The 72089-nt window shown below is 42.5% G+C and overlaps 1 protein-coding gene across 1 annotated transcript; it reads left to right on the top strand.

Moving 5' to 3' along the window:
- Positions 1-22603: 22603 nt before the first annotated feature.
- On the top strand, positions 22604-53834 carry SLC22A15 (solute carrier family 22 member 15; the record flags this gene model as incomplete). Its single annotated transcript, XM_080612649.1, has 12 exons — positions 22604-22690; positions 34590-34802; positions 38111-38243; positions 39227-39391; positions 40381-40510; positions 42247-42462; positions 43684-43824; positions 44587-44672; positions 46016-46136; positions 47049-47121; positions 50452-50640; positions 53748-53834. 12 exons carry the CDS (start codon positions 22604-22606, stop codon positions 53832-53834), a joined length of 1641 nt encoding a protein of 546 aa, XP_080468775.1.
- Positions 53835-72089: the final 18255 nt, after the last annotated feature.

Here is a 72089-nt window from a genome sequence, read left to right as displayed (position 1 = left end):
CTGTTCTTTCCTCAGACAGTTTCTACATGATTTCTTCCTTCCATGACCTAACTGTAGCATTGTGTTGTTATTTGCATTGCAAACATGGAGAAAAAACATCTCCCTGTTAAAAATCTCTGCAATCAATGGGGTCTTTTTGCCTTCATGAGAATATTACTATTAGTCTTAAGCTTAGAAAGGGCTTGTTTCACAGATCCCAATCTCTGAGGCTACTTCAACTTGCTCATACAAGCAAAATGGTAGTTTTCTGCTTTTTAGACAACTTGGCTGTATTTATTGCACCTTCCCTCCTCTTGTGCTTGCTGCCTTTCTGCCTGCTGATGTGGGTGTTGTGCTAGCGACAACTACACTAAAGCCAGCTAAACATTTTTGGTCCCATTTGTCAATTTTCAGTCACTCATAACTTTCTAAAATGTTCATTCTGAGGACTGCAACCTGTAAGTTCCTCATGACCACTCAAAGGTGGGTTTATCAGGGAAAGATAAGCCTTAGCCTTTCAGTAGTTCTGTAGTCAGGAGCTTGCCAGCCTTCTATCTCCTGGCTTGGTCCATCCCCACGCTGCAGCTCAGGCCTTGATGGTGCCAGGAGAGAGGAGATGGGATGCACCACAAGCACCTGAAAGAACAAAGCTTGGATCTTCATGAATGTGGGAGATGTATGGGAGCATGGGGATGGAGTGCAGGATGGGGGTTGTGACAGGAAGGTGGGGAAGGCATGAACTAAGGGGGAAGGGCTGTGTAAGGTGGGACAGGGTAGGCTGAGAGTGAAGAGGAGCACAATCACTCCAGCATGTTCCTGTCATCAGGAAGAGGACCTTCTTCAAGTGATGTTGGGACAGGAGCAAACAAGGGAAGCCTTACCCAGAAACGTTTTGAAAGAAGAAAGAGAGAAAGCAAAGCCCTTTGTACTGCATGGAGTATGGAGGGACAGACTCTCACCCACCTAATACCCCAGCCCTGCTGAAACACACAGGGGAGCATCTTTGGTTTGAGGGCACAACTCAGCTCTTTCCATAAAAGCCAGATTCAGATTCATTAGGATGATGAGGAGTATCAGAGCTCATGCACTCACAATGGCAGGGCAGTTGGTATTAAACTCTATTTCCAAGGTGGATTCAAAGCCTGTAGACCATCCCATGCTAACGTGACATCTCTCCATCCTCATTTCCTCACGTTTGCTTCCCTTTTTCATCCTCAGGCACATCGAGATCTTTCAGACATGCACCCATAGCCCTTCCTTTCTCTTTCATCCCTGTCCTGTCCCCATCAAGGTCCAACAAGCACCTCGAGTGGGATCCCCACCCCTGGCACTCCCCTGGCTTCACTGCACCACCCTAAGAGCTCCTGAGGCCAGGAGCTAAAAGCATCATGAAAGGAATGATGAAAAGAGACAGTGCTAGGAGAAAGAATGTGCAATGTTCCTGCATTAAATGCAAAAACTAAAATTAAAGCCATTTTCCATGTTACAGGCAGCTACAGGAAAACTGGTTACCAGTAGGATTTTTCAGGGTGTGTTGGACAGAACCAAACTATTCTTCTCATCTCAGTATCCCCAGCTCAGGAAGGAAACATGTCCTGGCTGTGACTTATGTACAGGTGAATGAAGAGCAAGGGCAGCATCAGCCCAGGTCTTGCTTCTGACTAAATGAAATGTGTATCTTTCAGGCGGTCAGCCGGAAGGGAGAAGCCTATCTCAGGAGTGATGGCAGGTGCTGCTGAGCTATTTCCATTTTCCAGCTCTGCAACCTCAGGAACCTCTTTAATCCCAGCCACCCGCCAAGCTACATTCACTGGCAGTGAGGATCAGCCAGTGTTTTTGGATTCATTTTTAAGGCTGTCTTGCTGGCAGATTTCTGATCCCACCTGTGACTCAAGAAGAGATTTGCAAACCTCAGTCTCACTTTTTCAAGTCATTTAAAGGGACAAATCACGCCAAGAATTTAGGCTCTGGTTTGAACAGAGGGGGACATGGGGTAAAGGGAAATGAAAAGAAAACCAGGAGGCACAGAAATACACTGGCAAATTTGTTAGAAATGAAAATGTTCTTTATCTGATTTCTGCATTCCCTGGGGCAGGGAGGGGAACCTGTATGCAATTGCATTGAAGTAATGTATGAGGATCAGAGAGTGGATTTGACAAGAAGCTCCACCAAACTCACCTAGAAGCCCAGCCAAGTGCAAAATGTAAACCTAGCAGAGTAAAGAGTGGCTTAGCTCAGGGGCAGCATTTCAGTTCCTGTGTTCTAAGGCATTAGTAATAGAGATAGCATAGTAACAGAGATAGGAAAATCACAGAAGATACACCCCAGAGTGATTTTACTCATGGGTTACATTCCACAGTGTTGACAGCTACTGAGAGATGTCAAAGGTAGATAGTCATTTTTTAGTCACTCAAGCTTTTAGTCAATTCTGTAATTATTCAGCCAGTTGTCCTGCCCCACAAGCAGGTATGCACAGATGTGCATGCATGGCTACTGGTCCAAGTGCTTTTTGGTGTGTAGCTTGATGAAATGCTTTCAGCTAGGGTTTGGAAGAGGTTGAGTCAGTCAGCCTGTGCGATACTTGCCAAAGATGAAATTAGTTTTACTCACTGCTGTTTGCCTTCAAAACCCCACAAAGCCCCACTCTCCTTTTCCCTTGCATTAAGTGGAGAGTATTTCTCAGAGAGGTGTTGAGCTGATTTTTAATGTCATGGAAACTTCATCTGCAAATTCCTTGGAAACTCTTTAGTGAAGCAGCCTAGTAAAACAGATGATTAATATTGGTAAGCTCCTCATTTGCATATTAATTAGTCTCTGTACTCAACTAATTAAAATGGGGCTGCGTGTTTGTAGACTTTCTGAATTCCAGATTGTTGCTATTGCTCCCATGTAAGTGCATTTAGCACAGCTAAGGCAGGCCGCTGTTAGTACAAACCAGCCACCCTGAGCAGGAGGAGCAACATTTTAAGGCATTTGAGGCTCTAAGGGGGGCACTTTCAGTGTTTTCTTCAAGAAAACCCACTTGAAATGGCTTGAAATGGCAGGATGTAGTGACTGTGCAGCACTCCTGCTTCCCTGCTATGCTCTCAAGACAGCGGCAGAAAACAGCCAAATCCAAGGCCAGAGGGAGAAGAGCATTGCAGGGCACAAACAAGCCCAGGCTGAGCTGCCCTCAACCTTTGCAGTACTTGCTTTTGTCCAGAGATTCAGCCTAAAATCAAAGCTCAAGCTGATGACTCAAGACATGACAATTCAAGGGTAATTCTGAACCCGTGCTGCTGTGGCAGAGCTCTACACAGCCTTCCCAGTGTGGGAGTGGAACTCGAACTTGGAGTCCTCTGCACATCAGCTAGACCCGCACTTGCAAGCCCACCTCATGGCCTCATGTGTTCTGCAGAGATGTCGCAGAAACCAGGCACTGGCTAAACTGTCACAGGCAAAGAGCTGCACTTCCCTCATCCCACATTCCGCTGCTGGCACTGGCTGGGTTGATGGTTTGCAAACCAACTCCTCTGTTGATCCCTTGCCTTCAAGCTTTAGCACTCAAAACACTGCTCCCCTATCAGCTACAAAGTCATCCTCCACCACAGAGCCAGCCAGGGCTGCCCTCTCCAACAGGATCCTGCCTCCTCCTGCCTTTGTGTGGCTGAGGATACACCATTGCCCCGCTTGCATCCCTGCCACCAGGCAGCTCCCTCATGTGCTTCTCAGCCAACACACCTGCTGGTGGCCATAACTGCTGTCCTACCACCCCTTCTATCTCTTCTTGCTTCTAGACCTGCTTCTTGGCTCCTTTCCTTCTCTTTCCTCTCCCTGTACACCTGATTTTTGTTCCTCCCAGCTGTTAGTGTTCCCCACTTTGCTATCCTCACAGGAGTGAAGGATTCCTGTGGAAATTCTGGAACTGAGGATAAACCCCCTACGCTGAGAGGCACTTTCTGAATGTATATTTACTGCCAGAAAATATTTTGCATGGCAGTGACAAGTCGGTGTTCTCAAACTGTCTGTGCACAGAGAGTTTTTTCCTCACCCTAGCTGCCAATAGCGGGTTGACAGGTTTTATTATACTCCATTATTCACAACAAGCCAGGTCGCTGTGCCATATGCTGTCCAGTGCTGCTAAAGCTAACCATGTGCCCATGTTGGCTGCAAACCAAGGCTGCTTAAAACCTGCTCCTTTTTTTTACTTGCTATTTGTTTTGAAAGAATTGGAGACGGGGGCTTCGGGTCAGGCATTCCAGGGTGTCTTACTGCACGGCTCTGCCCACCCTCAGCAGCACAAAAGCCAATTCAGTGGGAAAACCACAGGTCCTGGTACGGTTTGGACCTCGGGTTCTTCTAGAAACCTGCCCTGTCCTGGGGCTGATGCAGTTTGAGGCAAGAGGAGAGCCTTAAATCTCTCTGGGGCCAATGGCAGTGTACTGAACCTGGGGCTCTTGTTTCTTTGGCTGTGCTGTCTGCTACTTCTCTTCCATTGCCTTTGGTGTTGTCTACCCCTCTCTCCCAAGGCTGCAGCTACCTCAGCTCTTATATCTTACTGTTGCCTGACACACAAATCCTTTATGGGACTACTTGATCTCAGAAGCAGACCTACTCCTGAGCACAGCCTCAGGCTCTTTTGCTGTAATGGTGGCCTGCCTATCCTGATAGCACTTTCGACAGTCATTCCCACATGTCATTCCTGCCACGGGTTGCAGGAGACTACTTCTCAGGTAAAGAAGCGTTGCTTTTCTGGCCAGGTCTTTACACTAGGTGATTCTGTTATGCAGAGAGGTTGTCCTGTGACGCTTGGCACACATCTCTTTCTACTCCCTTTGCTTTTGCCATCTGTTCCTTGGCGGCCTCCACTATCTTCCCCAAGATTGCAGTGTTCAAAAGGGAACAGCATCTGGAGCAGGGGTTCCCAATTAGTGCTAATTAGTCATGTCTTGCAGTGCCCTCTGATCCATTGTGTGAGTAAGGTGGGTTGTGTATGCCAGCCCCTGCAAAACTCACTGTCAACTCCTGAATACAGTCCGTGCTTGAGTAACTCCTCATGATCCTGTCACATCTGGCCCTTTTTTGTGAGATGAGCTGGGGTTTTGAAGCCTCTTCCTGTTACTAGATGCTACAGTCTTCACTCAGTTCAGGTATCTCACAAACATGGCCATCCTGGCCATGTACCTCAAGCCCAGTGTCCTGCCTCCAGCAGACAGGCAGCTGGCTACGGAAGAATGTAAAACCCAAGATAAGCAGAGAGGGACCTTTTCCAGTGTCACCAAGGATGTCTCAAGTAAAAGTCCCAGAAATCCTAGCATTTCAAGTTTGACTCCTTCCATGTAATTTCCTTTCAAAAGTCTTTTTGTAACTCCCTGGCTGTTCTCACACTGCTTCACTGGTTATGTCTACACACTTTGGCAAATATAGTGCTTTCCCCTCAGTATGCTCTATTCGTATACCAGCCTGTAATTCATCTCATCATTCTATAAGGATGTTCCAACAATTCCCAGAGACCTTTGTGGTGTGTGGTCTCTGGTATCACTGTGATGGTACATATGAATCATGGTGGCAGCCTCAGCCTGGAAACAGTGTGTCTCCCATTGCCCATACTGAATGCAAATGCTGCTTAAGTGTGCGCTGATGACACGAGGTAAGTTTGATTTTACATGTATATGTAGATTTGCACTTGAAATACAGTAGATGTACCCACAATATATGACCTGATTCAACGGCTTTTACACTTCTCAGTGGTGTACGCACTAATCTAATTGTCTCTTCTCATAAGTTCCTGGATTCCCATCACAACCTTAATGTATCTCAGTTTCTAACAGTCCAGTCCTTTGCAGAAGTTATCATTTTAATGCTGTGTATGATCATGGACTGTAGATATGCCTGTGGCAGATTGCATACTTCATTTTCATTATATAACCAGGGCTTGGCTTACTGGTTTTTCCTCTTCATGGTGTCATAAAAAGTCTATAGATGGCTATAGATGTGGATCTGTCCTTTGTTGCTTGCTGGCTTGAGAGTTAAGGCCAGCAGAACTCTGTACTTCAGTAGTCTCACAGGTGGCATAAAAGGGTCAATATCAAACTTTATCTTAGCCTCACAGGGCTTTCACCTTCTTGACATGTTTTGCTACAGTGCTGAAAAAGATTTACAATAACCTCTTCATTCTTACACGTGGTGAGGATGTTCTGGCATTCCACCATGATCATATATGTTAAACTAAGCAATAGCATGTCTTGTTTCCTGAGGTTTTCACACTGAAATTTTGAAATACTGCTTGGAAAGGCTGTTTCTGGGTGCTACTAGGACCTAAGGACATCAATTAACTTTAATTGCCCTGCCCAGCCTTTATTAGGCCTTTATTAAATGCACTAGCACATGCTCTGCTTAACGACTCAGGTGCCCAGATGTAGCCTGAGCTGTGTCCTAAGTGTACCTCTGCCTCATCCTGGCTGGTTTTCAAGGCTGGATGCCAGGCCTACATTGTAAGTAGCTTTGTTCCAAGTCCTGGCTCTGACCCCATCTCCTACTGCTTCTGATCAGGCGCCCTGACCTGACATATCACTTCAGCTTGTCTGGGACTGCCAGTGGGCTGTCACAACCTTGCCTTGCTCAGGTACTGTGAGACTGTGATGGTGAAGGTGCTGCCCTGCCTGTGTTGAGGTCACCCTCAGCTCCCTGCTGCCCTCCCTTGCAGAGTAGCCCTTATCATGCTGCTCCTGGACAGCCATCATGTTGGTACTGTCAACTGTGTCCTGTCTGGTCAACTCCACAGCCTTAAAAAGCAGTTTGTTTCCTGGTTGTTGTCAGGAGAAATGGTGCAGTGTTGCTGTGGTAGATCCAGAGAGACAAGGAAGTCATCACACTTCTAACCTTCAGGGAGATGTTGACACCCAGGTAAGCTTGCTTTAGTACACTGCACACATCAGTACTTAAATTCTTCCCACTGCTATAGTTTTGCTCCTAACTTTTCTGAGGCATAGTTGTGGCTTCCTTTGAATCCTTCCTGAGAGTAGGATGTGTTAAACTATTTCAAGCACATAATAGGTTGCTATTTCTTGTACAGAATAAAGCATTTCTACTATGAATTGCACTTGCCCTGCACTGGCCAATGCATGTCATTGTCACACGGATGTATTCCTCCCTGCTCATTTTCCTGCTCATCATTTTGGTTAGTATTACACGGCAGCTAGGTCTGCAGTCCAGCAGAAATCAAATTGATCATTGATCTTAGAGCAGAGTTACTACAATGACAGCTGAATAGCAGTCTTCAGAGATGTGTCTTGCATGTGTGAATCCCTGTTATCACGCTATAGAAATCCTCCTCACTGGCAGTCCGTGTCATGTACCTTACCTTCCATTGCACAGCTGGGCTTTCCTTCTGCGGAAGATATCCCACTGGGAGGTGAAATGGTGCTGTTCCTCCACCACCTTCCCCACCTGCTCATGACCTTTATGTTATCCTCCTTGTCTCTTGAATTGTTTCTATGGAGAGTGCACTGGGTTATGATTTATGAGTAGGCTTTCCTGCTTCATGTAAATTGTTTACTCTGGCAAATACTGCTGTAGTTGTTTTGATGCTGGTTTTGGTTCTGTTCAGCAGCCCCTGCTACTCTGTCCCTAAACCTGGGTCTATGTCTATGGACAAACTGAAGTTCTCTCAGTTCAGAGATGGGATAACTTGCAGGGATCTTTAGTGAGTCTCAAAGCCAGTTTTGTTGTTGCTGCTTTAAGCATATTTCTTCTGTGTATGTTTCTTCTGCATTATATGTCTGTATAAGCATCAATACATCGTAATTCCCTGGAAGCAGTTTCCTGAACTCTAATTTCCCTAGGGTCACTGTACTTAACAAATTCATTGCAAGCTTCCCTATATCATGCAGGTGCTGGTGGTTTACCCGCAACAGTGTAGCTCACTCAGTACTCAACCTTTCCTCCAGTGAGATGTGAAAGGAGTAGCTTTAAACTTTCTGTCTGTGCACCCCTTGACCAACAGTGTTAACAGCAAAGCAAGAACACTGACTTGCAGGCCTGGGCACATCATTTTGAGACTGGAATAGATTATCCCTGCACCATTTCTGCAAGTTACTTTCTTTCCATGTAGTCTCATTCTTGCTGTGGATCTTGCGGCACTGGAGGCCGTTATCCTCTTCCATATCACTACACAGTCAGTGAGTAAGGACCAGAAATGGTTCTCTCTACAAAACAGAACTTCTTATAGTGATATGGCAGACAGTGTTAAAACACATAAGCATACACTGACTTACCACTTCCCCCAGTACTTCCTTCCCACTTTGACACAGACTGCTGCATCAGAAAAGATGCCTTTTGTTGGATCAACATTGCAAATGATGCCCAAGGAACTGTGAGTCCCGAGCCCCAAACAATAGATGGGTAGGGTTCAAAGGCTGGAGTCTCCACTTCAATTAGCAGTTACTTTGTTAGGGTCAAGCAGATATATGTGCAAACCCATTCAGCTGGAAGCAATGTGTTTGATCTCTGATATCTAAACTATCCACTGGTGGAAGGAGTCAAGAGCTCAGGTCTAATAATGAATTACTGTTACCCATTTCTTCCTTGTTCCCTGGGTCCTCTCTGAGCTGAACCGATGGCTTTGCTGTACTGCTTGACAGACAGAAATAAGATGTTGACAGCTTCCTGAAGACATCCTAGGCTACTGAAACTGAAATCTTCAACCTCTGCCCCTCAAAGACAACCCCTGAGGGTGAATGCTGCAGCACATCTTTGTAATAGGATCTGAAGATGAACTTGGTTAGTAACAGGTCATAGAAACATGCCCTGAAACCTACTGATTCCTGACTTTTATTTGACCATAAATGCTGCCGCTCTTGCCCAGCACTGGGCAGCAGCTTGTGAGAAGCAGCACGACTGACTTTCCCTGCTTGCCCATCTGACGCAGTGCACTTGCATGAACGGCACCACAGAAAGCTTCCAGGGCATCTCTGCATGTGGCACTTCTTTCAAACCAGAAAGAAAGATCTGTCATGGCTGGTGTGACTCCAGAGTGTCAATTCAGACCCAGGGACTGCTATCCATCCTGCTTTGACAAACAATATTACTGGGTGTATGATTTAAAGAGCTAGCTGTGTCTCACATACAGGTCAGTGCCTTTGTTAGACATTCAACACACTTCTTCCAACCGCCTGGCAAAAGGAATGTGTTTGAAGGTGTAAATGATTTTGACAATTCAAGTGCTGTGTGTTAATACACTGATCAAAATGCTGAGAATTTTCAGGTCAAGGCGCATCTGTTCATCTCACCAATCCTGTTAAGAGGTAAACCCTTATAGGTTGGGAGACACTGAGGAAACGCTGCAGGATTTCTCTGTCTGGCAGGATTCTTTTCCAATAGTACTTAGTGCTGGATCTTCACCACAGAAAGATTCCTGACAGGGTCTTAAGCACTAAACACTGAGAGAGTTAGAGACCTCAGCAGATCAGTGTTAAAACAAAGAGGACCTAAACAGTCAGGAGTGCCTCCACACTGTTTCTCAGCATCAGTACTGGTGAATGGCCAAAGCCAACAACCATTCATCAACACGACTAAATGAATGCAAGCAGTTTAGACAACACTAAAGAAAGAGTGGAGCTCCTACTCTTGCTCCTGTGAGGTTTGGGCCAGTTCCCTGCCTGTGCTACCAATTCGTCAGACAAATCTGGGTACTTCTGAGGCTGATGGGAGGTTTCCTGTTGTCTGACAGGAGCTTGGCTTTAAACTGTCATTATCTCTTCTTCCCTACTTAGGAAATAGGGATAGTTCTGCTCACTAGAGAAACTCTCTTTGGGCTTGCACTGCCTAGGCTGTAACAAAAAGCTAGATCTCCCTGCCTGGGTGCAATGCATCTTGCCTACCAAGAAATGTCCCTGGGAATAAACACTTCTGGTGAGTTGCTACACTTCATTCCTAACAAAGCAGAACAATTTGCATTACAAGTCAGTCGTTCTAGAAGACAATGGGTGAAATCTGGAGCTTGACACTTGGCTTTCACTCAGTCTGTCTTCAGTGGGAATATTGCCAGCCAAAGAACTGACTAAAGACAGTGCAAGATGCACTGGTACTAACAGTGCATTTCTACAGTGCTATTTGTCCAAAGACTTCAGAGTATATTTATTAACAAAGGTAAAGCCCAGGGAAATCAGTTGAAATCTTTGCATTGACCTTAAGTAGCTTTTGAATCAGTGCCAAAATCAGGAAATATGCAGGTTCTGGAAAACACTGGCATGTAGGCAAGAAGAATAATCTATTTCCTTTGGGAGGGGATGGGAGGGAATGGAGGCACAGAGGTGAAACGGCTCATCTGGTGCTGCTTGGATAATCTGAGATTGACACTAGATAAATGCCCATGTTTTAGGAAGTACTGACCATGGGGTGAGGATATTCAGCTGATGTGAAGTGGGTGAAACTTCAAAGTGCAAATTCAAATCGCTTCAAGAAATTTTTCAATCTAAAAAAGTCCCAGAGCCTCATATGCATTTGGTATAGCATGAATCAAGGACAAACTTCTTTGAATTGAATCCAAAAAGCTCTCTTGACTATTCTCTCTTCCATTTCTGCCTTCTCTCTCCTTTGGTGCCTGTGTAGCTGTTATGTTTTATTTACAGGTAATTGGAAATGGAATATAAACTCATTTAATGGGCCCAAGTGGAATGCCAAAGAAATCAGCAGTTAATGAGTGTATACTTAAAACCAGTCTCTCGCTTAGAGGCAATAATGATGGAGGAAGGGAGGGATTGATGGATGGGATGGAAGCAGGTACATTCTGGCACATGGGGTACCTTAGAAAGTACCTTAGACTATCCAAATCTGGCCCCTAACTTTTCCTGGATTAGGGAAATGCTTGATCCTGCAACCTAAAACCTAGAAACTGACTTCCTCAGGTGCTGTGGTTTCTGAATAGGACTGACCTGGCTCTGCTCACAGCTCTTAGTTGACTAATTGACATGTTTCCATTGACTTTCAAATAGCTTAGAAACTAGATCCCATACGATTTATGGAATGTGGTTCCTCTTTTCTGTACTAGGAATGTAACTCAACTAGTAGTCAAAGTGGGCCAGAACATACCAGTGGGGAACATAGCACTCTGTTCAGACTACTAAAATTAAAGAATTTTGAAGAAGGGGCTGTTCAGTTCTATCTCAGGTGTTGCATTCTCTTTCCCAGGAGCTATATCATCCATGCTGGCTGATCTAGTTCTTCTCTGCTCCCCATGGTGAAATCTGGGGCTCCCATCTCTTGAGTGTTTGCTTGTAAGTCTTGCACCACTGACAAAAAAAGACTCTCCATTTCCATTTTTACTTCTTTCCTTTCAGTCTTCATAAACATACATGCATTTTGTTACTTCACTTATTTCTGCTTCTTTCTTTATTAGTGAATATTAAACTATAGAGAAGTTTGTGTTGTAGTCCATATGGCACATATGATAAAGCTGTTCTAAGTGGCACTGTGGACTCATCCCTTCCCAACTATTCTCCATGTACAATAAGAAAAGGCAGCTCTGCCTATATTCTTAGAAAATCTTTTCTTGCTTTTGTTGGCAACACTTCTGTTTTGGCAGAAACCTGTCAAGCTTAGAACTGGCAAACACAGGTTTTTTCGCATTCTCAGATGAATCGTAGGCTACATGTTTTCTAAGCAAACACCCTTCTTACTCTTCATTAGTGCTTCCAACATTATTGTTGTTGGTACAGAAGGCAAACATTGGTAGCTTTCCGTCTCCCATCACTGTAACTTGAACTGAACAGGGCTGAACTGATAGGGAGCTTTTGACTAGTAAAAAATACCCAGTGAAGAAATTACAAGCAAAGTCCCTCAAAGCAAGCCCAGAATGGCTGAGTCTGTTAGACAAGTGGATGTCAAGCTTAAGAGTTGTAAGTCAATTTTGAATTAACTGGTAAGTCCACACTGCATCATGCAGAAATACTTGTTTCAGGGTATTGGAAATACTGTGATGTGTTAGCATCACTGCACGATGCTCCACTCACATCCCATGTATCTCTTTCAGCTCCACAAACTGATCCCTAGAAACACATTACACAGGAAGCAAAGCAAGTCAAGTCCAAGAAGTCAGGTTTTATCTCCACTGAGTATAATTAGCATGGCATACATCTGAGACATGGATCGGGATTCTCTTTGCTTAAGCCACGAGCTTGTCCCTAAAGCCCCTGTTTAAAATCCTTCTGGCTTCCTGTGCATCTCACGTATTATTTAAAATCCGAATCCTTATAGAGACCTTATTTCGTGTTCCTTATTTCATGCTCTGCCCTACTGCATCTACCCTTATTGAAAGCTTTTACCTTTGTCCCCCTCCCTGCAGGAAGGTTGCAGCCCAGTGCATGCTATGCTGTGGTCCTTCCTCATCAAATATCCTGTTTTTCTGTTCCCTGTCTCACTCTGCAACAAGACTGGGCATAGTGGCAGTCCTTCACAGCTACATGCGGGAAAAGACCTCTTAAAATCCTCCAGCACTGTTGTTAACTCCCTGTGCATCTCATAAAGCTTATGAGATCAGTCTAGCTCACGGCCTCCATTGCCCTAAGCCTCCTACTCCAATTTCTGAATTCTTGCTCCACTTAACCCTTTTGGAGATCTAATAAAAGGTGGGATTCAGTTCCCAATACCCACACACAAGGATATTGAACTGTGACGCAGTGAGGAAGTCAATCTCTGTTGAGAAGCTTGGAGCCTTTTCTCTTGCCTAGTCTGGGGTTAGGATGGATATCTCAGCCCCAGTGAAGAGTAACACAGCCATTCACACTTGTGCTTCCTTAATCCCTCCTAATGGAGCCTCTGCCCCCTTGACACAACTCACTTCAGTGGCTGCAATCATTAAAGGCGTTGGAAATAGAGTCTGAGACTTACGCAAACTCCTGCCTCAGGTGTCATGACCAATGAACGGATCAAAACTGCCAGCTCTTCTTAGGATGCAATTCCTGAATTCGTACCCAGTGGCAGATCTGTCACATAGTAGCCAAGCATGTTAATACAGCTGGAGCCTTTAGGTGCACTTGTACCCTCAAAACTCAGTGGAGTTGCTGTCATCCTCCAACTGTTCAGTGGCCTAGATGAAATTAGCCAGAAGTCTACATGCAGCTGCTAATAAAGATGCTGTCTTTCCCCCTCAGAAGAGGCACCAGCTCTCTTTGTTACCAGATGTCCTCTTTGGCAGTTAAGCCAATGAGGAACTAAGAGATGAAGAATGATCCCGGTCTCCAAGAGGAGGCCTCAGGCCCCACGTGGCAGTAGTGGAAATAGCAGAAGGGAAGTTCTTTATTGCTGCTGCCTACTGGGGCTTGGAGTTAATGTCAGTTCCTACTAATGTTGCTTGTCACCAGAATCTAATAGAACCAGTTGTGTGAACTGTCTTCTGCTCAGGAAACCTCTTCCCCTGGCTCCACACAGCTCTCCTGGAGAGGGGTCTGGGGTTGAATGGGCAGAACTTCCAAAGTGGATTGGGCAATGGAAGAAAACCCGTCCAGACCTACTAAGCACCAGCCAGATGTTGCAAGAAGATTGGGAAAGGGAGCTGGGAAGCCTTGGGGCATGCTTTCCCTTTTCCTTATACTCTTGCTTTGATATCTACAACTGGTCAGTGGTGGACAGTACTGATCTTTGGTTAGACCCAGTACAGCTACTTTTATATGAAATGCATACTAATGGTACTGGTAAGGGTTAATGGGATTAGGTAGGTTCTAGAATGAGCTCATTTCAAAGCCAGTATGCCTTTCCCACACCCATTAAGCATTTGTGGGAACAGAAGTGCAGGCATTCATGGCTTTGATTCTGGAATGAGGGGGACATCCAAACCCACTCCCATAGAGAGATTTCAGAACTTTCACTGAAATCCACCCAGAGCAGCAACACAGTCCACATTTTCAACAGCCCTATACAGGACAGAATCTGGCCTGCAACATGTGCAGCAGAGTTGTAAAGCTTGTTCAGGGAATCACCCACAATTTTCCAGGATTAAAATATTAGTGGAATTAAGATCTCCCTTTCTCTTAGCATACAAACCCAGAGAGACTGGAAATTTGTTTCCCGCTTGCTGGCTGCATTTTAAGTTCCTGTAGAATGTATTGTATCAGAAGAACATGTATTTTTAATGCAGAGACATCCTTCTCCTTTTGGAGGACAAGGATGACTCTCTCACATTTTAGCATGGTCCAGATTCTCTAAGAAGTCTCTGAATTTGCTGCACGAGCCTTGCATTCTCCCACTGCAGTTTTCTGGAAGATTTTCTCCCATTCAGCCTAAGCTGATTTCAGACAAATTTGCTTCTATGCTCCAGTCCAGAGGCTTAAATAGATATAAAACCACCACCTGCTTTTACCTCCAGGAATTCAACTGTGTGCTTTAGACTTGGAATGGCCACATGTGCTCTCTCCTTCTCTTCCAGGTTTTGCCATCATAAACATATTCTGTACCTGTTATGGCAATTTAACAGTCCCCAGCAGTCTGGGAAATGTGACCATCATGGCCAAGTGGCCAATATGTTGGTAAGCATTGCCATGTTGAGCAAGTCAGTCCTCTATAGAGCAGCTGCTTCTCTCACTGCTAGTAGAAAGATCTTCTTTCATTGCATATTATAGCTGTATAGGGTGGTAGAGTAATGGGCACAGTGACTGATCATAACAGCAATTAAGAACTAGATCTTTACAAATCTGAATGGCAAATTCGCATATCTTTTGCCAGAAACATCTGACGAGGCTGCCTTCATATTCTGACAAAGCTTAATCCAGGCTACACCATTCAAACCCAGATTTCAGGCATGCCAGCGTGCTGTCCTTGTCCGTAGCACGGTGGTTGGAACTAGATTATCTTTAAAGTCCCTTCCAACCCAAACCATTCTGTGATTCTATGATATTTAAACAGCGCATTTAAGCAGGAAGATATGCCATTTGCTGTAATGCCCCACGCGACTCGAGCTTCAGGAGACATGCCAAAACGGATGCTGTTTGAACGCCAGCCCCGCGGCAGCGCTCGGCCGCTCCCTGCCGGCCCTGGCCGGCGGCGCAGGCACCCTTTGTTCCCGGTGCGGAGCCAGCACGGGTGGTTATTTATCTATCTGTTTAGTTGCTTATTTATCCCGGTTCACCTGCGCTCAGGCTCGGAGAAGCCTCACCCCACCTCAGCCAGGCACGTTTTGCTTTCTTCCCGCCCCGAATTGCTGGGGATGCTGAGTAGGAACGTGAGAAACTGAGCCTTGTACAAAAGAAAACAGCAGTAAGGACGCTCAGCTGAGTTGCAAAGCGCTGTTCTTGGGTCTGTCTACTCCAGTAATTGTGCTCAGCTTTGGTGTCTGGGTGCGTTAAGCTTCTGTTAAAACTGGTTGTAACAGCATAGTAAAAAAGAGGGGAGACTGAAGATGGTTTGGATGCATATGTTCCTTCCCAGACTCACCAAACAGCTACTAATGTTCAGACGATGAGTGGTGGGACAGCCAGCCTTTGTACTGATCTGTCCTTCTCCAAAATCCACATGTAGCTATGATGTTTCTTTGTACATCCAGCTGTGTTTTCACCCCAGCCAGGCATCCATCCTGTTGCAGTGCTTTGTCTGCAAGTTATCCTGAAACAAATGTATAGGAGGGTCCCAGTTGAGGCCTCCAAGCTTCTTGATGTCCTTAGCATATAAAGTCAAGCCTCTTTCCTGGTGTCAGGGCACTGTGGTATCAGTTGTTACACTGTCCACACTTTCAGATCCAGGATATGTAATATCCTCTGCCATTGCCTCTGCTGGAGAAACCCCATACAGTCCAAATCCACTCCATTTGAAAGCGTTCCTCAGGACCTTTTTTTACCTGAGTGCCTTTGGAAATCTGCCAGCACATATTAGCTGTAATGGGCAGTTCAGAGCCAGTGTATGTATTTCATGTGTACCACTGACCTCAGTGGCAAACCCCATTGTCTCTGTGTTTTCTGCGTCCAGGTAACTTACGTGTTCATTTGGATTCACACTGCTGCCTCCCTGTTTCACTGTCCCTCATTGCTCTCATTGACTCAAGTCTTGAACCAGACTGTAAATTTCCGAGGCAACAATCAACTTGGGAGAATAAGAACTAGCATTGTGGCTGACTGAGAGATCTGCTGACTGTAGGTATCCAGGAGCTGCAGGGCAAAGCCAGCTCTTTCTCTGGGATGCTGTGCTGGCTGAGGGGTTTGGCATCCTTCTTTTCCCAACATATCAATTAGAATGCCTGAACACAAGGATGACTTGAAACCTCCTGTTTTCTTCTCCTTTCCCACTGCCTAGCTGGCTGCATTAGTGTTCTAAGGACAAAGTGTTCTTTGCTGTGAAACCCTGGTTGTGTGTACTGTCCCTTCCTGGTGTTATGAGTGAGGGTCTTTCTTTTGTTTAATCTTTTCAGGATCCCAAGATCACCTTCAGAACTACAGTTCTTTGGAGAAACAAAGTCCACAAGACCCTTTGTGTCTTGGGAACCCCCTCCAAGGTGCAAACCTGTATTCTGGAGAAAAGCCCTACTGCTATAGAAAACCTACCTATACAAAACCTCTCTGTGGAATCCTGATTTATTGACATAATGAGTATCCCCCACTTCCCACGTCTGGAGCTAAAAATGCAGAATCCCATCACCCATTGATGCTTTCACTTTTTCGTGCTGAAGTCTAAGGTATGTCTACCCAGTTCAGTGTAGAACATACACTGTGCCTGGCCATCATATAGTGTGTGCCAACCCACAAGGTCAGACAAGTAGGTCCTCATGAGACTTTCTATGTTGTTGCCACAGTGCTCTTAGTTCTCCAAACTTCTGCTCATTTTGACCGTGAGCTTCTACCTGATGCTCAGCAGTACCTGTCTGATGTCTGGCTGTCTTTACACCTTAATTTCTGAGGGTTTTCCTAAGTTATCACACTTCTTTTGCAAGGGCAGGGCAGGACCAAAAGCCTTATTTTGCAGTGTGGAGTTGCTGTTGAAGGACAAGTGATAACTTGCAGCAGCAGAGGTTGACATTTAATGGGTGCCAAACATACTGAGCAGAGTGCCAGTACTGCACTGAATGGCACACCTGGGGTAGGAATAGCTCCTGAAGTCCATGAGGTTGTCCTTGTTAAGGGCATTTTGAGGGCACTATGAGGAAGCTGCCATCTGCTAAGTGCCCTCTCTGCCTCAAAATCCAGAGTGCTGTTGCTTCTACCAGACAAACCACCTGTAAGGGCTTCTGTGTACTTCTGTGGGATCTTCAGCAGTCTCCAGAGCAAGAGACACAGTCCAAACAAGTCTTCCATAAGCTGGTGATAAGGCAGAGAATGAAGGGTATAAATGTCAAGATTATGAGCACGACTCCAGACAAATGATGACTGCTTGGAAAGAAAAGTGCCTATGAAGAACACATGGGTTCTCTCTGAGGTAGTGTAGCACAACTGTTCCAAGAGAGACATTTTGACATACAAATTGTATTCATTTATGTTCAGCATTGCTATCTCCGTCTTAGTCACTGCTAGGAGACCACAGCAGCCACTCCTGCCTCTCAGGACTACATTGATTTTCTTTTCTCTTTCCTTTTTGCCTCAGTTTTCAGTATGTTTGAGCACAAAAGTGTGGTTTATAAGCTCCTTGCTCAGCCTGAAACCCTCAAAGGTGTTTGCAGTGAAACCAGAGCTCCCACCCCAGGGCAGACACTGCAGGTAATGTCTAGTCGACGGGAAACTGAGCAGGATCAGGACAGTAGTTACAGACACTGCTGGCCAAGAAAGGTGTTGGATGCAGATGTGAATCTTGGGACATGACCAGGGGAGACGTATTGACAGCAACTATCCATCCACTGTCACAGATACATAAACCTAATGTCAGAGATATGGAACCTAAAGTGGTTTGCAGCAGAAAACTGTCCATCTACCAAGGGACAGGGAATCGGCTTTAACATCATTCACAGTTACAACATACAGTCAGAAATTCAGCATCCCCAAGCCTCATCTAAAATTGACGAGTGCCTCCAAAGGAATTGTTTGTTGCTTTGTTTGCAAAAAGTGCAAACAGCACATCAGAGAAGCAAAAATGCCTTGGTGGCTTGTTTGGCTGCACACTTAGGGTATATTGTAATGAGCCATATGCTAGCTTTGTGTCGTATTCACAGGGTAAGCCAGCTGCAACATGCAGCCGATTAGTGTGGTTGGAAAAACCTTCATTTTCCATAAGAGGGGGCCAGCAAAAGCAAACATTCCAGCAGGTACCATCAGCCCCTGACGCTGCTCCTGTAGATCAGGTGAAGCTAAGAGAGTAAGAGAACCTCTGCTTTATTTCTGTCCTAAAGGAGGGACCCTCCTTTAGCCCAAGGCTATTTAATACTAACTGGGTTTATGAACTATAACCCTTGTACATTCTTATGGAAGAGATTTCTACCACCTCTTCCCATAGGTGCCAGTCTCATTGCTTCAGCCAGAGCTCAGTCATTCAGCATTCAGCTCAGCCGATGTGGTGGAAACCTCCTGTGCGTTAAGGGGATGGAGGTCAGGAGGGGATGGGAACCCGATGAAGTGCAACATCATGGAAGTGACTGTGCAGCAGGAGAGCAAACGCCCTTTTTGCCTCAAATCCCATTTCCTGCTGTGGCCAGAAAGACAGGAGTACAAGAAGAGAGGGATAGCAGCTTTGAACAATTTATTTCTCAGGGACTTTTCACTGCCAGAGATGTTTCCTCTTTGTGTTAGATAAACCTCAGTGGACTTTCCTTCTGTGTACTTGTTGAGCCTTTCACTTGAACTCACTTGATCTTCTGGCATCTGCAGCAGCCCAGGGTAAGGAGTTTCACAGCTTACTCACAAACATCCACTGATGGATGAGCTGAAACTTCCTCCACGAGGAGAAGATCTCCATAAGATCTCCACTGTGCTAAGTGCTGAATCAGTGGTTTGTGTGGCCACCCTTTGAACCAGTGAGAAATTCTCACCTAGAAGATAGGAACATCCATAGTTCTCTTAAGGGTTTTTTTTCAAACTATTATTGGTTGCATTTCCAAGCCAAATTAGCAGCCACATCAGAATCTACTACAAATTAATGTGACAGAGTCAGAAACACAATGAACCAGGTTAATTTTTTAGCTCTAAGATATCTGATTAAACTTTTTCTTTCTTTTTTTTTAAGGAGGAACTTCGCTTAGGGATATCCCTTTGCATGTACGTATATCTAGTGCTTTGACTGCTCTGGGCCAATCATTACAGACAGACAGAAAGGGGCTGAACATACATTATTTCAGAAGTGCTGGAAAAGAAGCCATGGAGCTGTCTCAGTTTTGGGATGCCCACATGAACTTGACACTCTAAAGAGCAACAAAACCATGAAGCAGTAGTAATGGAAGGGGGTTGGGAGCAATGCGGGAAAAGCTGGGGGACACCATATTTATGTCTAAGGAAGAAGCCTGAATTGCTCTCATTAAAAGAAAAATTCCCCATAGACAGGATTGTTAAGATTATTCTTATTTGACATGGTTATTAATGAGGAGGAGAGAGCAAATTGCACCTTAATGAACTTCACAGATGATAATACTCTGCGCAGATCTGAGAGCTCCTGTGAGGAAAGACCATTGGGCAAATGGAGTGCAGCGTTATCATTAGGTTGACAAAATGCTGAAACCTCTGAACATTGCATCTAATCCTTTCCAAAATCATCAGCCTCATGGGGCAGACATCAACCCCCATGAGGGTGATGGATGCAATGATTTCATTGGCAATAAAACCAGGAAGATTAAAAAGCCTGTTTTCCTCTAAATTCACTGTATGGTCATTGTAGAATGGGACATGAAGTAACCTGCATATGTGGGGTTTAGGGCAATGGTTAACAGGTATTTTACTTTACCAGCCAGTTCTTTCTTTTCTCTCCCTACCCCACACCTGGGTTCTCTGCTTCGTACCTCTGGTCAGTGTCCCATAGATAGACACCAGTCAAGCCCCATCCTCCAGGCTAAGTCCAAAACAATGCGCCTTCTGCCAACACTCATGCTGGAGCAGTTCTCCTATGAAGACAGGCTAAGAAAGTTGGGGCTGTTCAGCCTGGAGAAGAGAAGCTGTGTGGAAACGTCAGAGCAGCTTTCAGTGTCTGAACAGGGCCTACAAGGATGCTGGAGAGGGACTCTTCATCAGAGACTGTAGTGATAGGACAAGGGGTGATGGGTTCAAACTGAAACAGGGGAAGTTCAGGTTAGATACAAAGAAGTTTTTTATTGTGAGGTTGCTGAAGTGCTGGCACAGGGTGCCCAGAGAAGCTGTGGCTGCCCCATCCCTGGCAGTGTTCAAGGCCAGGTTGGAAGGAGCTTGGAGCAACCTGGTCTAGTGGAAGGTGTCTCTGCCTGTGGCAGGGGGTTGGAACTGGTTGAGCTTTAAGGTCCCTTCCAATCAAAACTGACTGGAAGGCAGCATCACACAGAGGTTATGTGGCAAAGCATGGCCAGTCCAAATTGCTGCCCAGCAGGCAATATGGCAAGCCTGTAGCTCTGTTGGCTGTAAGGAAGCAGTGAACACAGGATGGAAAACTGCTGGGAAGGGGTGCTGGAGGTCCCAAGAGAGAGAAATGCCTGGGGACAGAATAAGGGAGTAGATGGGTTTGGGAGGTAGTGCCCTCCTGGCAGGAAGCAAGTACCATCACCTTTTCTTAACTCTGCTCACCTCAGCTCCAAAAGGGGCTGAGAGTTGATGGCAACAGCCCTCCCCAGTGCTAGGCAAGCTGGAATAAAGCTGCAGTTACCACAGAGTGCAGCTGAACTGACTGGGAGGGCAGGAAGGGTGTGGGGAAGAGGACACTGAGTGTCCTGGGCACCCTGAGGAAACCCCCTCTGCATCTTTGCCAAGTAATAAAACGAGACAAGTGCGGTCGGGTGCACACCAGAAAGGTCCTGACATTTCAGAAATCCTTTGCTGTTTTACCTTTAATCAATCTGTACTAAGCCTCAAATATGAAAAGAAGTGCTTAGGGCAAAGGTGAATTTCATATTAACAGTAAATTGCTTTGATGCTTGTCAATTTGCCAAGATCTTACAGCAAGGAAATGGTACTATTTCCCAGGCTCCTGGCATGGTCTTAAAGGCCACATCGCAAGATGACTCTCTTCCTTTCTCTCCAGCTGTTATTCATACCATAAAAGCCACAAGCATAAAGATGTTGCTGTTGCTGCTTTTTGGTACCACAAGGTAAAAAAAGGCTGAACAATCCAAGTTGTTTCATGTTCCTGGAGCTTTACTGTAAAGGTGGAATGAAAACAGACTGTGACAAGCTCATTGGCACTTTGCATGAAGATTATTTCACACATGTATTTATCTCCCTTCCCACTCTGTGGAGTTCATGTTCATTCACAATCCAGCCCCATTACTTCTAAATCAGAACTTTTACCGCATGTTCAGAGTGAAGGTTCTCCAAATAAATGGCAAATACTTTTCACACCACACATTACAATTATTTGTGAAGACTGCTGTAAGAGTGAGAGTCATGTCCTCACTAAGCATTAAATCAGGAGCATCACGATCTGCGTAGGTCCAGGACTCTAGCTACATCAGTTTCACATAAAATGCACTTTTTTCAACTACCAGCACGTATGCTATGAAGTATAATCACAGAATCACAGTTGAGGTATGTCAGCAGTGTGCTGAGGTATGTAAGCAATGTGCACTGTGTGGGTACAGCTTCCCACATACAGGGATAGTTCAGTGAAGATGCAATCCTACCAAGTGCAGACTGTAACTTAGCTGCACTCTTATGATGAAACTAGATCAGAGCTAAGCTGCTGTATGGAAAATACCGCAACACCTAGAACCACAATGGACCGGGACCAGCCTTCCTGCCAAGCACACAGGGCCAGCATGCTGCCTTGATTCAACCAAGGGTCCAGCATTAATGCCTTTGTCCTCTTCCCCTTCCAAACAACTATGACCAAAGCTGCTGCACCTCATGAAGAATACCACTCACCTCCACTTAGCACCCATTTCCCCAGTTTGGCTCACTGTAAACCACCCAGCCACCTCTGTGCCGCCTCCCTGACAACCCTCACATAACCCCTCCCCCCATCCCTCAGACCCCTTACACCCCTTATACATCTGTCTCTAGACCCCTCACACGTCCTTTATGTACCCCGTGGACCCCTTACACATCTCTCCTTACACCCCTCTCACATCCCTCACATCCCCTTCACACCCCTTACACATCCTTTACTTTTAGACACAGACAGACACACACACACATATATACATATATATGACCTCTTACACATCCCTTACACCTCTTCACACATCCGAAGTCCCTCGCATCCCTTACCTACCCCAGACCCCTTATCCATCCATACACACTCCCTTCAAACCCCGGGGGCAGCCAATAGCATCCCCGCCCTCATTTAACACCGGGGCGTGCGCTTGCGCCGGCCTCATCCCACTAACACGGCAGCAGCCTCGCTTCCGCTTCCCTGTCTGGCGCTCGAGGAGGAGGAATCTCTGCGCGCGCGGCCCGAGGCGGGCCGCTTCCTCCCCATCCCGGCGCCTGCGTGCGAGCGTCGCATCCCGCCCTATCCAGCTCGTCTGCTTCTTCAGGGAGGACCCCGCGGCTGCTCCGCTCCGCGCCCTGCCCCGGGCCGGGGATGCGCTGTTGGGCGGCCGGAGCTGCGCGTCAGGCGGGAGAGCGGGATGGAGGTGGAAGAGGCGTTCCCGCTGGTGGGGCAGATGGGGCCCTACCAGGTGTATCTGTGCGTCCTGCTGGCCGTGCTCCTGCAGGTGAGACACCGCCTGCCCTTCCTGCCCCTTTCCCAAGGGGATGCGTCCGGAGGGGAGGCGGTGCCGGGAGGATGGCGTCCGCACAGTGAATGTGGGGCGAGTGCATGATGCTGTCTGTTGCCTTAAGGGTTATGCTTTGTCTCACTCGGTGAGCAAATTGGGAGTGTGCAGTTTGTGAGCTGCAGTGGAGTGGAATTAAACTGAGGTTTCCATGAGCTAAACTGGAAGGTCAGCGACTGCTGTCATAGGCTGTGCTGGGAATCCTGCACAACCTAGAGTCGATGGCCTAGGGAAGTGAATTCTAGGTTGTGTGTGGCTTGTTTGTGGTGGAAGTGTTTAAAAAGCAGAGGTCACTGGTACCTCTGTGTGCAGAAGCTCTCATCTAATCAGCTGATGGGCTGTAATTGGTTATGGTACTTTGGTTTGCTTTGACTTGACTCTTTAGATGTAGGGTCTCAGCATTAGGTGTTTGGACAAGGCTTTACGTTTTGAGTAGTCATGTTTGTAATCTGTGAGATGCAAATCTGTGACTTTCTTAAGTTTCATAATAAAATTGGAGTCCAAAGTAACAGTGGAGTGCTATAATGTTATTCAGAGGCTGCATGACCAAGTGATGTGCTCTGCAGTCAGGTTTGTCTTTACTTTCAGCTTTGCTTCCTCTTTGTTCCTGCCCCTTTGGGGTGGGAAGGGAAGATGAGGATAATATGTGCATCTCTACACAGGTCCAGACATAAAGTGTAGGTTGAATCTGAGAGTTAAATCCCAGTGTTAAAACTTAACTGTACTGAATTCAGCTAGGCTGAGGAGCGCTGGGTTACTGCCACTGTGGGAACCTGGCTAGCTAGCAGAAGGGAAAAGGGGAACAAACTTAAGTGTCATTGAATCATAGAATGATTTGGGTTGGAAAGGACCTAAAGATCATCTAGTTTCAACCCGCTGCCACTACCATGTTGCCAAAGGCTCTGTCCAACCTGGCCTTGAACAGTGCCAGGGATGGAGCATTCACAACTTCCTTGGGCAACCCATTCCACTGCCTCACCATCCTCACAGTAAAGAACTTCTTCCTTATGTCTAACCTGAACTTCCCCTGTTTCAGTTTGAACCCATCACCCCTTGTCCTACCACTACAGTCCCTGATGAAGAGTCCTTCTCCAGCATCCTTATAGCCCTTTTCGGATACTGGAAGCTGCTCTGAGGTCTCCACACAGCTTCTCTTCTCCATGCTGAACAGCTCCAATCTTCTCTGGGCAGCTAGGGGACAGACAGAAGTATTAAGAAGCAGATTCTATGACCAAAGAAAATTCAGATGCCTGGTCCTGTCAGTTGTTAACTCTGTACTTGATTGCAGAGCTGTAATGATGAAGAGCAAAAGCTTTGTAGGTTTCTTTCTCCTGTTACTGTTTCTTTCTCTTTTTGAAACCCCCCACTGATTTAGCTGATTAATCCTTTAAAATTAGACATTGTTCTGCTGGCTGACTGTGAAGTTTGTATGCTCACTGAAGATTAGGGATTAAGGAAGCAATAGTTATTTTCTCTTCCAGTGCTGTTTGTGTTCTGGAACAAGCTGCAACCAGTGCTCTGTATTCCCAGAGTTTTAAGTAGCATGGGTCAGCTGTTTTTTAATGCTCGTGTTGGTTTGTTTTCTCTTTACTGGTTTAGCTTGCATTTCTACTGGCAGAAGTAAACAAAGATCTTTACAAATCTTGGAACTAATTCAGAATAACTAAAGGAAAAAAGTTATCAGGTTTGCAGGTTGGTTTTTTCTTTCTTCTTAAGTTATCTTTAATTCTTGAACTTTATCAATGAGGACCATCCCCTGACTGATAGAGGTTCTTTACTTCAGATCATGCAGGCACAGGAGTTTGTAAAGTATTTAGATGTGAAGTTGTCTCTCAGTCTGTGAATAGATTTGGACTTGTACAACTGGTTCCTGCTTGGGTGGTTGATTGCTTTCTGTGTTCCTCTGTTGGTGCCAAGTTACATAATCTGTCACTGGGATGTGACACCATAGAGCTAGGTAATCATGGGCTCCTTTAGTGGACAAGATGCACCATCTGGCTGCAGAAGAACTGGTGGTCTCTGTCACTGTTTCTGCCATGGGCTGATTATTCTATTTTATTGCTATCACAGAACCAATAAATTGAGGCTAAATGGAATTTTTGTTCACTCAAAGCTCCACCAACACTGACTACTGATTTTGTATGTCCCATGGATTCATCACCACACTGCTGATTTTTTAACTTTATGGCCAATGATCCAAAATGTGCAATCACTGTCACCTAAAAAGGGAGAGTGATTATGCATTACTCTCAGCCTCATGTTACCTTGGATGGTGTCCTGACCCAAGGGGAGAGTCCCCACCTGCAGTCCCACTGCTCCAAGGAGGACTGACTCCACGTGTCTCTTTGTTGGGCTCATTTTATACCTTGGTTGAATCTGAGCTGTGGTCAGATATGGTTATGTAGCCCCCCATGGGCTCAGGGTCCCAACTTCCTCACTCCTACACCCACCAACTCACCACATGGTTGGGACAAGAGCTGTGCATGCAAGGAAGCTCACCCAGGCATTTGTCTGGGGGGGGAAGCTCTTAAGAGCTTTGTCAGGGTGGGTGTAGGTGCCACAATTGCTTGTTTCCCTGTCCCTTCCCATGTTCTCCCTCAGTTGCTTTGTGTTTTCACATTTGCCTATTAGTATAAAAAGCATTTCTATATACTTAGAGGTAAGAATACCATATGGGTGTGAACTGCTTTTGTCTACTGTGTCAAGTCCCTTCATCGCTGATTCTAATATACTGAGCTTAAACTCTGTTTTCCCTGCCCCATAAGATCCCTAGCAGATGTTCTTGCTTTCCTTGAAGGCTTTTGTGTCTTTTCATTGCTTCATCTTTCTAATCTTTTGAATTTCATACTTTCTAGGCATTTTCCATCATTTTAGTGGGTTTCTGCTCATATAGATTTCTCCAGTAAACTACTTCTGCCATGTACTCGTACTGATATGCCAATGTATCTTGACTCTGAATTCAAATTACAAACATAGTTCAGCTCACAGAGCTTCTTTCAGCCAAGTTGTACCAAACAGCTGTGTCTGCATGGATGAGACTTTCCACATGGTAGTCAATCAGCTTGAGTGAACTGATACTCAACTTGTGGAATGAGCTTACAGTGGCAAAAAACCTCCGGGTTGCTTGTCGTCACAAAAATGGCTTTGCATGTCATCAGTGTAAAACTAGATTAAGTGTAAGTCTTGTGGGGTGCCGCTTTTATTTCTTTGCCGATTTGTATTATTGCTCTGCTTCCTGCTGGTGTTACTCATTAACTCGTTGAGCTGTCATTGTATTAAAGTAATCCTGGTTTAGCCACTACCAACTTAATGGGACTTTGGAAGATTTCTAGGAATGTTCTGATAACCTCATAATGGAGTGACAACAGTTAATGTAGAGAAACATTTTTTTCCTGAAATCTATGGAATTACCTGAAGACAGAAATTATCTGAAAGAATGTAGGGATAGACTAACAATATGAATTTGAGGCTGGATTAGTCTTGCCTTTCCAGCGTATCTTTAAGAGGGTGAGAGAGGAATAAAGGGGAGCTGGTAACTCTTGGAATACTTAAGACATTACTTTGAACTAAAAGTCATTGCTTGATACCTATTGATTACTAGAAAGGTGTTCACTACCTTCTGAAGAAATTCTATTGAAGCATTATTAAAGAATGGTGTCTTTTAGACCTGCAGAAATCTGAAAATGGAAATCTGTTCTTACTCTATCAAAAGGTGTGTTAAAACACGTTGGAGTTGAAAAGGGAGATACTGTTTGCGCAGCTGAAAAAGGTTTTGCCTGAAGTTGGGTAATGTGTATTGCACAGCAGTCTGGATAATTACCAAGGTGGTGTTTCCCTCCAACTTACTACTAGCTGAAGGGAAGATGGAAAAACAGTTAGGATGGTAACATCAAATTCCTTGAATAATAGTTTGGTTTAAGGCAAAGACATTCTTGATGCAGTGCAGCTCTAATGAGTAGTGCTGCTAGTATCTCTTTGCTGTTGGCAGCAAGATCGTGTATAATATCTATCATTATAGAATCATAGAATCATAGAATAGTTAGGGTTGGAAAGGACCTTGAGATCATCTAGTTCCAACCCCGTGCCATGAGTAGGGATGCCTCACACTAGACCATGTCACCCAAGGCTCAGTCCAACCTGGCCTTGAAGGCTGCCAGGAATGGAGCATTTACCACTTCTTTGGGCTGCCTGTGCCAGTGCCTCACCACCCTCACAGTAAAGAACTTCTTCCTTATATCTAACCTGAACTTCCCCTGTTTCAGTTTGAACCCATTATCCCTTATCCTGTCACTACAGTCCCTGATGAAGAGTCTCTCTCCAGCATCCCTGTAGGCCCCCTTCAGATACTGGAAGCTGCTCTGAGGTCTCCATGTAGCTTCTCTTCTCCAGGCTGAACAGCCCCAACTTTCTCAGCCTGTCTCCATACGAGAGGTGCTCCAGTCCCCTGATCATCCTCGTGGCCCTCCTCTGGACTTGTTCCAACAGTTCCATGTCCTTTTTATGTTGAGGACACCAGAACTGCACACAATACTCCAAGTGAGGTCTCACGAGAGCAGAGTAGAGGGGCAGGATCACCTCCTTCGACCTGCTGGTCACGCTCCTTTTGATGCAGCCCAGGATATGGTTGGCTTTCTGGGCTGCAAGCGCACACTGCCGGCTCATGTTCATTTTCTCATCGACCAACACCCCCAAGTCTTTCTCTGCAGGGCTGCTCTGAATCTCTTCTCTGCCCAACCTGTAGCTGTGCCTGGGATTGCTCCCACCCAGGTGTAGGACCTTGCACTTGGCATGGTTAAACTTCATATAGTTGGCATCAGCCCACCTCACAAGCGTGTCAAGGTCCCTCTGGATGGCATCCCTTCCCTCCGGCGTACCAACCAAACCACACAGCTTGGTGTCATCGGCAAACTTGCTGAGGGCGCACTCAATCCCACTGTCCATGTCACCGACAAAAATGTTGAAAAGACTGGTCCCAACACCGATCCCTGAGGGACACCACTCGTTACCGGTCTCCAGCCAGACATTGAGCCATTGACCACAACTCTTTGCATGTGGCCGTCCAGCCAGTTCTTTATCCACTGAGTGGTCCACCCATCAAATTGATGTCTCTCCAATTTAGAGACAAGGATGTCGTGTGGGGCAGTGTCAAAGGCTTTGCACAAGTCCAGGTAGATGACGTCAACTGCTCTGCCCCTGTCCATCAGTTCCGTAGCCCCATCATAGAAGGCCACCAAATTGGTCAGGCAGGATTTCCCCTTAGTGAAGCCATTCTGGCTGTCACCAAGCACCTTGTTGTTTTTCATGTGCCTTAGCATGCCTTCCAGGAGAATCTGCTCCAAGAGTTTGCCAGGCACAGAGGTGAGACTGACTGGTCTGTAGTTCCCCGGGTCATCCATTTTCCCCTTCTTGAAAATGGGGGTTATATTTCCCTTTTTCCAGTCGTCGGGAACTTCACCTGACTGCCATGATTTTTCAAATATGATGGCCAGTGGCTTAGCAACTTCATTCGCCAGCTCCTTCAGGACCCGCAGATGGATTTCGTCAGGTCCCATGAACTTGTGTACGTTTAGGTTTTTAAGATGGTCTCTAACCAGATCCTCTCCTACAGTGGGCCTAGGGTCCTCATTCTCACAGTTCCTGCGTTCGCCTTCCAAGACTTGGGTGGTGCGGTCAGAGATTTTGCCAGTGAAGACTGAGGCAAAGAAGTCATTAAGAACCTCAGCGTTCTCCAAATCCTGGGTAGCCAGTTCTCCAGATATCTTCCGAAGGGGGCCTATGTTGTTCCTAGTCTGTCTTTTACTCGCTACATTGGAATCATTGGAATATCCTAATGCAGAAAGCTGCTTTTAGTCAGCCCAGGTGCACAAGTGTTTTAAGGGAAAGCAGATTCTGGGACTTGTGGCTTAAGTAAGGCAGGCTCGTCCCAAAATAATTCTAAAGTAGTGGTGCCTCTCTGCTGAGAGGATAGTTATGTGATCCCAGGCATAGCCTTGTTTCTTGACGTTATTTTTATCTACACCCCCACACACACACATTCTATGTCTTTAATGGCATGAGACGTCGCTCTGTAGTTGTAATGATGGTAATAAAATAGTTTGTCAATCAATCTTAGCTTGATACTTATTTGCGTGAGTCTATTAAGCTGTTATTTGAACTAGCCAGAAGTGATCATACATTGGACAGCTTATTCCCAGTCCTTGAGTATTTTATTAGGGCTTTATCTGAATAGAAAGTACAAACCAAATCTGAAATATAATGAACAATTTAAAATGAAGGGCAAAGGTGGCTTTAGCACAAATTGCTAGTATAGGGTGATGAAGTTATTCCAGGGGCTTCATGATGGGTATGCTGTTTACTCAAAATTACTTTCAGTGTGCCTTAGTTCAACTCTAAGTACCTTTAAGGTATGTAACCAAGGTGGCAGATATAAAAATGATTTACAGAATTGCTGTGTACCTTCCTTTGATTGCCTCCCTGTTTGGCTTTTTTCTTGATGTCTATGGGAGAAGTAAGAGTTTTAAGTCCCTCTGATTCTCAAGAAAGTTGCAGAATGTGTGTCAGATGTGCAGCCACTTAAACAGAGGTGTGGTTTCAAACATGGCATGAATACAAACATAAAAAGGAGGGGCCCTAGTTTTTATTTCTTGAGGTAAGCTTCTTATTCCCACATCTTTTTGTGCATTGCATCTTACTTGGAGCATGCTTGTGCTAAAGGATGGTGTTGCTTTACTTGCGGAAGTGATAAAGCCTTTTAGAGTAGTTGCATCACTGAATATAGTTCCTTCTTTTGGTGTAGCTTACTCCTGCTTGGGAAGCAAAATAAGCAAGGTGAGTATAAGTATGTAAATTAATCACATAAAGTGATACTGCTACTCATTTAGCTAAGAATATCCCTACCTCAAAGTTGGTGGAACTTCTAAGTGAAGACCCATTTGCTCCAGCTATGCATGGCACATCTTTGAAGGAAAAAAGTGTACTACTTCAGTCACCTGTTACATTTAATTTCAATGATTTAGATGCTAAGACTCTTTTAAATAGTTAACTTGTTGTCACTTTTCCAAAAATCATCCTGAGTGAAGAGGAGGTCATGAATACCTACATCTCAGTCTTCCCTCAAAATTCTGTTGTATCTTAATCCAAACTAGTGCATCTTCCAATTTATGGCTTGTATTCAGAAGGAAAGTGCGGTCAGAGTGAGTCTGAGGCATCAAACGTGAGCTGTAGCTTTGAGACCTTCCCTTCTTTAGCTGCATCTGAACTGCAAAACACATGTAATTGAGCTCATTATTTAGGTGGTTCTCAAAGTGTCATTCACAGTTGCTAGGTCTTTTGCTCTTCTAATCATCACTAGATTCACTCAGACATTACAACCACATGTTCTCCATGTATATATCTGTATCCATCCAGTCAGTTTTTGCAGCTTAACTTACTAGGCTGACTTCGATTTCTGTGTAGTCCTAGAGGATGCCTGTTCAGTGTGCTGTTGTAAAGATCTTAACAGAATTACTGCTGATGGGCATAGCAAGATGCATGAGTTTTAGGAGAAGCATGGGGAAGTAGACATTCTGAAGGCCTAGCAACACAGGGAAGTAAGCAGATTGTTGTGTCTATTAAAAAATATAAGAAGCTATTTTAAAAAGTGAGGGCTACATGCTGTGTAAAGAGTCAAGTTGTCAGAAGGAACTGGCTCTGGGGCTCTGTAGCTGTGGCTGAATTTGCTTTTGCAATGTCTTTTTAATAGCTGGGTTGGAAGGTGCCTAGGAGGCACAATGTCAATGGTGATTGTCATCTTTGTATGGAGTGTGGGTAAAATGTATGGGGAGATGTTTTTACGTTGGTAACAATAAGGTTATTGTTACATAAATTTTTTTATGCAATGGTTGGTGTTTGGGTTCAGTGGGAGCTGAAGCAATCCTATCTTCTGCATTAATCAAGATGGCTTTCAGCCTGATAGACTGTTGAGATATTCCACCTAGCCAGACTGTCCTCTTAGCACCCTTGGAAAATGAGCCTGGGAGTTAACATAATTCTACTGCATAACAACGACTATGGATTAAAAATATTTGTATTATGACACATTATCTCCCTTCCCTTTCCATGTGTACACACAGTCTCTAATTTCCTGTGTTTTGTAGGCAATAAATTATCTGTGTTTTTCTTTAGCAAGCCACATCATCAACTTGGTTTTGGGAGTTTTCTGAAGTGGTTAACTACTATACACCTACTATATAGTTATATACACCTGTATATATTGCCTAGAGGTATTATAGTGCTTCATGCACGTTGTTTGCATTGAGCAAAACCTCTGCTTGCTGTTTCAAAGTGACAGCCCAGTGGGACTGGAGTCCCTCTAGAGCAATAGGATCTGTTTTCTAGGTCTTGTCTGTTTACAATATTATCTCTAAGTTTTGAACTTAACCAGATTAAACACTGTATTTGTGTTCACCTGGTTATTTTGCTAATCCTGGTGAGCTTTGAGGGAAAAGGGTGTTAAGAATTTGCCTTGGAAGGCACAATGAAGTTTTTGAGATCCTTGGTAAGGAAAGCTGAAGAGAGTTGTATGTACAGCTTATTCCAGCTTTCTGCTTGTGCAGCTTATACACATCATAAAATCATGAAATGGCTTGGCTTGAAAAGGACCATAAGATCATCTTGTTCCAACCCCCTGCCATGGGCAGGGACACCTCACACTAGACGATGTTGCCCAAGGCTCTGTCCAACCGGGCCTAACACTGCCAGGGATAGAACATTCACCACTTCTTTGGGCAACCTGTTCCAGTGTCTCACCACGCTCACAGCAAAGAACTTCTGCCTTATATCTAACCTGAACTTCCCCTGTTTCAGTTTGAACCCATCACTCCTTGTCCTATCACTGCAGGCCCTGATGAAGAGTCCCACTCCAAAATCTTTGTAGGCCCCTTCAGACACTGGAAGCTGCTCTGAAGTCTCCACGCAGCCTTCTCTTCTCCAAGCTGAACAGCCCCAACTTCCTCAGCCTGTCTTCATATGAGAGGTGTTTCAGCCCCTGAGCATCCTCATGGCCTCCTCTGGACTTGTTCTAACAGCTTCATGTCCTTTTTATGCTGAGGACACCAGAACTGCATGCAGTAAATACCAGCAATGTCCTTCTTTTTGTCTGGATATTTAAATGGCAGAAACTTCTGGTGCAGTGCACACCAAAATTTAGCATACAGTCTATGCTTTTATTGCATCTTTCTACCATGTTAAAAGCTTTAGTCCTTTGGTAGCAAGGAAGTCGAGGCACAGCCAAGAATATGCTTTTCTCATTGTCGTAGGAGAACTTCCTCTGAGACCAAGATGCTCACCCACTATTCTTTGGTAGTGTCCCAGACCAGAGTGCTAAGGTGAGGACTTTGACTTCTTACGAAGCTGTGACTCAGTTATATTGTTAGCCAAAGCAGGCTGAAAGATAGGGAGAGAAAGATTAAATGCAGACAGAAGAATAATCCTGCTTGTTGAAGCAGGACTACGTTGTGACTGCTGCTTGTCAGCCCACAATTTTTGCCTTCTTTTACCAGCAGTTCCTGATGTTTTGTTCATGTTATCCTATAATGCCATTGAGACAGTTCAGTCCTGGGCTGGTTTGTAGTATATTTGTAAACTGGAATGGGAACTTCTGGCACTTTTTTTGCTTGGTCCTCTCATAAATCCTTCTTTACATAAGAAGAGTGGAGTGGCACTCCTGGCGTGGTATTGATGGAACTGTACAACTGGTGTTCAACTGAGGAGTCTTGACACTTAATGTCATTTAACTTTCTTGAATATTCCTACTATTGGATAACACCAAAAACATGTCTCTATTCACGCATTTCCTGATTCAACAGGTCAGTTGAAAGTGTTTCTATCTTTGTTACATATCCTTGGTTACTGCAGCCACTAGGATGCTTAAGGGTGATTTTTTTCATTGAAAACAATCTGTAGTGTTTCTTTGTGTGCTGCACTCACTTATATTTTGATTTAGTTTTCTGCGGCTGGGGTGGGTTTCACCTCAAGCGAAAATGAAGAGCATTATGCTTGCATTCTCTAAACCAAATGCTTTGAGGGTTTCATTTCCTGAACTACTTCAAAAGTATGTTTATTATTTCACAAGACAAAAGCAAAGATGTTATCACTTAGTCCTGATGCAGAATTGTCTGAGTGAATCAGAGCACAGGGATGCACCACAGATCATCACCTGGAATTCTCATTTCAAACTGTTCTTGAATACTGTAGTCACACATCCCTAGCAACATGGACACTTAGCTTTTTAACACCTCTTTCCCCATGTAATCTTAGTTATTGCTTTCTTTCCTAGATGAGTTCTTCTGCTTTTCATCATAGTCTGTCTAGTTGTCCTTTAGCTTAATAACAGAATAAAGAGATTGTGGATTTTCTTCTAAATTCCTTTCGATTATTCAATAATTTCATACTAAAAAATTGAAAGAGATTAATTTTCTGAAACTGTGGTAGGAGGTAAATAGTTTTCTCATGTAGAATGCAAAAAGGAGCTCATGGAAAGAAAGTGCTTTCAGGTAATAACTCAGAGGGTCTCTGTTAATTTAGTGGCAATTCTCTCTTAGATCTGGGTGTAACTGCTGTACAGAACAGAACCTGGGGGTGCTTGCATCAGAATTCAGACGTCCTCAGAATTCTTTTTTTTTTTTTTTTTTTTTTGGTGCCTATCTATGGTCTTTCCAGTTTTGAGAATTATTTTTGTAGCAGCCTTCTGAGAGAACACCTCCTTGCAGGTACATTCTTCCCAAGAACGAATGGAGGAGATCCTAAGAGCAGAGCAAGGACTGCATTCAGGAGGTGGCTGAAGTGGGGTTTGAGGAATGGAGTGGCATGGCTGAGGGTTTGGGGTTTTTTTTATGGAAGACATAGTAAGCAGGATCAGTGACAAGACTTTTTGTTCGCTTGTTTTTCAGGAGATACTGTGCTGGGTTACTGTACCACAGTGAGGGCTTGAGACAAGAGGTGGTTTTATTTGGCGAGTAGGGAGTCTTTGTGTTGTTACCAGCAACGCCTTTTGTTTCTCAGCCCTTATAGTGTCTTGTGTTGTAGAACTCGTGCCACTTCTGTGTTCAAACAGGTCTAAAACCACGTGGGTTTTAAGACAGTTGTAATGTAGCCTGTTAAAGCAGTGGCCTGTGAATGCTCGTCATTCGCAGTCAGCAGTGGGCCAGCTCTATACTAGGCTTGAAATGTCTGGTTTCCAGCAATTTTATTTATTCTTTCCTAAACAGTGCCACAACTGTTAATTCACTTTATCTAGACCTCATGTCAGTACGAATGTATAGATATATAAAAAATGCATATTCACATGTGTGCCTCTATCTTTTTTTAAGAGTAAAAGAGGCTCAGCGAAGATCAAAAAATAGGAAAGAATTAATTTTGGTAAAGCTGGGAAAGATTAGATAAGGGACAATGAGGAGCAGATCTGTTCCAAGTATCAAATTAGAGAAATGAACAACACAGGTGGAAGAAGAGGATACAACAGAGTAATATACTTGCATTAAAGAAGTTTTATTTTATCTCCTTAGTACTAATAATATCCAGGAGGTTTACTTGCTATGTGTGAGAGTTAGGGGGCCTCTGACTGAGGGAAGGGTGTCAGGAGGGGAACTTCTTTTCTCTCAAAAAATCCACAGGTTAACACATGCAATAACCACTGTGTTGTGGTTCTTTAGTGTGTGATACTTGGTAGATGGGGGCTATACATGGCACCTTGTATTGGTAGAATGCGAATATAAAATAGGATTATTTCTTAATACTGATTTGATGCAGCCGCAGAGGAATCATGTTTAGCATCTTTGATGGTTTTTGTCTTTTATGCCAGCTCTATGTGGCCACTGAAGCCATCCTCATCGCATTGGTGGGCGCAACTCCTCCCTACCACTGGGATCTCCAAGAGCTCTCAGTTAATCAGAGCCATGGCAACCAGTCAGTGAGCGAGCAGAGAGCTTTTGGGGAATGGCTTCTGACCGCCAATGGCAGCGAGGTGCATAAGCACGTACGCTTCGGCAGCAGCTTCACATCGATCGTCTCTGAGGTAAGTCTGAAATGAGTTTTGCTGCCTCGTGTGAGCAGGAAGTCTTATTGGATTGGTAACAGGGTCTGGTTGTACTGCTTCTTGCTGTCATACTAATGCATGTTTTGTTTAACAAGTGAAATCGATTTTACCTCCAGGTTGAGAATAGGTAATCTGCTTGTATCTGTAGCAGGAACAAAATCTAGCTTTATTTTACTATTCAGATCTCGAGCAAAGTTCTGATCCAAAACTTCACACTTCTTCCGTGTCGAAGTTACATAGCCTGTATCCTGGTTCTACGACTGAGCTGGAATCATGCCATTCATCATACTAGCATGCTCAAAATCCATTATGGACCCTGGGCTCTTTTTGGCCACACCTCTTGTGATTCCCTCGCTAAGGTCAAGTGCATGTAGTGCATCCCTCAGGCAGTGAGCAAACAGTGGAGGAACTGGTGAGGAAAATGCTTCTGCAGTCTTTGCAACTCCAGATATGAGGGAAGATGTGGTCAGTGGAGAATCAGGTGGACAAAGCAGCTCCTCCCATTCTATCTCCAAACAAGCTTTAGCCTTACTGGTGTGGCCTTTGTGTTTCGTAAGTAAGTGTCTTCTTTCATTACCTAGCCACAGTTCCTACAGAAATAATTCAAGACTCTGCACTGATTTGTGCAACACCTGCCCTTCCTGGGGCCTTCAGTCTCTGTTAATGTCAAATTCCTCTTTGAAAGAGCCCTGAGTGCATCTCTGAAAGGCCTGAATTTAAAGCTGTACAGTTGAGTTGAATGTAGTGCCACTTGATAATTTAGGGCTGTTGTCCAGAGGTATTAATGCAATTTGAAATAGTCCTGCAAAGCACTTAACTTTATTAGTTAGGAGCATATTAATAAAAACTGCTAGCTTTGAAACAGTTCCAAGCAGTTATGTACAACGGGTATTGCTGCTCATTCTTGTAATAAAGAGAATATGAGTATATATGCCACAATTTAACTTGAAATCCTAATGGATGGTGGAATTTATTAAGCGTAATTTAAAGCTTTTCAAAGGTAATTTAAAGGTTTTCAAACTTTCTCTAAGCTTTTTCTTTTTTGCTTTTTATTTATCCAAGAATCTTCAACTTGACAAGTCAGACATGTTTGTGGAGCCTGTGAGTGCTTTAGGACTTAAACTTTATATTCTTGTTCATTTTAGTTGCTTAAATAAGAAATGCAGATAAAGAACAAAGTTTGCTTGAAAAATATAAACCAAAAAAAGAAATCCCAAGGTAACTTCTGTAGATCCTGCTTTTTAGTTCTTTAACGAACTTCTCAGTAAAGGCCCATGTGTATTAAATCTTGTTACCTCTCCCATTTCCAACTATTAAAATACATTTCCTTAAAAGTTGTTACATGAATATGTGGTGTATTTGGAAGTTATGTGCTAAATAAGTGAGATCATGCTTATTTGGTGGTTCTCATCACTAATTTCATTACTGATGTATAAAGAAGCTTTTTCTACATTTGAGGAGGATGTTTTCCATGCATGTTTTGTGGCATCACTTCCTAATAAGGGGACCATTGAAAACTGACACTGAAAAATAATCCAGTGTAAAAAGGTTAAGTTGTGAAAATCAAACATATGTATGTAACATGCTTTATGTAGGAGAGGAAAGCCTGGAGCCCTTTACAGGGCTGCATAGCTGTTGAGATTAATTTGCAGCACAAATACTGCTTTGCAACCAAATTATCCCTTAATCCCTGAATGATTCAGAAAGCATCTTGAGTTTGAGTGCTGGCAGCTTTTGTATACCAAAAGTTAGGGTCTGATTCTTCTAACTCTTATAGAACACACTGGCCATGCTATTTCAAGATAAAATTAATCTCATCTGCTATTATTATACAAATGTATTTTTCTGAGAATTGTTTTTAAAATCTAGAGAAGCTTCTAAAGCTGATTTGTGGTCACGTGGTTGGTTTTAGAAGTGGATTTTGTCAATGTTGATGCTTTATGGGCACATTACCTACTGTATCAGTAAACACCTCACCATTAAAGTGACAATTCAAAATGAAGCATATACTGAGAGTAAGCAAGTTGTTTTCTTGGAGCTTCTGAATGATTTTGTTTTGCTATCTCCCTAATCTTGGTGAGGTTTAATTGCATGGCTATGTGCTCATGGTGAAGTAGTTCATAACTGAGCTTTGAAATAATATAAGCTTTGCTAGAAAGGATATCTAATGGGATTTTTGTAGAGGAAGAGAAGATTATGAGGAGAAGATTAGAGTGTTATTACAGGGATAATGACATAATCACGAGCTTACCAGCAGAGGAAGAAAAGTTGGGTGTCAGTAAAAGGAAACATTATCTCAAGATGCAAGAAGAGTAGAAAAAGTAAAGAGCACAAGGTATTTCCTGTTGTATTTTAAGAACTCTGTAACTTTTGAACAGTGAGAGCATGGCATCTGTTCATTCTACAGATGTGTGGAGGGAAATTTCCTGTCAGGTTCAACCTGAGACATGAAGTCTGTAAGAATCAAACAGGTGAAGATCAGGTTTGTATTTGGAATGAAGAACTGGAAATGACACAAAGTGCACTATAAAAGAGATGAGTATTTGCAATACTGGAAAACTTGGCTAATGCTACTGAAGTGTTTCTCAATGACAAGACTCATAAAGAAGTGTATGAGCATATACATTAAATGGGAAGTTCAGGTTAGATATAAGGAAGAAGTTCTTTAATGTGAGGATGGTGAGGCACTGGAACAGGTTGCCCAAAGAAGTGGTGAATGTTCTGTCCCTGTCAGTGTTCAAGGACAGGTTGGATGGAACCTTGGGTGACATGGTCTAGTGTGAGGCCCCCCTGCGCATGGCAGGGGGCTTGGAACTGAATGATCTTAAGGTCCTTTCCAACCCTAACTATTCTGTGATTCTATAAGGAGGAGCATATGCAGGATTATCTTTGGACATACACCACAATTTTTATTTTTGCGTGGTGTACCTACAATAGTGTGATGAGATAGGGCTGAGTCAGATTTATGTGAGAAAAGGCACTAAAAGGAGGACTGGCAGAAGGCTGCAAAAATGACAATATTCCAAAGCATCTGTCCTGGATTTTAGAATCAAAGACTGCACGTGATCTGGGGGAACTGTGCAGTTGGTTAGTACCACCCACTGAGTGTGGGAGACTGCAGTTGTGTTTGGTGACTGAATGTGATGATCAGGATATTTACACAAAGCTTGATCTTTCTTCAAGTATGTGCCATTCCCCCTTCCCCTCCCCCCCTCACTCCCCACCTGCTATTAGCTGTTGCTGAACTGCTTGGATTCTGGTTAATTCACTCTTTTTCCTCCATCCAGTGGTTTTTAATTGGCAACACATCATACAAAGTGAATGCTGCCAGCTCTTTCTACTTCAGTGGTGTGTTTGTTGGAGCAATCTCCTTTGGCCAGCTCTCTGATCGCTTTGGGAGGAAGAAAGTCTATCTCACAGGTAACTAGTGCCACCTAACAACATGAATGAAGTGGAGGTGGTGTGGCTCTGAAGAAGTGGCAAGAGCCCAGTTTCTGCTGGGAGCTTAATATGCAGTAGTGAATCATATGCTGTAATTTTTGGTTTTGTCCTTCCAGTATACTTCAGGAATATAAGCAGGAACAAGAAATTAGTATTTGTCTATTCAGTCACCATCTGAATATCTGGGAGGTGTTCTGGATTTAGGAATCATACCATACAGGCTTACATTCATGCATATCATGCTCATGAGATCTCCACATGTTGCAGTTAATATTCCTGATAACTTATTGGCGATGTTCTTAATGTATAACCTGCTAGGAATTTGCTGTACTGATTAAATCATGCAGACAAGAGGTAAATTTTATGTATGTGTGTTCTTCATTGTGTTTTAAAGCTCAAAAGCCTTTTTATTGTCCCCAAATCAAACAAAATTTGGAACTTCATGTTTTATGGGTGTATTTATGAAGTTGTGTGTCAATGGATTAGTATGTAGAGCTAGAAGCAGATTATTTTTCTTGAAGGAAATCCTCATTCAAAGCAGATAAAGGTTGGCCAGGTATGCAGTGCAAACTCCCCATATACCACCCCTGGTAATGTTTCTCATCTCTAGTTTGCATAGACTACTTTCCAAGAATGAGGGGAGATACTTGATCAGGTATTTCGTCTGTGTCTTCTGTATGGGGATAAATATCAAACCAACTGAACTGGAGCCAGACAGTAATTGAGTATATGAAAAAAATCTGTTGTGAACTGAATTTGAAGGTTAGGACTGCAAATTAACTGTCAGAAACCACTCCTTTTGTGATACTGACTGTAGGTACTTAAATTTCTGTTCAAACCTGTTTTGTAGTTGTTGATTGTGTTACTTAGGACAGATGCCACTGAACTTCAAGTAAAGATGCTGATAAAATGGTTTTCTTTAGTTAATCTTCTTAAAAGAAACCTTTTGCCTTGTTTTCTAGGTTTTGCTCTTGACATCTTGTTTGCCATTGCAAATGGATTCTCACCCTCATATGAATTCTTTGCCATCTCTCGCTTCTTGGTAGGGATGATGAATGGTGGGATGTCACTGGTGGCCTTTGTTCTACTGAATGAGTGTGTGGGTACTGCCTACTGGGCATTAGCAGGTAAAGTTTGAGTGCCAATGTACTGACAGATAGATTTCAGTTTTACACACCACTTGACACAGCAGAGCTAACACCATAGCAGCTGCAAATTTAACTCTGCTTGAGCATCTATGTGACCACAGTCTGAGTCTTGCTTTGTCTAATATGAACCTTAGACAAACACAGCAGATTACTTGGAGCCATTCAGATTTCTGCATCACTGAAGTTGACAAAGGTCCAGTTGAAACATCCCTGTGAACATTAGACAACTAAATTACTCATCCAAAGTTCATGATAGCTGAGCTCTATCCATCACAATGTTGGACTGTGCTAAATGGAGTTTAGTGTTTGTGTGCTAATACCAGTTCTTTCATTCCTGGCAGTTCTCAAAAAATCAAAGGTGTTTTTATATAATGGGAAGATGAGATAATTGCCATGTGATAATGAGCCTTAGAATTTAGAACAGAAGATACCGACACCTGTAACTGTCTTGATTGTTAGGGTTGAAGCTGTCCTTCAGATATGATGTGTATAAATTGTTCCATTATGGCTCTGGGGCCTCATCCGGTCTGTGACAAAGTCCAAAAGTGCTATGCTGAGGTTGTCTTAAAATAGGATATCTTACAAATCATGCGAGCTACAAATGAATACTACATATTTCTGAAAGTACCAGTTTTCTGATGGTTTTTTTAGTATTTATTTTTACACATAGAAAGCTGAAACATACATTTGGAATTACAAGATTCAATTGTTTATGCAGCTGCTTTGGGTGAGGAGGATTCAGAAGAGTGGTTTGGCCTTGTATTGATCTTTGCAGTTAGGTGTAAGACTTCTGCTCTGCATCGGTGAAGGACACAATATTCTTTGGTCAAATAGCTGTGGTTTTGCCTGTATTGCTGAGTGACTTTTTTTAATGAAGTGTTCATTTCAGTCTGATACCATGTGTTGAGAGTCAGTAATATTCCTTAAAGGAGTAATAATGTTTTGTTTTGTTTCTAATTGTATGCTAGGATCTATTGGTGGCTTGTTCTTCGCTGTGGGAATTGCCCAGTATGCATTATTAGGGTACTTCATTCGTTCCTGGAGGACACTGGCTGTTGTGGTTAACCTGGAAGGAACAGTTGTCTTCCTGCTCTCTCTGTAAGTTATTTTTCAAACTGAGTTTCATCAAGAAAGATGTCAAAACCAAGAAACAAACAAAACCATTGAACAAACCAAACTACTAAGTCATGGTGCCTTTTTAGGATGCCATGAAATGGTGTAATTAAGGTATTTCTCTCAACCTTTACCACCCCATGTTCTGTAATTTCTTTAAATAGTAGTGCTGCAGTATTTGAAACTGTAAGTGTACACTGTATTCTATATGTATTTTTACTGTAGATGAGATGCAGTCTCGAGTGGTGTAGAAGCACATCCTATTCTTTAACTGGTATGCGTAGGTCTAAACTGGTCTGGTATGCTACAAGACGCTATATATACATGTTAAGAGATACAGAAATATTTATGTGGATTTATGATAACATGATGCTTCTCTTACAATTGTGCTAACACAGAAGGAACAGCATCAAAATTCCTTGCACATACAGTCTTAAAGGTAATGTGAAAGAAAAATAGGCAGATCCCTTTTATTTTTTCAAATGCAATTAAGAAGGAATTGGAAGAAGGTTTCTTTATTCAGGTAGTAGGGGTCTGTGTTTGTGGGTTCCAGCACTGAAAGCTTTATGATGCAGTGTTCTCTTCTTACATACTTCCTGACAGTAAAATCTCAGTAACTGAAAGAAGAAAATAACTTCAGCTGCTGTTTAAACTTAAGGGTTTTTTTCCTTCTAACTTCAGTAACTTCTTGAATAAAACTCTTTGTTAAAGAGTCAGCACACCCTTTCAAAAGGAAGCATCAGAACTTAGGAAGGATTCTTAGAGGCTGTTCACGAAGTAAAAGACACAGATGACACTTCTGATTATTTCCGAACTTAATGGTGTTTTGAGGCCACCAAAAAGTTTTTTAGCCTTCAGATTGATACATAGAGTCTTTTGAAATGCCTTATTCATGGGACTTCAGAACTGTGCTCAGAGGCTTATCTTAGTATAAGAAAGGACTTTTTTTTTTTTACTCCAAGTTTCACACTGCCTCCCTCCTACATTGCTTGAAAATTACTCTGTGCAGGAAATACTACCAGTTTGGGGTTTTTTTTTATTGTGGGGAAGAAAACCTGTTCCTTTCCAAGCTCTTTTCATTTACAAAAGCACAGATTCAGTTTCTTTTAAATTTAAAGTGGAAATGTCACTTCTGGTCAGAGGCAAAAATCTTAAAAAGCTTCTGGCAAAAGACTGAAGCTTAAATTACTTCTGGGAATCTGAAAGTAATAGATTTGTTTTGTCGGCTGTGTTGGAGTTATAGATCTATCAAGTGAACAGTGCACATGGGGAGCAAGAGCATGACCTTTGCACAACCTCTGCCTTTCTGTCTGCAGGAGAGAATTTGGGGAAATAGTTGGGAAATTAGTTGGGAAATAAGAAATGGAACACAAGTTGGTGTTACAAAAACTTTGTCTGTTACTTGTAACAATGTGGTGAATCCTTAATTCTCTGAAGACAGGGTCCTAATGATACTGTAACGTGTAGTATTGTGCATGTATGTATGTGTATATATGTATACATTCAACATAACTTCTTGGTATCTAAATTGCATATGACTTATGTTCCCTTTCCTTTCAACATGCCTTGTCTCTGTTTCAGTAAGTGAACTTTATACCTGAGGGGTTGTTTGAAAAATTCTTTGTTACACTCAAATGTATTTCAGCTTCATTTCCATGGCAAGTCAGCCTCACAGAAAGAAAAATCCTAAAGCTGTCTGTGTGTATGTGTGTGTATTTCAGATTCATTCCAGAGTCCCCCCGCTGGCTCTATTCCCAAGGCCGGCTGAATGAAGCAGAAGATGCCCTCTACCTCATTGCAAAGAGGAACCGCAAGCAGAAGTGCACTTTCTCATTAAAACTCCCAGCAGAGAGGAGCTCCAGAGAGGCTGGCAGCTTCTTGGACCTGTTCCGTTACAAGATTCTCTTGGGACGCACCTTGATCATGATGTTTACCTGGTATTTGAAATACTTTCTAGTCCCAGCTGTGTTGCTGCTGCCTCTTTTGAGTCTTTGAGAGAAAATGTTGCTCACCCTGCAGATTACACTTAGCCTGTATGATTAGGGATGCTGTACCTAAAAATGATCCTTTTATTATAGTATTTGCTTAGTGCGTTTCTAACAGGAAGCCATTTTGCCAGTCTAGTTGTGAGGTGTTTTATCTCTGCATTTTTGTCATGCTTTGAAAGTCTCAAGTTAGTTAACTGCCTCTTCTTTTCTGACCCTCAAAGGCTGCTGGGGTTAGTCATGCTGTTCTTTATCCCATGCTGTGTCAGTACTTCCAGTCACATGGATTATTCTTGGTTTTGTGTATAAGGAGCCCATTAACAGGGCGGTAGCCTACCTTGTCAGATGAACATGTTCAACCCATGATGCTCTAGTCAGCTGCAGAAATCTAGTTGCAAAAGTGCCTGTTTTGCTACAGATAGCTCTGCTAGCCCTGAGGTCTTTTGCTGCTACTTTGAAATAAACCTTGTGTATGATGTGCCGTGAGTCCTCTGGCATTTCTGTTCATACATTTGTTTTTATAGTGCATGTATTTGAGGAAGGTGTATTGATTAAGAAGAAAACAAATGGCATCATTTTGTTAGTGGACAATACAGAGCTGTTTTCCTGTTGCTTTTCCAAAATGGTTACTGCAGGATAGTTGATTTTTCTGTTCCTTAAATGAGAATTGCTGATTTCCTGCAAGATGAGTTAGTTACCAGTTCCTTTCCTCTCTGTAAAGGTGACAGCCAGGCAGTGATACAAAAGAAAAATCAAAAGATGGGAATGAATAAAACTAGACCAGAGTGTAGAAATTAAAAGAAGGTGATGTGTTGTCTGAACTGTTTCAGAAAGGGTTTACACACAACTGGAAAAGCATGGATGAAAGTGCAAGCTGATAAAACAAAAAAAAGGACCAAGACATAATTTCTCAAGTCAACTAATATAGTCATATTTCAATTTTTTTCTGGTTTATGCACATTCTTCTCAAGTGTATTCCTAAGATTAGCTGAGTAATAAGTCAGGAATTGGCATGGTTTCTTTCCCTAGGAAGCACAATATACTTGTAGGGTAACATGTTAGACCTTCTGAAACTCTAAATATGGTTTTTTTTCTTATAGTTATGATTTTGCCAGACCAGTGCTTTGATTTGGCAGGCAAAGTGGCAGCTCTGATTTTTTCTGTCTTTTGCAGGTTTGTGTGCAGCTTGGTTTACTATGGTCTTACCCTAAATGTGGGTGACTTGGGTGGAAGTATTTATGCCAATTTAGCCCTTTCAGGGTTGATAGAAATCCCAGCATACCCAATCTGTATTTACTTGATTAACCAAAAATGGTAAGTGCGGAATTTATTAACCCAAACCCATTCAGGGTTTTATTTTGTTATAATTTTACTCAAAGATAGGTTTCCTGTATATTGCATCTCCTAGTTGATATCTGTGTGTGGATCTTCCTGCTTCAGTCTGAAGGTGCCATTGATATGTCTTTGTTTCAAATAATGTTTAACTTGTTCTCAGTAGCTCACTTATTAATGGCTCAGATGATGCTGATCCCTTGGATCAGTTGAACCGAGCTGTGCTAACGCCATGCTAACACAAGATGGCATTCTTCCCACCTCTCTCTCGTAGTCCCCATTCCCACTATCAGGTCAGAGCGGTTGTAACTAAACCTAACTAAAGCTGTCGTGTGGTTTCGTGTAATAGTTGCTTGTGTGCACTAGTATGTGAGCAGAGCCATTGATTCAGATATTCAGCCTTTTCCTGAGCCATGATACTCTGAACAATGCCTTTCACTTTTTGTAGAATTGACCTCCCAGTCTCTTCTCTCTGTGTCTCCTGAGGAGCTTTACAAATGTGCACACACAGTGGGAAACAAATCAAAATCCTAGAAGTTGTCAGCCACTGCATATCAAGACTTCTTGGTGCTCATTTTAAGAGGGCAGTAGAAGCCATTTAAAAATGTGAGAGGAAGTGTTTGTGGGAGATGGCATTCTGGATTCCCAACTGCAAATAAAGAGGCAACGTGAATTTAGAGGATTTATTGCTCTGCAAACTACAGATCTAATACAAAATAAAGCTTTGTTATCCTTGCACATCAGGTTTGGTCGGAAGCGAACACTGAGCACATTTCTGTTCCTGGGAGGATTGGCTTGTCTTATTGTTATGTTCCTTCCTAAAAAGAAAGGTAAATACTTTTGTTTCTGGAGTGTGTGATGAGAATTGTTAAACACAGCGTCTTATAACCTAAGAATTTGATGGTTGCTACTAGATTAGGTTCATACCACATGTGAGTCCTAATTTTTGAAGCCAGAGAAGGTCACTCACAAAAAGGCTAAGCAGCAACCTTTCTAAGATCTTACAGAAAGCTTGTTGGAAAGGGTTGGATTTGAGCTTTTGTCTTTGGATTCTGCCCTGTATTTCTGATCACATCAGTCACTCCTTTCCAGTGTTTCTGACTTAATCCCAAAAACTGATGCTATTTGGGATATCTCCATAAGCCAAATGATATGTTGGTGTAAGTAGTATGCATGCAACTTCTATTTATCTCTCGAAGTGAAAGACCAATGTCAAAAGATCTTAACTGATTCTTGGAGCAAGTTTCCATCTTTTCCTCACTGCTCTGTAATGTTCAAGACTGGTATAACTGTGGTATTAATAACGTGGCCACATATATTTCAAGAGAGAAGTCTGAAAATCTTTTGAAGCAAGGGGTTTTTAAGAAATGTGAAATTAAATGTCTTTTTTTGTACACACTCTGTGACATTTCTTCATTTCTGAACTTCTTCAGCAGGTTAGAAACAAAATTATACCATGAGTGGTTTTTCTTTTTAAAACTAGGTGCATAAATTCATCTCAGCTTGTAACATTTGTGCATGTTTAACACCTGCCACAAGGAGAGAGAAAGCTGCAAAGGTTTGAAGCATGATTCAGAAAGATTAAACGCTTATGATAGCGTGTCAAAGTTACTCTAGATGGCTATGAATCTGATAGATGAAACTTTTAAGAGGAGCAACTCAGGTTTCCAGAAGTAATCCGGATGATAGAGCCCAGACTCAGATATTCTGGTTAAGCTGGTACCTGATACCAAGTATATTTTGCATATTAGTTCAAGTAGAACATATGAAAGAGATTTTCAGAGCAGAGGACTGTGAGACCGCAGGAAATAATCTGTGTGCTGAACTGCTGAAGTTGGCCAGGAGCAAAGTGCCTTAGGAAGCATGATTTATTCGAGGCAGTAGTGGTTTATTCTGTAGCCTTCCTTGATAGGCGTGTAACAGTGTCTTCTGATGTGCCTGGTATAAGTGAGTAAGCACTGGCTGTTCTGACAACAGCATCAAGCCCATGTTTCGTTCTGTACTTGAAGGTATAGATTGCCTCGGACAAAATGTCCTTTAATAGAAAACTGCTTGGCTGTCAGCAGATTCTTCAGTGGATATTCTTTTCACTCCATGCTGGTGTACGATTGAAAAAATTAGAGATGTATTTGAGTGCTCAAAAGCCTTACAGGGATCACATTTTCTCTGTCAGATACTGGAGTGTTCGCAGTGGTGAATAGTCACTCTCTGTCTTTGCTGGGGAAACTGACAATCAGTGCTGCATTTAACATTGTCTACATCTACACATCAGAACTTTATCCCACAGTGATCAGGTAACACAAGTTAATTTTAAGGTCTTCATTTTTTTCTGGTCTCTTACCTGATCACCTTTACTTCTCTTTTTTTTTTTAAGTATGCCTTTTAATTTGAGGTTTTCAGTTGCATATAATGATTATATGTAGTTTTACATGCTCAACTTCTTCCCATATCTTTTCATTTCCTCTTCCCTCAAGTTTGCTGTGTTTCTTCAGACTAACTATATTCTTTATATAACAGTAAAATAGTTCTTTGGCTGCTTGGTGTGCTCACAGCCCTCTCTCCAGTATGAGGATAACAATAGTATTGATGATACTTCTTTAATGAATGATATCTAACTTTTTCAGTGCTTTATAAGCCACACAACTGTATTAAACATTCATGCTTGCTTAACCACCAACACTGAACATGACTGGTCAATAAGCTTTGTAACATTACCTTGATACTTCATAGGCCATAGGTTTCACTAACTAGAAGCAGAAGTACCCCATGCTTTTACTGACAGAGCAGACAGAAGCATCTGTCATATGGATGCAATTTTATTAGATATTTTAAGCAGGTATTGTTGTTGATGATCTGCCACCAGTGAAACTATACTGTGGTGTTTTTCGTGGGTGGGCAAGTCTGCTCATAAATAGGATTTGGATAAAGGAATTTAGCCAAAGTTTCAGGAAGAGAAGTGCATTAACTGAAATTGCACTTCTTTATGCCTCTATGTGTACGTATGTTAGAATCCTGAACATGAAAGGGTTTTGTGCTTCTAAGCACAAAGCATGTTTTAATTCCTGTCTTGGGATTCTTTCACTTACATTTGACTTTGTCAGTTACTGTGGTTGGGGTTATGACTGAAGTGTGGGGTTTCTTCCTTGCTCGATGGCCCTTTTCAACATGCAAATGTCACTGATTAATGACTTTTCTTTGCTTCTCAGAAATGTTGGAATGGGTGCCTGCTCCATGTTTTCCCGTGTTGGTGGAATCATTGCTCCATTTGTCCCTTCATTGGTTTGTTTGAACTTCTTACTATTATGTATATTTTTGGTTTCTGGCTCTGACTTAGCAGAGGCCTACAGAGGTGGGAATAATTTGGATAAGTTATGTGTATAAACTAAGATGTGTAAATTACATGTCTTAACACTAACATGGTAGGCCAAAGGTATTGCAGTATAATCTGTGTGATTAGACAAAAACTCAACATTATTTAGTTCAGAAGGTGTTTTAGCCCTATAAGAGTTTTGGGACTTAGCTGATGGACTTTAGCAATACAGTAATTTCAGTTTCAAAATGGTGATACTCAACTTTAAAGCCTAGGTGAGTAGTAAGAAACCCACATAGTTAAAAGATCTTCTGCATGAAGATAAAGCATATGGGCTTAACTTATGTATCTGAGAATAAATTCATTTTCCCATCACTGCACTTCATCAAATATCTATGGATTATAACTATCAGCAGAGTGGTTTATCCTTCAATGAATGAAGATGGTGATGGTGTTCAGTGGTGGACTTGGGAGTCCTGGGGGAATGGTTGGTCTTGATGGTCTTAAAGGGCTTTTCCAACCTAGTTGATTATATGATTTTATGTGGAGACTTGATATACCAGCAAAACTTTTGTGCACAAACTTCACAGCAGTCTGTTAGGGCAAAGAAAATTCTGAAGAACAAAACATGGGCATGATACTGTTATTTTCCTCTATGTTCATAGACTTGTGCATGCAGGTAAAAGTGTGCCAGGTTTTCACACTAACTGCTTGCTCAGGTCAAGTGACAATTCCTTTAATGTGACATTTCATCTGGAATAACTTCCTTCTCTGCCATTTGCCAGCTTATGTCAGGCAGAGGGCTAGCAAAAGGGCAGATGAGCACAGTGAGCCTTTTAATCTACTGAATGAAACACTGGGTAGGTGAGAGTGTGAGCACTTCTGGGGTACGCAGGCAAAGCCAAGACTGGTGCAGGTCTCCCAGGCAGGTTTAATGGGCAGCTTTTATGTCGCATTTGAGGCATCTATTATGTTGCGCCTAGCAGAGATTTTGCGCTACAGGAGACAGAAGTCTTGGATCATAATGTTTGAAGGCATCCAGTTAAAGTGTAAATAGCTCTGTTTAAGTAACAAATTAACACTGATTTGAGCAAAGAAGTATTTTTGTGGTTTGGAATTTCTTCAACTATTTTAATGCATTTTCAGTATCTTTTGTCTGGGGATGTTATAAAAATGGTAGGAAGGGAAAAAGTTAATTGCTGAGATAAGAGATGAAGTGTTGCTCTTCTACTTGATCACAGCCAGTCATTTTCTCAGTTTAGAATTGCTTTTTAGTATACAAAGTGAGCTTTTTTGAAACAAACAGCTAAAATCTTGCCTTTTAAACAAGCCTGTGTTACTGTTTGTCTGGAAGTGAACGTACACATTTTGGAGCTGTGTTGTAGATGACTCATATTTTTGCACACACCATCCCCTAGAGTAGTTTTGCCTGTAACAAGCCATATAAAAACAGGAAAAGGCATCAGAGGAGTAAAATCATTGCTTAGGCTGTAGGGATAACAGGAAAGCCGAAGGTCAGCTGAAGCTAAAACTAGCAAGGAGCATAAATAGGGATTCCATCAGCTGAAGGTAATCTAGAGAAAATGTTTAGACTGATGTTAAATGGGATGGACATCCTGTTGGTGGATGAGATGCAGTAAGCTGAAATAATTTTCCTTTAGTCTTCATAAGCAAAGCCTGACCCCAAGACTGTGCATACCAGCACTGTTGAGGAAACAAAGGGCCAGCAAGCACTGGAGGAGCAATAGGTTCAAGAACATTTAAAGCTGAAAGCTTTCCATTCCATGCAATAGGGTTCCCTAAGTGATGGTGGAAGAGCTGGCAAGAGGTAGTGAGGCAAGTGACCATCATCTGTGACAAACTGTTGTAGAGAAAGGTCACTGGTAACTCTTGGGGGAGGCAGGTGATACAATGTGCCTCTTTAAGGTTAGAAAGTGGATCCAGGGAGGTACACGCTGAGCAGCTCAAACTTTGTCTCAGGAAGATGATGTGACGTGGCCTCTCAGAATCTGCTTCCGAGCATATGAAGGCCAAGAAGGTATTCAGGACCAGCAAATGTAGATTTACTAAAGACAGTTTGCTCTCAGCCGGTTTGGTTTGATAGCCAACTATTTCATTGCAGAAAGTAATATGGATGAGGAGGGCTGGGAAGGCTTTTGACACTGTCCTGCAATATTCGTGTTTGGAAGCTGAGGAAGTGTGTCCCGATGGAAGGCATGTTAGATTTGACTGTTGCATGTTTACCAGGCTCAAAGGAATAGTATTTGCTAGCTGGTGACAAGTGGAGGACAGAATACATCCTCCCCTTATTTCTAGAGAATGCAGAATAAGGAGGAGCAATTGACGCACCAAATGGTAAATCTTGAGTGTGATTTTTTGGGCCAACAAGAAGAATAAAATTCTGTCTGTGGTATGGACTTATTACATGGTCAGTACAGGCAGGGAACCAGTTGGCTGAGTAGTAGCTTTGCTGGAAGAGACCTGAGAATGGCAATGGATGTCAAGTTAAATGGGAGCTAGCAGTGTCCTGTCATCACAAACAGGCAGGCTTCACACTGTGCTATGGCAGGCCCAATTCGGTATGTAGCCCACAGATTAAGTTTCCTCCCAGTTCTAGAGGGATGTTGAAAAATTGGGAGGATCCAGTGGAGGGTAAACCAAGATGGTCAGGGCTAGGGCCCATGGCTTCACATGAAAGCTTGAGGGAATATGGCACCTTTGATCTTCCTAGCAGTGTGGAACAGTTCAGCAGGGGTCAGTGGGACAAGTTTTAGCCAGGGGATTAGGTAGGAAATTTGGAAAATATTCTTTTAGAGGTTTATTGCAGCCCTAGAAGAGCCTACACAGAAAGACAATCTGTCCTTGGAGTTTTTTCAATACTTGCTTACATAAAGATAAGATTGACCTGGTCTAGTCTTGGCTGTAGTTGTGCTCAGAGTAGGTGCTTGGCTAGGTGACCTCAAGAGATCTCTTACAACCAGCATGTTTATGACTGTGATATCTCTTTCCTACTACAAAGTGATACTGCATTTATTAAGTAGTACGTATGTTATGGACAAGAACTGAGTATAAATTCAGCAGCTATTTCTTTAAAGTCCATCCCTAAATCTGTGTTGATCTAATAGTATTGATAACATACAATTGATAATATTGGTTAAAAAGAGTAGGATAGGTAACTTTTATGCTAAATATGAATGCAAACACTTGCCAGATGGAATGGTTGTCAAGGCTGAGCTCTTTAATATGCAGTATGAATTAGAGGGAACCAATCTCAACCTAACTCTCTTCTTTTTTTACAGAAATCTGTACAGTGGTCTCTGCCTTATATTGTCTTTGGAGCAACTGGTCTTTTGTCTGGACTCCTAAGTTTATTGTTGCCAGAGACCTTAAACAGCCCTTTGCTAGAAACTATTTCAGACCTGCAGGTATGCTCGTACTGGAGGCTGGGTGATGAAGCCATGTCATTGCAAGCCCTAGATGGCTCTCAGGTATATTCACAGTTTGGTTTTTTTTCCTACTACTTTTCTGTTGCTGTCCGCTTGAATATGCCACTCTAAATAGATGAGGATAGTGATTCTTGGCCTGTGGAGATTAAGCCACAGGGAAATATAGAAGGTAGTTTAGTAACCCTACTGTCACATCTGAAATGTATCTGGAGTTGCAGGCTGAAACGCAGCTGGGTTAATTCCTCTTCTCAAGGCCAAAAGCTTATGATCTTTTCCTTTGGAGTAAAACCCTCTCTAATATCTAAGATTGCTGGAGCATGCTTCATGCAAAGCTGGCCATTGAAGTTTGAGAAGTCTCAGGTGTTAAAGAAAGCAGAAGCCTGTTTGTGAAGAGCTGTTCTAAAAGACAGCACACTACTGCCTTGACCCGCACTGGCTGTTCTGCTGTGTCAGTTGTTAGGTCTATCCTACAGAGTCTTTAAATGGGTTAAGGCTAAACTAACCTCTGAGATCTGTTCCACTGTTGATTCTGGGAGGTGAGTTTCATTGAAAACATCGGAACTACAAAACTTCTAGGCATAAGCATAACAAAATGTGGCAGCAGGATGTTTTTCAGTGGGGCTTCCTTGAATATTGTTTTTTCATATCACTTTATGCTTCATTTTGTCTAACTTCTGCACACCTTTTGAGGTAATGCACGTCTTCCAGTCATGTGGAGGACTGGCTTTGTACACGCCTGCACCTCTGAGACTGGAGTGAGATTAGAGAGAAGTATCTCTGGAAGTCCCTGGAAGTGTTCACAAACCATGTAGACAAGGCCCTGGGTGGCATGTTTTAGTGGTGGCTTTGGCAGTCCTGGGGTAACGGCTGGACTTGATGATCTTAAAGGTCTTTCCCAACTGAGTTGATTCTGTGATTCTATGAATTTGGGTAAGGTTTTAATGCTTAAATCCCGGTCCCAAAATTTTAAGTATTGATGGGCTAATCCAAATAGAAGTGGTCAGAAACTTGAAGGGCAACTCCTAACCAAAAATGCTTGTTGTCCCGTAAGGCTGCGATGAGATGGGATCCTTGTGACACCTTTTAATTTGATTAATTTTTGGTCTAGGAGTCTGGGATTTGCAGGCATTCATAAGCTTTTTTTCACAGAAATCAGGAGGCAGAGTAACTCTTATTTCTAGAATGAGAGCAGTTGCTTCTTTTCAAAGGCTTCAACACACTGCCTTGTTTCCCAATTTTAGCTGTAATAATTCTTGACAGGACAGCACAGTTCAGTGACAAAACCATCCCTGAAGAAAGCTTGAAAGAGGCAGCCCTGTAACGATTAATTTTATACTTTAGCTACTTTACATGCACATTTTACAAACATTTTTAACCATACTGGATAATGTGTTATGGCACCACATTCTTGCTGGCTACACAAATCCATCACATGCACTTACTTCAAGTTTACACCAGCTGCTACTTGGATAATTACATCATTATTACATCTTAACTGTGCAGATGGCTTACTAACAACAAATAATTCCATCAGACAGTGCAGGTGTTACAACTTAGAGGTGGGGAAATGTCACATTTTCATTTTCCTTTCTAACCAAGTAAGTTCAGTACTGCTCTTTGAGGTGACAAGTATAGCCATCTATCAGTATGTGCCCAACTTGGTTCACTTATGTCACAGGCTGCTTAAAAATCCCAACCTGAACAGGATCCACAAAAGAGGGAAAAAAAAAAATATTTTTGAGGAACACTTTTCCCCAGATAGATTAAAATTATTGAATCTAAATTAAATAAAAGTTGGTTCAGGCCTGAAGTTAGCCTGTAACTGAAGTGAAGTCATATCTGGAATGTCCGTGACACATTAGGGGTTTATTTTAAAGCTCACAAAGGACTGATAAAAGGGAAAGCTATTAAACATTAACCTTATTTGACAAGGCCATGGAGAGGTCTCATGAAGCCGTGGTAAGAAAGATGTAGAATTATTTCACATACTCTGAATTCCCCCTGTGGAATTCATTGTCCTTTTGTACCACTTTCAAGATAACATGTGTTCTGGTTGCCCAGAACGGAGGTTTTGTCCCTGTTAACATACATGAATGTGATATTCAAGTTGGACAGCATCCAGTGATAGCCTGACTTTCCTCAAATAATTTTAGAAATCCAGAAAGAAGCATAACATGATTCCCTTTATATTTTCTGACAGGTCTTAGTGCTCAAACTGTTTGAAATTCCTTTGCGGTTAGCGCACATTGCTGTAGCAAAACTCCCTCTGAAGACAGATCTAAAGCTACAGATTTTGCTTGCATGGTACTGTCAGTCGGGAACATGATTTCCATTTCTCTATTTTTCACCCTCTCTCACCCTTTGCATATGACTAAGCAGGCAGAAGTCTTAGGGTGGATGGAAGCATACTGGAAAAAATCCTAAATAAACTGGATGGAGTTTATACTTTTTAATTGGAATGATTTGTATCCATTCCATGGAAAAATGCTATGCTGGCCAAATAAGAATTAACTAGCTGTAATAGCTAACTTTAGTTTCTGTATATGATATAAATTATGTTGCTAAAAGGACTCTGGCTGGAGTAGGTATGCCTACAATAGGGATTTTTCTCTCTGAACATACAAAGTGCTAATGTTCTCTTCCCTTTTCTATAACCTCTTCACTTAGTATTGCAGGAGGATGATCTTAATTAAACTTGCATAGGAAAATGCCCATGCTACACATGGAAAAGTAATAATTCAGATGGAGAAGCTTTTATCTAATCAAGTAATCTGTGTGTTCTGAGCCTGCTTCCAGTAACTCACCATAGAGTAGGGGCCTTCGAATGAGTTTAAGAAAGCGGAACAGATTGTCACTTTCAGAACCATTCCAGCTAGTCGCTGTCCTGCATATATTCTCTTGTGTACTGATGGAGCAGAGAAAGACTGTCTACTAGAAACCCATCTCTTCTAAAGATGTTTTGAAGAACCAAGGTCACAAAGAAACATCCATTCACATATACTGTCTTTTATAAGTTTTAATACCATGATTTGACCTATGTTTTCTTACTTTTTCTCTTCTAGCATTCCCACAGAGGTGTAATGATTGATGCTTATGTATTTTTTTGAGAGAGCTTCTGTGCTAACCAGTGACTTTGATTTTATTTCTAGTCTGGAGACAAAGACAGCTCTACAGGGAGTGGAAGTGAAGACGAGGAGTTTTATGATGCTGATGAAGAGACTCATATGATCAAGTAATGAAAAGAAGAAACACTGTCCTATTTTATGCCTTTTCTTACTTGTCTGAGCAGTCCAGCTGTAAGATGAGTACTGAGGACCTTGCCTGTCAAGCAATGTCATTGGGCAAGTGCCTGTGTTTCTCCTGAGTAGCAGAGGGGTTTGAGTACTGTTCAGGCTAATTACACCACTGATGCTCTCCATACCAGGCAGCCATTCAAATTCTTATGGTTCATGGTGACAGTGCATGGACCATAGTTGAAGCCAGGTGAGACAGCAAGGGTAGGACTGTGTATATGTGAAGCCTGGGAAATTACCTAAGCTTAGACATGTTTGGACAGCTCATCAGTGCACATGTTTGTATTGTTTTCAAGGTGGTTGATTTTGATTCAGTATAAATTGATAAACTTGGAAACATCCACTGTTTGTTTTTATATACAGTGAAAGTGGTCTCAGAATGTGCTGTGTGCTACTTCAATGGGAAGAAATTCCTGAAATTGTATGTTAAAATGGCTTCTGTGTATTGAATAGGGGAGAGGCAACTACTGAACATAAGGTTTCTCTCTCTCCAGATAGGCACCTGTATAAAGTTATAGGGTGCACCTGGTTAGTCATGAGCTGTGCATTCATTAAGTTATAATGGAAGGCTGGGAGAAAGGGCTACAGAAAAGAGCAACCATTAAAGCCTGCAGAATAAAGGACATTACTGATGTCTTTTTTTCCCTTCTTTTCATCCACCAAGCATTTTCTTGGGCTTATTCCTACATCTGCCACATCTTCCCCCACTATATCAGCGCTGCTGTTTATAGCTTTGCCTACCTTTACCTTGTCCTCACTTTGCCATAAATATTGAACCTCAGCAACTTCTCTGTGCAGTGAAATAATTTTGTGAAGGATATGATTTCCTAGGTGGGACATAGGTGAAGTATTTATCACATACTCTGTGTTGTGAGGTATGTGTTAGAATATATAGTTCATCTTTTGTTCACCTATCTGTGTCTTTATTTCTGAAAGAAACTTCACTCTGAAGTGATAAGAGGAACTGTGGGTTGCTGTTACATTTTGGAGATTATTGCCACAAAGCTGCTGGTATTTACTTTAAAATCTTGTGTGTAGATAAAGCTATTTAAAATAAAGGGGGGGGGGAACCTCTTTGAGATAGCGTTTGGTTACTTGATGTTGTTTCTTAACCAGGTGCTTGCTCAAACACTTAGTTACTTGACCTTGTTGAGGAAGACAACTTCACTCTCCAGTTTACACTGAGCTTTCTGTAAGTGCTTCATTAGAAGGATATGGAATACTGAAATATGAAACATAAACATAAGAGATGTTTCAACTACAAAGATGAGGCCTTACAAGGATTCAGCTTTCTTGATGACGTTGCTATCTCCATCCTCTAACCTGTAGCTTTCTATTGATTAGAACTGACTTCCATGAAACATTTGTTAGCCATTATACATGGAGTTCCTAGAAAAGAGCCACACAGTGGCAGCAAGTCTATTGTCAGGCTCACTAGCCATTGTTGTGCATGTTAGACTAAGGGAAAGCTGACTGCTGAATATTTTCTGGTTAAAATCGGAAGCTCCTTTACTCTGAAGTGAAAGTAAGGAGCATGGGAGTTTTGAACTTGAACTTTGTTCACTGGCAACTCTAGTACTGAAAAAAAGTGCAGCTACACTGCTTGGTGCAGAGGTCAGCCAGAGACTGCAGGTTCATACATGTAGTGCTTCCCATTGGCCTGAACTTAATCCAGGCATTTGACTGAGAGCAAAGTTGGAAACTTCATTCCCTATGGAGAATGTGTCAACATTGTTGTGTGGTTTTGTGGGTTTTTTTGTTTGTGGGTTGTTTTGTTTTTGTTTTTTTTTTTTTGCCTGTTGGGAGCTTCACTAGAAGAATTCCAGCTTCCAGTGTTCACTTCTGGGGTTTGGGAATTTTTTAAGACTGCTAAGTAGTTATATATGTGGCAGAGTGCTTTTAAACCCAGCTGAATAGTCTGTCTGTCTTATTTGGCCCTTTTGTATGCAAGAAAATGGCTCCAAATAAGGTACCACAAAATACTTGGAAAGGTTGAATCTGTTCAAAGAATTTTTTTGGTTTTTCATTCATTCTGAATTATGGACAGCTGGAAAATAGCTTCTGAATAAATAAAACCTGTTTACTCAGAAGCAAACAGTGGTAATCTTGGCTGTATTAACATGCTAAGGAAGTAATAATCCCTCTGTACTGGACACTGGTGAGGTCGTACCTCAAATCCTGTGTGCAGCTCTGTGCACCTCACTGCAAGAGAAACATTGAGGTGCTGGAGTGGGGCCAGAGAAGGGCAATGAAGCTGGTGCAGGGCCTGGAAAACAAGGGTGATGGGGAACTGCTGAGGGACCTGGGGGTCTCCACTTTCTGGAGAAGTGAAGGCTCAGAGGGGACCTTATGGCTCCCTACAACTGCCTAACAGGAGGATGGAGTGAGGTGGGGTTGGTCTCTGCTTCCAAGGAGCAAAGGATGGGAAAAGAGGAAATGGCCTTCAAGCTGCACCAGGGGAGGTTTAGACTGGAGATGAGGAACAATTCCTTCCCCAAAGGGTGCTCAGGCATTGGAACAGGCTGCCCAGGGCAGTGCTGGAGTCACCATGCCTGGAAGTGTTCACACACCGTGTAGACGAGGCCCTCAGTGACATGGGTTAGTGGTGGCCTTGGCAGTGTTGGGCAATGGTTGGACTTGATGATCTTAAAGGTCTTTTCCAAGCTGGCTGATTCTGATTCTGTGCTGCCATGACCCAACAGGTTTTATTAGGTGTTTGCTGCCTCTGTCTGTCTTTGGACAGTAGGTGGAGTAAGTCACCTGAGAGGCGGACAGGAGCTCTTAGCTTTTCTTGTTCCATAGTTTTACTCCCATTTTCTGCCTCTGGCAACCTTAGTCATGTCATAGGACACCTCAATGTAGTTTTCATTAGAACAATAGGATGCTGTAATGGCTCAGGTGGAGGTGATCACAAAACCCAGACCTGAGCTGGGTTTTGTGGTGGGCTTCAACTTATAGTTAAACTTACCTGTCCACCTTTATATCGTAAGTATACATGTGCAAAACCGAGAGTGAAGAAAACATCAGAAGGTTTTCTTCGTAAAAGTTGCTGCTCCTTTTTCAGCCTTCAGTCTGACCTGTGTTGGCACCTTTGGAATTTTAAAGGGCAGCATCTTTTTTGTGTCTACCAGAGAAACTCTTTATTTTTACTTTTTTGGCCAGTTAATTCAGTTTTGTAGAAGAGAGTCCCTCTAAGAGGAGCTCAGCAATGTAGTACCAGGCTTCTTACAATTGCTTGCTCTCCCCCTTCGTCTTCTGAAGTCCACATCTATTAGGTGCTTAAGTTTCTTTTCAGAGAGGTTTGTTTTATAAGAAGTTGCCATCTGGTACAGAAGCCTGTAGGGTCACTTTATTCTTACCCATAGAGTGTAATGGTTTATAATATTGAGATATGTGTGCTATATGTAGCATTCACTGGGAAGAGATGCTGCACAGTGCTTTCCAGCCTATGTGGTCAACACTTTCTGCATCTAGATGGAGCATTATCACTAAGCAGAAGTTCTTGAGTTGAACAGGGCCTGCTGTTTATGGGTCTCACAGCCTGAGAGCACAAGTCAAAAGGCCAGACAGAACTTGTGATTTTGCAGTAGTGTAAGCAATCTGTGTAGGTCCAATATTGGTGTTTGGGCAGCAAATTTGCCCTGAGAAGCTACTGGAGAGCAGAGGCCGATACAGCACTAGATAGATCACAGTTTATGACACATGGAAATGCTACTAGTCTGAGACCCAACATCCTTGCTAGTTCAGTAAAGTATGACAACCTTAAGCCACAGTTTTTTGCTAGAGTAGTTTTGTGTACTAAACAGCCTGCATTGTTAACTGTTCTTTGTGTTGTGCAGGCACTGGGATACCTATTCTCAAGATGGGAATTCCTTTCTAGTGGGATTATGCTAGAGGAGAGGCTTTCCAGTGGTGCTGATTAGTCAGACTGTAATACTGTCTCAGGTGAGGTAGGTTTGGGATTCTGCTACCTGGAGACATCTGAAGTGATACTTGAATACAGCTACGAGTGAAGGACAGTTACTGGTCATGTGAGGAGAATTAGCTGGAAAGAGTAAAAAGAAACACACTAGGGCAAGGGTAAGTGAAAACAAGATAGTAGCCATTGGGTGTAAATACCCTTCTTACTGCTTGTGTTGACTTGAAACTTCTCCTTTCAAGGCTGCCATTGGCTCCAGGATATCCTACTGGGACATCATTTCTTCTTAATGTCAACTTCCTTCAGTATTACTATTTTAGTAATGAAGCATTTCTTTGGATCTATGTAAAATGGGGCATGCTTCAGTTCTCTTTTGGACTCAGTTTTTCTATGAAATGGCATGCCACTAAAATCGGTAATATTTGTAAAGCCCCTGTCTGGACAATGCTGCATAATTGGCCATAGCTTAATTTGCCAGATTCCCTTTAGAAAAATAGGAAGATTGGAATTATTTGAAGCAATTTTTGTCCCACAACTTCTCAGCCTTCTGAAAGGATTTTACTACCTGGCTATTTCTGGTAGGCTGAAGAGAATAGAATAGGGAGGTCATTTGAAAAGTCTTTCTTTTTTTTGAAACGACTTCTTCTGAAAACAAAGCCAGTGCTTTTCACTTAGAGACTGGGAAAGTGCTGTTCAGAAACTCCCTAACACATGGGAAACTTAGGAGCTGTATGTTAAAGGAGGGACATGGATGACTCAGTGTTCAGGTCAAGGTGCTGAGTGAAGAACATGTCCACACCTCTCCAGACACACCTCATCAACATGGAGCAGGTTGTAGCTGGTTGCCATCTTTGAAGGTGGCTTCAGGGGTTGCAGCCACATGCTCATCTACTCGCAGTGCATGATCCATGCCAGGGTTTTCAGACTCCATGGATGTACTGAGATTTGCAAAATACCCTTTGCAGAGCCATAGGAAATGCAGTTGAGCAGTACATTTTCCAGCCTATTTCAGCTAAGCATATAAAAGCAGGTTGTAAAAGTATGTTTTTGTTGTCCTGAGTAAAAGGGGAAAGTGAGGAACAAACCTACTTTTCCTAGTGTTTTAATGGAAGCATTTAAGCTAAAACTCTGTTTCCCTGTCTTCTGCTTAATTGCCAAATGCTTATTTGGTTACTGTTACTTTTTTAGCTGAGGGATGGTGTGCTATGTATACCTTTTTCCACCCTGTTAGAGTTTCTTTGATTATGCTCTTTGACAGAACTCAGTCTGTGCATGCAAGTTGTGAGCCTTGCAGTAAATATGTCAGAAAAGCCCAAAAGCAGTGATGTCATTTGATGGTGGAAGTTTGCCTGGCCTGACACAATACCTGTGTCAGAAATGCCTGTATTCACCTGTTTACCAAACAGGAGGCTTAGGGTATAGCTGTATTTTGAGTCTCATTGCTTGTATCTTACTACAAGGTGTATTAACTGGAAGAAAGATACCTATATAGAAAATCTTTGCAACAGATCTAAATGTAAATTGGAGGGTGAACAGATTGATACAGAATTGTTCCATGCTATGTATTTTTAATGCCTTGCCCAGTCTGTTGTAGCCTTCAGATTTTGCAGGTGCTGCTGTTATTTAAGTCTAATAGAGCTGGGTAAAACTTTCACCTCAAGAGTCTGAATTTACTGAACTCTTCCATCTTATTTTTGGTACTACATGCTGCTTCTGCCATGCTGAAAAAAAGCTCCTGTATTGCCTAATGGGGAGCAGATTTTCCTGTTCTAATTTAAAGTGCCTGTTTTACAAAAGTCATCTTTAATTTCCTCTGTCAACTTGATATGGGACTGTGTGTAATGTAACATCATAGAATTAGATTATGTAAGTGCCAAAGACATTTTTCTGCTGGAAAGTGATGGTCCAAAACTAGTTCTAGCTGCATTCATTTGGAATTCTTCCACGCAACCTGCTGGAACCAGTATTTACAAGCATCTCCAGAGCTTTAGGAGATGAAAGTAAGTTACCTTTGTTTGCTTGCCTTTCATTGCTCAGTTCACTTAAGTAGCTTTTGTTTCTGTGAAACCAAAGAAATTAAATGAAGGATTTTAAGTGTAGCTTTTGTAGAACATGCAGAATTTATACCATGTAGCCATTATAGAAGAATCTGCAGAGCCTGTTTGCTTCTAAGTTGCAGATGTCAAAGCTTTACTCTAAGACTGATAAAATCTGGTTAAAAACTGCACCTTAGAATTTGTTAATTCATTCATCAGCCTTTCAAGTTAGCATTGCTAATAACAGCTTGCGTGGAGCTTCGTAGGATCTAGCAGATTTGTCATGCACAGTCTGTTTGAGGCATTGCTCAATAATAATGTCTAGAGCTTAAGTCCCTATTACAACTAAAGTTCACTGTGAGTCAGCCTATTCCTCACAGAATGGAACATGTTTAAACCAAGTGCTTGCCCATCCTCATTTACAAAAGGGTTGTAAAGGAAAGAAGTCTTTAGCATGCCTGTTTCTGCTTCCCACCAACACATTGGAGGTGCTCATGTTATACCCAGTTTATCAGGAAGCAAGCGAAAAGTGTGGTATTAAGAAAACCTCCACCAATATTGGAAGTTAATAGACTTAAAGATGTTCCATGAGACTTATCTAGAACATCTCTGTTCAAACAAAATTCCTGATGTTAGTTTGTAGGGGAAAAAAACAAACCCAAGCAACTCACTGTTGTTACAGGGCAGAAAACTGCTGGATGATTTGTCATGAAAGAATTTATTGTGGTTCCTCTGATTTCCAGTATGCCTCTAAAAGACTGATTTTTTTTTTTTTTTTGAGTATTTGATCCTTATCACTCCACAAAGTCTAACCCAAGTTTTATTCTGTTCTTGTTAAAATTTGAGTAAGTTTTGTAGAAGTTGGAAGTGTTTTTTGTCATGTGGATACTTTTATTGCACTATCTTCCTTCTTGAATCTAATAATACTTTGATTTTTAAGCTACCTCTTTATATGGATTTTTTTTGCCACGTTTGTATTTAATTGTGTTTTAGGAAACTAAAGAATATTTCCTTGTTTATTTAAGTGGGAATCCATGACTTGAAGACACCAAGTCCTCCTGTTTAAAGTCTTTTTTAAAGGGCTTTTAAATGTAGTTAAAAGACTTAAGGTTTTGAAGGAGCAGAATAATTACACACTTTTAGAGCATGAATTCTCCTGTGTGTGCTACTTGCTTTTAGAAGGGCCAGAAAGCCCTTTTGTAATAATCTCAGCTGAGGGCATGGCTTTTCAGGAGCAGTAAATCTGGGTTGGGGCATTGTCAGGAATTTAATTTATTGCCAGTTAAGGAGCTTTTAGTTACTGGTTTTGGTATTAAAGGAAAAGATAAATTAAACACTTAAAAAACACTGCTGCTTTCTTCCAGACACCACTCTTCCCCTCTCTCCCCACATGCCATAAGCTTGGTCCCTTCAGCAAGGCAACAGGCAGCACAGGAGATTGGCACCAGTCTGTTGTGCTTGCTGTTCTTTTCACTGCTCCTTGTTTCTTACTCAAGTGCTCTTGCATGGGTTTCTTCACCAGCTGCAGTCCCTTTAGCGTTGTAGCTCCTCCTGAGTCTAATATCAGTCCCTGCTCAGGCTGGGACTTTCCTTTTGGCATTTCTCCTGCTCAGCTGTCTCTCTGCCCCTCTTGTGCTGGCATGGTCTTACCCTTTTTTTTTTTTTTTTCCCTCCGACTGCTATAGCACTGTAATCTGTTTTTCTTGTCACTTAATGCCCTTTCTTAAACACCTGGACATAGGGAAGCAGTTTGTTACTGTGGGGGTGACTGAGCACTGTAGATATTTTGGAGTCTGCATGTGCGCAGCCTACTTTAATAGGTGGCCTTGCTTGAGCGGCGGTTTGGACCAGATGACTTTCAAAGGTCCCTTCTAACCTCAGCTATTCTGTGATGTCTGTGCTGCCTGTTGCTGAGCACAGGGTAGCCCCAGGCCTCTTCCCACACGCGACACCCTGCAGACCTCTCACTACCAAAACCCTGACAGTTATGTTCAATACATGACTGAACAAGGGTTTCTTGCAAATCAAGTCCTTACACATTGGGGTGGCAGTTTCTGTGAGTGGTAGTTGGTACTGTATCCCCTTTCTGTGTTATTATTGTCTTAGGTCAAGTAAAGGAAACTCCTAAGGATATAATCAGACATTTATAGCCAAGTTTTGTGTCTGGTTACATTTGCATCCCTGCTGATTTCAGAAGACAGAACTTAGACCTCCGCTTGACCAGAGGAGGAGCCAGAGGGGTAAACTACTTTCTTTCTGCTCAACCCTTCATCATCATGAAAACAAATCTCTGTATAGTCTCTATCCTGGAGACTTTTTTATTGCTTCCTCATGCCAGTTTAATTTGAACCAACAATCAGAAGTCCTTGCTAGCTGAGTAGCAGGGAAGTGGGAATAGGGGGGAAAAGATTCACTGCTTCAAACAAAAATCAAGTTGTATATAGTTGGTGTGTGTATTTTTAAATATTTGTAATTTGGATTACTTGAATACTGTATGAGCCTTCCCACATGAAAATGGGGACTGAAATACTTCAGAAGTACTTCCTCTTCTTTAACTGTATTAGTGTGCTGTTGTTAACTCAGAGTTGCTGAGTTAACTGTCAGAAGTTAAAAAAACTCAGACTGCTGAGAAGCCTGGGGTTAGAATACTTGATCTGGGAAGTCACAATTAAAGACAGCATAAGCTTTTCCACAGTGGACCTTTTATGGTGGTATACTCATATGTTCTGTGAACAGCTGTTGGATCCATCTTTTTAAGATGTTCTTTGCCATAGGTGAGGGGCCATAATAAATGTTAAAATATTCAGAATAATTGCACTTATCTATTGTTTTCCTAATGTAATTCCTATGCATACTAACCTGTATGTGCTGTACTTCACTGGAGGTATGAAAGGTAAATATCAGGTTCTTAAATTACAAAAGGTAAATGAGTTTTGAAAGTAATTCTGTAAGACTGCATATTTTCCTGTGATATTACCTTCTAAAAGAGGCGATGGCGGTAAGCCCATGCGAATTTACTCAAAAGTTAATATTGGTGGTCTTTCCAGTCTCACTCAATTTCTGAATTATTTTGATCATTTGAAATACAGTTTCTCTTTACAGATTTTGTAGAGGCTAATCTGTGTTAGTAAACCAACTAGGTGATTTGTAACAGCTCTAATACTGCCTCCGACTCATACACTTCATATTAATGTCTTTGTAACTTATTTTGTGCCTTTTCTTCCCCTGACACAAGATCTCAATAAAAAGCAGCTCTTTTGCAACACTGCAAACCTGTTTTATTGTGCTGATTCTTTTACTTGCTTGACCCTTTTGTTTTGTTTTCTGGAGGGGGATGAAACTCTCATAATAGACCAGATATTTCTAATGGACTCTGCAGAAGAAAATTGACAAGGTGGAAAGCAGGTCATTTGGGAATGGCAGCGCTACAAAGCGCCTGTGAAACTGGGACTGTCAGTACTCATCAATATATTCCACCATATCTATCACAAATCATTTCTAACAAAACCCAGCAGCAGTGCAATGTGAGAATCAATTTACTAGTGGCTTCAGTTGTGCTGATTGATGTGGAAAGACTGGAAACACTTTGGGGGGTTTTAGCAGAGCAAAATGTCTGTGGTGTTACTAACATTTGGACTGGGGGAGTTTCCAGGAACAGTAGTTGGCACTTAACAACCCTTCTTTAAAGTGCTATGCATATGCACAAAAACATCCCTGTTTAGGCTTCTGCCTAAACATGGAATGGCAAAATCTGAACACTTAATTACCTGGAGATGAGGTGATTAAATAGCTTGACTGCATTTCCTATCCCCTGGCCAGTGACAAAGAAAGTAATTGTAATTGTCTGAATCTGGGAGGGGAAAAGTGACTGTGGGAAATAGGGATCAGTTCTCTGTTCAGACTGGATACCAGAGCTTCCATACCTCTGTATATGCTTAAAAAAAGGTAATTTAAAGATTCTCCTTGAATCCCTTGAGTAGGTGCCAAAGCACTTCATCTGTCAGGATTTTGAAGTATACATGCTAAAGAAGGCAGGTGGTCTAATTACCAGACCTTGTGTTATGTTGCATTTCACTCTTCCTCAACATGGAGCTAAGAACAACTCCCTGTTCATGCTTCCTGGGCACAGACCACTGGAAAAATCCTTTTTGTGTTGCTTACTGCAGAAGGAAAATGCAACCACCTTAAGTATCTTTTCAGATTAATCTGTTGTATGCTTTCTAGAGTCTGCTGAAGCTTTAAACACATGTTGAAGTCTTTTGAACTCTTCAGTGTTTCCATCAGCAGCCTTTCTAGAATGAGGAATTAGAGTATCTGAAGCATACACCAGCAATCAAAGTAAGTTGTATTGTTCATCCCTTGATCTAAAGTTATAAATGGCTGTCTTTTGTTCTTGTTATTCCCAATGCTTGTGAGCCTTACTCTCTATAGAGGAATATTTATAGAGAAAAATAATAATTCCTCTATTATTATTACTATTATTCCTTACTATTATTACTTGAAGAATGAGGTTAATTGAAGAATGGGGTTGTAAGTAACTTCAAGTATGTTAGGCTTTGTTAGCAACTATAGAGGTAAGGAAATGACTAAGATTAAGCATAACAAGAACACAAGAACTGGCCAGAACCTGCCTGGTGGTTACTGACATGACAATGATCCTAAAATGAAGTGCTGGAGAGGAAGGTGATGAAGAAATAACAACCAGGGGTCCCAAAGCCCACTACCATATTTTAGTGTGCATGTGGGAGGAATTCTAGAAGTATGATGTAATGTATAAGTAACTCAATGAATACGTAGGCAATCTAATGAATATGTATGTTTAAGGACAATATAATCACAGCCTGGTTGATGCTCAGACGAGACACACTAGGAGGAGCTATCCCCATTGTCTTGTGGCACAGCAATAAAGAATACCTGCTTGTCAACTTAAACTCTGTTGGCAAGTTCCTGGAGATTTCCCCAAATCATACTTGAGGTGATTGAGGGTTTCATTAATTTTCACTTTTCCTGCTGTTTCACCATGGAGGTGATGATTAGAGGCCCAGTGTCTAGTTCAGTGCTCAACATAGTTCCACCCATACCATTCAAATTTGTTGTTCCCTCCTGTCTAGTATGTTCTATCTGCACGCAGGGGACTACTGGCCCGGAAGGCTGGTTTGGTTGTCATCTGCATGAGGAGAAGGGAGTGCCTGGGTGAGCAGCCGCTGCCATACTCAAAGACTGATTTACATTGATGTACCTTTCTTTTAGAACTGGATTAACTTGGGCTGCTCTTAAATGCAGCTCTGCTTGCATGTGCTTTGTCTGGGAACTGGCTGTATCTCACTCTAGCTGGAGCCTGTTTGACTACCAAGCCATTGTGTTGTGCTCTGTTGAGCCAAAATAAGGAAAAACAGGGTGAGACGCCAAGAATGGGTGGAAGAGGCCACAAATTACATGTGGGAAGGACTGTGGGTTTTGTCAGTGTAGCTTTAACCTTTGCTTTGTTGTGATGCTACTTCTGTCAGTAACTTGTCACACTGACAAGAGGAAGATACCTGTGGAAGTCATCAAATGGGAGGTGTGGAACTATAGTGTCATTCCTTGAAAGCAGGGACATTGAGAAATGTTTGTCCCTTGCCAATAACAGCCAGTACTGGTGTTGAGGTGGCAGGAGTAAGTATTGCCTATTAAGCAGCTGTGAGGCAAAATTACTCTTTCAAGCTGCACAAGGCTTAAATTTAACTGAAGTTCTGCTGGAAACACAGACTGTTTCCAAGCCTCAACTCCTGCCTTTTCCAGCATTATGTAAGCTACAAGATGCTAGATGACAGAGACAAGACAAATACTTGTGATCAAATTCTCTTTTAGTGAATAAAGGTCTCTAGTCCTTATCTATTACTTATTTAAGAGCAACTTCAGTGAACACTCTTTGCTGCAGGGTAAAGGGGGAACCTCAACTTATTGGTGAAACTATATATTATATAAGGTAATCTAATGTCATACTTGGAAAAGTGGTTCTTGGGTGACTTATTCTTACCATTCCCTTTTCTAGTGAAGGTGACAAAGATGCAACTGCTCAGATTTATCCCCATCTTAGGGAGGGAGGAGGTAATATGGGCCAGAAAGACTGAAGCATTCCTTTTGAGCTCATTTTCCCTTCCACACTTCTGTTACTGAAAGGTAGCTAAGATATGACAATCCTGCAATCTGTTCTGCAGCTAAAAGCAGGCAATTTTTGTTCATTCCTCTGCACTTTGTATAATCCATGCAGGAGCTTGGCAAAACTACAATGGGGAATGCCATGAGGACTCATTGAAGAGAAGGCTGACTGAGCCATGCAGATGGGATTACTTGGAAGTCTGTAGGTTCAGAAACAACTTAAAATCTATTTCAGCTTTATTTTGATTCAGCTATGGTTTGAGCCATGGGCCTGATCCCAAAGCTGGAGTGCTCTAATGTGTATAAGCAGTTTGTTTAGTATTGGTTTAGGCTTGTTAGCTCTGAGATGCTGCATCTTGCAGTATAAGGCTCCTGATCCCTAACCTGTTTTCCAGCTGCTCTGCTTACCAGCCATGCCAGGACAAGGTGATGCCTTTGCTAACATCATAACAGAGCTGTAAAGCAGGTAAATCAAGCACAAGCAGCATTCAGGTGCTTAGTGCAAGTAAAACCTGCTGATAAAGGAAGTTGCTCAGTGTGGTGTAATTCCTTTCTTGACCAACTGCTGCTTCTTCCAAGAGCTCCTGCAAGGCTTTGTCACCTCCCAAAGCTGTTAGTAGCACTTTGGATTTGATGAAAACCTACTTCATTTTGAATGGTGGGTGCATCAAATAATAGGGACTACCCCTGTACAAGTCCTAGCAATTGGCTGACAGTTTCTCCCTGTTACCCAAATAATGAGATGCGTCTTCTCAAATAAAAGTAGAAGCTGTTAGGGCAGTATGCTTTACATCAAGGAACCAAATGCTGGTCACTGCAGAGCTCCTTGTATGACAGAAGGGCAGCCGGGCTCCATCCATCAGCATGACTGTACTGCCGTAATACCCACACTGCTGTATGCTGATTTTTAAATGACAGTGGCAGAGTTGTGCTTGCACAGGCCCCATTCTGTTTGGTTCAAGCTCTCTTTCTGGTTTGGTTGGTATTCACTGTGAAATGTTTGATTAACATCTTGCTGAAGAAGTGGAGAAGAATCCTCTGAAGCCTCTGCAAGGCCTGTTGAGGCATAGGCTACCGGTGCAGTGATTAGGACAGATCCTGTGTGTACTGCACCTGAAATTAAGCCTCTAGGTAAGTCACTTTTTCTCACCAAAGTTTGTTGCTTTCTTGAACCCTTGACCACCACTCCTACCTATAAACTGAAGCCAGTGTTAATTTGCCAGATCACATTATGTTCAGTTAGTGTTTATAATGATGGTGCAAGGCAGAGTTAAAGTTGGCATGAAAATGTCATAGAGGAACTGAAAATCCCTGGGAAATTCATTATTAATGCTTTGATCCTTGCATGGTGCATGGGGTGGGTGAGCTTTCGGGTTGGCATGGCTTTCAGAAACAGTATACACTGAGCAGGAGAGAGCAGCTTGCACAGTGGCCTCTTCTCAGGGCTATTGGGTTGTTTGAATTGAGAGTCCATTATCTTCTCTAAAACTCTGAATTTTAGCTGTGGCAGTTTGGTTTTTGCCAGCCTTTGGCTGCTAGAGAGCAGTGAATGGAGCAGAAATTCACTCAGATGAGATTGTTGTTGTTTTCCCTCATAGCAGGAATTGGATTGAATGACCTCCTATGAATGCTGTTCCACTTCCTCTTCCCTTCTGGCACAAACTCAGCATGATGGCAAAGCAGTCCCTCCCTCTCCTACTGCATAGCTTTATTCATCTTATTTCCCCTTCTAAATATGCATACATGCATCTGCCTGCCCTCCCCTCCCTCTATGAAAGCCCAAGGAGCAAATATATAGAGTCATAGAATGGTTTGGGTTGGACAGGATCTTAAGATCATCTAGTTCCAACCCCCTGCCATGGGCAGGGACACCTCACACTAGACCAGGTTGCTCCAAGGCTCTGTCCAGCCTAGCCTTGAACACTCTCAGGGATAGAGCATTTACCACTTCTTCGGGCAATCTGTTCCAGTGCCTCATCACCCTCACAGTAAAGAACTTCTGCCTTACATCTAACCTGAACGTCCCCTGTTTCAGTTTGAACCCATCACCCCTTGTCCTATTGTTACTGCTACTTCATGCCCTAGCCTGGCCAAGCACCTTGTTCTGTATCAGTGCTTTTATTCCATGATTGTGTCTCTGTCCCCATTTCTGCTTCCAGTGCCCTGAATCTGCATGTAGCTAGTTCTGGCCCTGAATATCTACCCTGTGTCCTATCACTGCCTGCAGCAGACGCAGCACAAATGATTGACCCTCTCCCTGTGGCAATTTGGCTTTGGCTGCACAAAACAGCCAATAAAGTGGATAGGGCTAGGGAGCTGATTACAGGAATTAGCTCAAAGCTGTATAGTTTTATAGTCCGAGATAGAGGGGGAAGTGTTCACTTGAAGAATGCCATTACATTCCTCCTTTCTCCTGCTGCCTGCTCTTGATGATGACAAGTATTTAGAAGTTGCTGACTAAAAGAATAGCATACACATTTCCCAGACACAGACTGAGGGCTGTTAGCTCATTTCCCAGTGACTGAAGCTGGAGTGTGTAGCAATGAAGGTCATGATCTCATCTGTCTAGAAATTCTCTCAAAAGACTTGACTGAAGCCTCTGTTGAAATCCTCTCTCATACAAGGCTGGTTCTCACTAGTTTGCTGAATCTCTTGATCTGCTTTGTGGTACATATATCATGCTTCTGATAAAGAGTGTCTCTCTTCTCCATTCTGCTGTTGCTTTCATTCTCATCTGTATCGTATTTGTTCTCTCATAGCAATTGTTTCCCTCAGGGGCTCTTGCACGATAGAGTCAATGATTCTCCCCTCCTTTCTTCCCACCCAAAGCATGCAGTTGTCTGACCCTTTCTTTCTCTGTGCTTTGCTTGAGACACTTCTACTGACAAAACCTTCCTTTATCCTGACTGCTTCTTCAGCTTCTCCTTTCCATCCTCTCCTCCATGCCATGTCAGCCTCGGAACACACCACCTTGTGTTGCCATAGCCTAGGCATCACCTATTAGTTGTAAGTTTGATATCTATTACTGGTATGTGTGAGATGACCCATGCTGAGAAGTTTGATCAGGCAGCTTTTACAGTAGATTGGCCAACGACTAACCAAGATCATAAAAAACCACAGCTGCTTTAATGTGGTTCAAACTCTTGCAGAATGTGCTTGTCCAGCCCTTTTTGCTCTGTTCTTTGTTATTTAAAATCTCACTTTCCTCCCACACAAATCTGTCTCCCAACACTCAGAAGGAGCTCCCAAGGACCTGGCCCTTTGGGTCTGGAGACCCTTCTCAACTGCTTGCTGAAGCTGACTCATTTGTTCTGCAATAATTATGTTTTCATCAAGAGAAAGCAATAGATCTTATGGGTATAGTAACTATCACTGGCCTGTGAGACACGTAGACCTAGTTTCTAGTTCCGGCTCCAATGAACAAATATTTTACTAGTAATGTACTAATGTAAATATTTTACTAGTCACTGGATGAAGCCCACAAACAGTGATGCCAGGCTGAGTCATCTCTCCCCCAAGTTTGTGTTTGAGTGACTATTCCCACTTAGTAGTGGTGACTTATTCAATTTGCTTCAAACTGCCATAAACTCAAGCAGTAAGTTCTCAATTGGGTCAATTTGGACATAGCAGCAAAGTGTAAAAATAATACAAGCTAACACTGTGCTCTGGAGGGTAACCACATTAAAAATACCAGCTCCTGGAGCTGCTGCGGTCCAGCTTGATTCAGCCCCTCACACAGACAGCTTCTTGCTTTGGCTCTTGTAAATCTTGTCTGTGGTCTGTCTGTCCCAGAGTTATTGTGCTTCTAGATTCAAAGACCTTTTCTTGACAGCTGAAAATAATCAGTTTATCAAGAGCCAGGCAAACCTATGCTGGGATCAATAATTGAGGCAGCTTTTTCTCACCTGCCAAGACTTCCAGTGCTAAACGTTTCTCCAGTTGCACTGGAAAACATGCCAGACACCATGTTTTCTCCAGATGCTTTTCTTTCAACCATGTGCTTAAATCAGTGCAACCCTCTTGGTACTGAGTGTTTCCTTTTAGGCATTCAGGCCATTTACCTAGGCATATAAATAAAAGTGCTGGAAGGCTCCTGGTTTTGTGACTGTTGGCCATAGGTAGCTTTTCAAGATGGTGGGACATCCTAGCTGAAACAATAGATCAGTACTTGCAGTTTAGTGATGGATAAAACAGTGATAGAGGAAAATATATCCTTTGCAGATGCTTGGAAATGCTGTAGTGGAATGTTTATGTTTAAATCATGACGCACTGAACTTGCACTATTTCAGTGAACTTCCAGAGGACAATACACACATTTAGAACTCAAAATGCTAGTTTTTCTGCCCAACATCTCAGTCATCTTTCCCGGGAGCCTCAGAGCTGATGCAGCCAGGGCTCCCAGCTTCCTGCACCCCTGCCACTATCTGAGCTGACCATAATGAACTTGGGATTTTCCAGGCTCTCTAAAAGCTCACCACACTGGGTGCCAGTGATCTTGTCAAGACTAGAAGCCCTGCTGTGTGATTTGTATTTGCTGCACAGTGGCTTGCTTCTTAAAAGCTGCAAAACTTGACTGGATTCCTGTGAACTTGCTAAGTTGAGGCTGATCAGTGGTGAGTAGCAGCATCATAATGTCAGAATTTCCTGCATCCTCACCTAGATCCTTTGGGAATGCTACACTGCAGCCTGAAACCACTCAGGTTGTAAATGATTTGGGGTTTCAAACTCTTCCCAGGTTAAGAGAACTCATTCCAAGCAAAAACTCTCTGCCTTTTCCTGACATATCCAGACTGCCCATGAATGGAAAAAAGATATCAGGCTTGATAAACCATTGGACCTGATCCAGTGCTATGCTTTGTATGGAAATGATAGAAACCTTTAACTTAACTTGATATGAAGTGCAGGCCCAAGGCTAGTGTGAGAAAGTGTGGCAGTGAGAACAAGCAGTGTAGGCATGTGGAGCATTTTTGAGCCTGCCAAATATTGACCAGGAAGGGGTGGGAATGAGTGGAGAAGCATTTCAAGTTGGCATCCATATGTGATTCTGATGCTGTCACAGTGAATTAGCAGTGCTTTCTTCTCCCTGTAGTCCATCCCAAGCTTTTGTCATTGAAGCATCCCCTTTGCCCATATCCACTTGTTTAAAAGACAAAGTGTAAATAAACCCCAAATAAATCCACAGAACTTGTGCCCCCAAAAAGCCTGTTTGTTGTGCTACTATCATCTGAATGGAGACCCTCAACACTAATGCATCATCACTGCTAAAGACTGTCACAGTGTAAATGTTATAGGGGATCCAAGCTACAATTACTCATTTTGTATAGTCACTTAATCCACCAATGGGGAGAAATGGGGCAACAGTTTAAGAAGGCAAGAGAACTGTCAGAGGTTATTAAGTCTACTGGGATGATTTGTTTTGGTAATCTCTCTTGACCCAAGTACACGCTTCAGTTAATGCAACAGACTTAATGCCTCTGGTAATCAGAGAAAGAAGTGATGGGTTATCATTAGCAACTGTGAATTAGGGGTTATATTTCATCTGGAAGGCAACACCTTCAACAGGGCTTATTTGTTTGCCACTGCAGATCATCTGTGAGTCACAAGCGGTACATTGGGCTGACTCATTTGTGTGATTTAGTAGAGGCTATTCATACATGCTTACTGTTCTGTATGAGCAGTTCTTCTAAACAGTTGCCAAACAGAAAAAGGCGAAATATTGGACTTTCTCATCCAGTGAATACAACTGCTGTTATTCGCATGATGGAGGTGATGTTTTTATTGTTGTACAGTTCACAGTTCAGATTGGTTTTGATTGTAGTTTTGTAATATATCTGTCAGATCTATGAAACTGAAGAGTGAGTAAAGGAAAGGCAGGCAAGCATGGAAAGCATAAGTAATCGCCAGCTTCAGAAGATACAAGATCAAATCTAATACCATTCAAGGTATATATTCACAGAATAGTTTTGTGTGGGTTTCACAGATCTATAATCAGACTCAGTTGTGGATATTGCCAAAGGCACGAACGAAGATGATATAGATTCAATATTTTTGCAGATATTAGGAAATCCCTAAATCCTCTTAGAAGAATATTGGCAAGAAATG

Source organism: Psittacula echo (assembly GCF_963264785.1).
Source record: "Psittacula echo genome assembly, chromosome: 3".
Taxonomy (NCBI): Eukaryota; Metazoa; Chordata; class Aves; order Psittaciformes; family Psittacidae; genus Psittacula; species Psittacula echo.
This window is presented reverse-complemented; position numbering and strand designations above follow the sequence as displayed.